The 69,822-nt window shown below is 39.6% G+C and overlaps 2 protein-coding genes and 1 pseudogene across 2 annotated transcripts in view; 1 reads left to right on the top strand and 2 right to left on the bottom strand.

The window, feature by feature from the left end:
- Positions 1 to 10,088: 10,088 nt before the first annotated feature.
- CDR2 (cerebellar degeneration related protein 2) lies at positions 10,089 to 33,645 on the bottom strand. Its single transcript, XM_004442968.3, has 5 exons — positions 33,369 to 33,645; positions 25,276 to 25,388; positions 13,656 to 13,804; positions 13,234 to 13,398; positions 10,089 to 12,020 (listed from the first exon to the last, which is right to left on the bottom strand). Exons 1-5 carry the CDS (start codon positions 33,445 to 33,447, stop codon positions 11,156 to 11,158), a joined length of 1,371 nt encoding a protein of 456 aa, XP_004443025.1. The 5' UTR covers positions 33,448 to 33,645; the 3' UTR covers positions 10,089 to 11,155.
- Positions 33,646 to 33,653: 8 nt separating this feature from the next.
- On the top strand, positions 33,654 to 48,269 carry LOC147913591 (solute carrier family 68 member 1-like; annotated as a pseudogene).
- Positions 48,270 to 69,595: 21,326 nt separating this feature from the next.
- The window catches only part of LOC147913590 (protein disulfide-isomerase-like protein of the testis), a 24,318-nt gene continuing 24,091 nt past the window's right edge, over positions 69,596 to 69,822 (bottom strand). Inside the window, exon 11 of the mRNA XM_087449224.1 lies at positions 69,596 to 69,822. This exon is cut by the window's right edge and continues 1 nt beyond it. Within this exon, the coding sequence (XP_087305350.1) occupies positions 69,596 to 69,822 (227 nt within the window).

Below are 69,822 nucleotides of genomic sequence, written 5' to 3'. Positions count from 1 at the left end.
CGTTTTGTTGATGGTTTCCTTTGTTGTGCAGAAGCTTTTTAGTTTGATGTAGTCCCATTTGTTTATTTTTTCTATTGTTTCTCTTGCTCAGTCAGATATGGTGCTTGAAAATATGTTGCTAAGACCAACGTCAACGAGTGTACTTCCTACGTTTTCTTCTAGAAGTTTCATGGTTTCACGTCTTACATTCAAGTCTTTAATCCATTTTGAGTTAATTTTTGTGTATGGTGTAAGATAATGGTCTACTTTCATTATTTAGCAGGTGGTTGTCCAGTTTTCCCAACACCCATTTGTTGGAGAGACTTTCCCTTCTCCATTGTGTGTTCTTGGTTCCTTTGTCAAATATGAGCTGTCCATAGATTTGTGGGTTTATTTCTGGGCTCTCAATTCTATTCCACTGATCTGTGTGTCTGTTTTTGTGCCAGTACCATGCTGTTTGGTTACTATGGCTTTGTAGTATATTTTGAAATCAGAGAGTGTGATACCTCCAGCTTTGTTCTTTTTTCTCATGATTCTTTTGGTTATTTGGGGTCTTTTGTTGTTCCATATAAATTTTAGGATTCTTTGTTCTATTTCTGCGAAAAGTGTTCTTGGAACTTTGATAGGGATTGCACTGAATCTATAGATTGCTCTAGGAAGCATGGACATCTTAACTATGTTAATTCTTCCAATCCAAGAGCATGGAATATCTTTCCATTTCTTTGTGTCTTCTTCAATTTCTTTCAGCAATGTTTTATAGTTTTCAGTGTACGGATCTTTCACCTCTTTGGTTAAGTTTATTCCTATGTATTTTATTCTTTTTGCTGCAATTGTAAATGGGATTGTATTCTTAATTTCTCTTTCTGCTGCTTCGTTGTTAGTGTATACAAATGCAACTGATTTTTGTATGTGGGTTTTGTATCTTGCAACTTTACCGTATTCATTTATAATTTCTAAAAGTGCTTTGGTGGATTCATTAGAGTTTTCTATACATAAAATCATGTCATTGGCAAATAGTGAGTTTCACTTCTTCCTTTCCAATTTGGATCCCTTTTTTTTTCTTTTTATTGCCTGATTTCTCTGGCTAGGGCTTCCAATACTATGTTAAATAGGAGTGGTGAAAATGGGCATCCTTGTCTGGCTCCTGTTCTTAAAGGGACAGCTTTCAGTTTTTCACCATTGAGGATGATATTAGCTGTGGGTTTGTAATATATGGCCTTTATTATGTTGAGATACTTTCCTTCTATACCCATTTTATTCAGAGTTTTTATCATAAATGAATGCTGTATCTTGTCAAATGCTTTCTCTGCTTCTATTGAGATGATCATGTGATTTTTATTCTTCATTTTATTAATGTGGTGTATCACGTTGATTGGTGGGTGTTGAACCATCCCTGCATCCCTGGAATAAATCCCACCTGATCATGGTCTATGATCTTTTTAATATAACATCATATGCGATTTGCTAGTATTTTGTTAAGGATTTTTCATCGATGTTCATCAGTGATATTGACCTGAAATTTTCTTTTTTGTGTTGTCCTCATCTGGTTTTGATTGAGGGTAATGTTGGCTTCGTAGAATGAGTTAGGAAGCTTCCCCTACTCTTCAATTTTTTGGAAGAGTTTGAGAAGGATGGGTATTAAGTCTTCTTTGAATGTTTGGTAGAATTCACCAGGAAAGCTGCCTGGTCCTGGACTTTCATTTTTTGGGAGGTTTTTGATTACTGTTTCCATCTCCTTACTGGTGATTGGTCTATTCAAATTCTCTATTTCTTCTTGGTTCAATTTTGGAAGGTTGTATGATTCTAATAATTTATCTGTTTGTTCTAGATTATCTAATTTGTTGGCATATAGCTCTTTGTAGTATTCTCGTATAATCTTTTGTATTTCTGAGGTGTCTGTTGTAATTTCTCCTCTTTCATTTCTGATATTACTTATTTGAGCCTTCTTTATTTCTTGGTGAGTCTGGCTAAAAGTTTGTCAATTCTGTTTATCTTTTCAAAGAACCAGATCTTGGTTTCCTTATTTTTTTTTTATTGTTTTTTCAGTCTCTATTTCATTTATTTCTGCTCTGATTTTTATTATTTCCTTACTTCTACTGATTTTGGGCTTTATTTGTTCTTTTTCCAGTTCCTTTAGGTGCATTGTTAAATTGTTTATTTGAGATTTTTTTCTTGTTTGTTAGATAAGCCTGCATTGCTATAAACTTCCCTCATAGAACCGCTTTTGCTGTTTCCCATAAATTTTGGCAGTACGTATTTTCATTTTCATTTGTCTCCAGGTACTTTTTGATTTCTCCTTTGATTTCTTCATTGACCCAATCATTGTTCCATAGCGTTTTGTTTAATCTCCACATATTTGTGCCTTTTCTGATTTTCTTCCTATAGTTGATTTCTAGTTTCATACTGTTGTGGTCAGAAAGGATGCTTGGTATTATTTCAAACTTCTTAAATTTATGGAGACTTGTTTTGTGGCCTAATACGTGATCAATCCTGGAGAATGGTTCATGTGCATTTGAAAAGAATGTGTATTATTCAGTTTTTGGGTGGAATGTTTGGTATATATCTACTAAGTCCATCTGTTCTAGTGTGTCGTTTAAGGCCAATGTTTCTTATTGATCTTCTGTTTGGATGATCTATCCGTTGGTGTAAGTGGAGTGTTAAAGTCCCCTACTATTACTGTGTTACTGTCTAGTTCTCTTTTTATGTCTGTTAATAATTGCTTTATATATTTAGGTGCACCTACATTGGGCGCGTAGATATTTACAAGTGTTATATCCTCTTGTTGGATTGTTCCCTTGATCATTATGTAATGCCCTTCTTTGTCTCTTTTTACAGTTGTTGTTTTAAAGTCTATTTTGTCTGAAGTAAGTCTTGCTACCCCAGCTTTATTTTCATTGCCATTTTCATGGAGTATCTTTTTCTATCCCTTCTCTTTCAGTTTGTGAGTGTCTTTAGGTCTGAAGTGTGTCTCTTGTATGCAGCATATATATGGGTCTTGTTTTTTTATCCAATCAGCCACCCTGTGCTTTTAAATTGGAGCATTTAGTCCATTGACATTTAAAGTAGCTATTGGTAAGTATGTACTTACTGCCATCTGTAAACTTTTTTTCTGGGTGTTTTAGTAGTTCTTCTCTGTTCCTTTCTTCTTCTCTTGCTCTCTTCCCTTGTGGTTTGATGGCTTTCTTTAGTATTATGTTTGGGTTCCTTTCGCTTAGTTTTTTGTGTATTTATTACAGGTTTCTGGTTTGTGATTACCATGGGGTTCATATATGGTAACCTACCTATGTAGCAATCTATATAAAGTTGATGGTCTCTTTAGTTTGACCTCTATCTGAAAGCTCTACTGTTTTACTCCCCTCTGCCTACATTTTATGTTTTTTATATCATATATAACCTCTTTTTTGTGTCTTTGTATCCGTTACCCTCTTATCATGGAAATTGATAATGTTTTCTATTTGTGGTCTTCTCTTTCCCCCTTAAATAAGTCCCTTTAGCATTTCTTGTAGGACTGGTTTCTTGGTGATAAACTCCTTTAATTTTTGCTTGTCCTGGACACTCTTTACCTCTCCTTCCATTCTGAATGATAACCTTGCCAGATAGAGTAATCTTGGCTGTAGGTTCTTTTCCTTTTAGCACTTTAAATATATCGTGCCACTCTCTTCTAGCCTGTAAGGTTTCTGCTGAGAAGTCAGCTGATAGCCTTATGGGGTTTCCTTTGCATGTAACTTGTTGTCTTTCTCTTGTAGCTTTTAGGATTCCCTCTTTAATTCTGGACATTTTAATTATGATGTGTCTTGATATGGGCCTCTTTAGGTTTACCTTGTTTGGTGCTCTCTGTGCTTCCTGTACCTGGATGTCTGTTTCCTTCCTTAGGTTAGGGAAATTTTCAGCTATTATTTCTTCAAATAGATTCTCTGCCCCTTTGTCTCTCTCTTCTACTTCTGGGACACCTATAACACGGATCTTAGTGCACTTGATGTTGTCCGAGAGGTCCCTTCGACTGTCCTCACTCTTTTTAATTCTTTTTTCTTTTACCTGTTCAGCTTGGGTGATTTCCTCTAGTCTTTCATCCAGTTCACTGATCCATTCTTCTGTGTCATCTACTCTGCTTTTAAGTCCCTCAAGTGAATTTTTCCTTTCCAGTATTGTGTTCTTCATTTCTGATTGGTTCTTTTTTATATCTTCCATTTCTTTGTTGACGTTGTCACTGAGTTCATCCATTATTCTCCCAAGATCAGTGAGCATCCTTATGACTCTTTGTTTGAACTCTTTCAGGTAGATTGCTCATTTCTGTTTCATTTAGTTCTTTTTTTGGGTTTTTTCCTCTTCCCTTACTTGGAATGTATTCCTTTGCCTCCTCATTTTCCCTCTTTTCCTGTGTTTGTGTCTATGTATTAGGTAGGTCAGCTGTGTCTCCTGATCTTGGAGAGATGACCTTATATAATTGATGTCTTATGAGGCCCAGTAGTGTGCTTTCCTCTTGTCACCAGATCCAAATGTTCCAAGAGTGATCCCTGTGTGGGCTACATGTGTCTTTCTATTGTGGCAGGGTTGCTCTTGCCGTAGGTGCCCAGGGAGGCTGAGCTGTACCCCTGGCCAGCTGTTGTAACGCTCAGCTCCGTGTAGTTGTTGTGGGCCCTTCAGTCTCTTTATCAGGTGTGGGGAGCTCCAGCACAGTTGACTCCAAGGTCTAATAGTGAGGCCTAATAGTTCTCTCTCCTCCTCCTGTTGCAGTTTTTCTATTAAGTGACTAGGCCCCCAGCGTGGCTGGTTGTTAGGCTCAGGGGCTTACAATTGCTATAAGTCTCTGGCCCATAAGGCTCTTGTCAGCTCTCTGAGGATTGCAGCTGGGTGGGGCTGGCCTCAGGCACAGAACCGCCCAGTTGTTTCAGGCTTTGGAAGGTGGGGCTGATCTCCTATGTGGCTCTTTGAGAAGCACAAGACTTCTGCAGCTGACAAGCCCCACTGCCTACAGGGCCACAAACACAGTCAACATAGTCCTGCCCCGTGCGTGTGCCCCAACCCCCTGGGGTGGATCCAGTCACTCCAAGGCAGGACTCCCCACCCACTGCACCAATGCCCCACATTCTCAACCCACTCCTCACACATGCCCTGCCCCACAGAGGTGTTCTCACTTGCCAGGCTGCAGAGAATCCAGGCAGCTTTTTTAGCAGTCCCATGAGTTGCCCAAGGGCTTGTTGTTGGCTGGGGCCAGTCCCTAGGGTGGGCTGCTTTCCTTGGCTGAGTTGGATTAAATCCGTGCTCTAGTGGGTTGGGCAGACCCTTGGCTAGCAGGCCACAGGGAGAACTCCAATGGCACCTGCCAGTGTCTGTGTCAGCACGCCCACACCATGTCACAACAATAGCCGCCGCCAATGTCCCAGTCCCTGGAGAGGTCTCACCTCTCCCTGAGATGCACCCAGAGCCTATCAGGTGAGTCTCTTTTCACCAAAGGACTGTGCACCTTTCTTTCTGGTGATTTTAGGTTGCTTTCTGAAACGGGTGAGTTTGTGCATGGGCCCTTTAAGAGCTGGCTTTAGTTTTTTTGTGTCCCAGCTTTTCTGGGGATATTCCCCGTTGTTGTTAGTGGCCAGCAAAACCAGATATTGTCACTCATCTCGGTTGTGCTGGGTCCAAAAAATACCTATAGTGGGAATGCTCCCCAGCTCAGGTCTCTCACTCCTCCAGTCCTTTCCTTGATTTTTGATGTTATAATTGTTTGCTAACCTATTATGATAGAGAGCTGCAATTTTTCTCATTTTGTCCACCTATTTTTCTCCTTGCTCAAAGCTTTGTATCACCTCTTTTTTTTCAGGGATCAGGGCCTTCTTGAGCATTTCTTGTAGTGGGGGTCTTGTGGCAATGAACTCCCTTAGCTTTTGTTTATCTGGGATAGTTATTACTTCTCCATCATATCTGAAGGATATTTTCACTGGATAGAGTATTCTTGGCTGAAAGTTTTTGTCTTTCAGAATTTTGAATATATCATTCCACTCTCTCCTAGCTTGTAGTGTTTCTGCTCAGAATTCTGCTGAAAGCCTGATTGGGATTCCTTTGTGTGTTTTTTTTTTTTTTTTGTCTCACTGCCCTTAATATCTTTTCTTTGTCATTGACGTTTGCATTTTACCACTATATGCCTTGCAGAGGGCCTTTTTATGTTGATATATTTAGGAGATCTATTGACTTCATTTACCTCTATTTCCAGCTCCTTCCCCAGGTTTGGGAAGTTCTCAGCAATTATTTCTTTGAGCAAGCTCTCTGCTCTTTTTTCCCTTTCTTCTTGCTCTGGAATACATAAAATCCTTATGTTGCATTTCCTAATTGAGTTGGGCATTTCTCAGAGAATTTCTTCATTTCTTTTTAGTCTTAGTTCTCTCTCCTCCTCCACCTGGAGCATTTTTGGATTCCTATCCTCAATATTGCTAATTCTTTTCTCCATATCATCAGCTCTGTTCGTTAAAGATTCCAGATTTTTCTTTATCTTCTCCATTGTGTTTTTCATCTTCAACATTTCTGATTGATTTTTCTTTATAGTTTCAATCTCTTTTGTGAAGAATTTCCTGATTTCATTGTATTGTCTGTGTTTACTTGTAACTCATTGAGCTTTTTTATGATAGCAATTTTGATTTCTCTATCGTTTGGGTTATAAATTTCTGTGCCTTGAGGATTGATTTCTGGGTGCTTGTCATTTTCCTTCTGGTCTGGATATTTAATATATTTTTGCATACTGCTTGAGGGCATGGGCTTATTTTTCCTCATTCTGAAAATATATGGTCACAGCTTCCACCTGCCGCCCCTAGGTGGGGGTCAAGAGCCGTGTAGTCTGAGCCTGCTGCAATCTGCGGGTGCTCTGGCTGACCAGCTGTGCTGCAGCACCGGGTAGGGGGAGGGGCTCGCTCTTTCTCCTGCCTGATCCCAGCGGCTTCTCGCAATTTGCTTGCTATTTGCTCTCCTGGGGTGCTAGCTTGATGGAGGCACCCCCGCAACAGTTCAGTCTCCTCCATATGGGAATTTCCCACAGGCTGTGTGAGAGCTTGGAGAGCAACGGTTTTCCCGTGAAGGGCCACCCCTCCTCTGCCTTCTGAGAGCTGTGTGGTCTCAGAGGGGAGGGGCTCTTTCTTTCTCCTGCCCCATCCTGGGGGCTTCTCACGCTTCCCTCACTGTCTGCTCTCCTGGGGTGCTACCTTGATGACAGAACCCCCACAACAGTTTAGTCCCCTCTGTATGGGAAGTTCCCACAGGCTGTGAGAGAACTTGGAGAGAGACAGTTTTCCCATGGAGGGCTGCCCCTCCCCCCTTTCTCTCTGAGAGCCACATGGACCCAGTCCCAGGGTCACTGTTGTTTGGGAAGGAGAGAAGTTCTCCTTACCTCCTTCCACTTCCTCTGGGGGTTCCAGCACCTCCACCTTCAGACGTATGGCTGCATGGGTCTCAGATATCTTTTGTGTTGTGTGAATGTCCTCTGTTGGTATTTGAATGTCCTTTTTGTTGTATCTAAGGGGGGGGGAGAGTCTATGATGAAAGCTCACTCCACCATGATGTTCTACTGTCAAATGATTTTTGACAAGACTATTAAATGGGGAAAGGACAGTCTTTTCAACAAATGGTGCTGGGAAAACTGAATATCCACAAGCTAAAGAATGAAGTTGGACCCTTACCTAACACCATATTAAAAAATTAACTCAAAATGGATCAAGGACCTCAATGTTAAAATCTAAAACAATAAAACTGACAGGACAAAAGCTTCACAACATTGGATTTAGCAATGATTTCTTGGATATGACACCAAAGGTAACTAAAGAAAACATAGAGAAACTGGACTTCATGAAAATTAAAAAATTTTATCCATCAAGACACTATCAACAGAGTAAAAGGGCAACCCACAGAATGGGAGAAAATATTTGAAAATCATATTATCTGATAAGGGGTTAACATCCAGAATATATAGAGAATTCCTAAAATTCAACAAGAAAACAATCCGATTCAAAAATGGGCAAAGGACTTGAACAGACATTTATCCAAAGAAGATACACAAATGGCCAACAAGCACATGGGAAGATACTCAACATCACTAATTGTTAGGGAAATGCAAATCAAAACTACAATGAGATACCACCTCACACCCATTAAGAATGATACTATCAAAAAAACAGAAAACAATGTGTTGGTGAGGATGTGGAGAAACTGGAATCCTTGTGCACCGTTGGTGGAAATGTAAAATGGTACAACCACTGTGGAAAACAGTATGGACGTTCCTCAAAAAATTAAAAATAGAATTACCATATGACCCAGCAATTCCACTTCCAGGTTTATAGCCAAAGCATTGAAAGCAGGGTCTTGAAGAATATTTGTACACACATGTTCATAGCAGCATTAGTCATAATAGCTAAAACATGGAAGCAACCCAAGTGTCCGACGGATGAACAAATAAAATGCATATACATATAATGGAATATTATTCAGCCTTAAAAAGGAAATTCTGCAATATGCTACAACATGGATGAACCTTGAGGTCATTATGCTACAACATGGATGAACCTTGAGGTCATTATGCTAAGTGAAATAAGCCAATTACCAAAAAATATACTATATGATTCCACTTATATGAGGTACTTAGTCAAAAATCATAAAGACAGAAAGTATAATGGTAGTTGCCAGACACTGGGGGGCAGGGGAGAATGGGGAGTTATTGTTTAATGAGTATAAAGTTTCAGTTTTAAAGATGAAGATAGTTATGGGGATGGATGGTAGTGATGGTTGGACAACACTGTGAATGTATTTAATACCACCGAACTGTACACTTAAAAATGGTTAAGATGGTAATCATTGTTATGTGTATTTTTACCACAATAAAAAAAAACAAAGCTCAGATGGATCAAAGAATTGTCAAGTGTGAAAAGAAACAAAGTGTTAAAAAATTAATGTAACTACATAAAAATTATAAAATTTTGCTTGGCAAAATGCCAATAAAGTAAAAATTAAGATAAGTAAATTTCCTAAATACTAGAGCTCTTAAAGACAAATAGGCAAAGGACAATACAAATGGCTTTTTTAACAGATTAAAAAATATTCAACCTTATTAATAAAAGAAATGTAAATTTAAGCTATAAGGAAACACCATTTTTCTATTTGTTTGGCAAGGGTCAAAAAGTTCACCAGCACAGGCGTGAGAAAACAGGCATCCTTATATATTGTTGGTGGGAGTTGGTGAAAGTATGTATCAGTAAACTGGAAAATGATACTAGCAAAATGCCCATATCTTTTTTACTTCGATTCTAATAATTTATCTTCTAGACTCATAAACATCCAAAGATATATTTAAGGCTGTTCATTACAGAGTTTTTTTTTTTTTTGGTAGTAGCAAAAGACTAGAAACAATCTACCCATCAGGGACTATTTAAATGAATATCTCTCTCTCCAATGACTGGAATACTATACAGCTATCATAATGAATGTAGATGTCAAAGAAATGGTTTCAAAGATAGATGGTTCAATAAAAATGGAAGATGCAGTGCAAAGGGTGCTTATAGTATGCTCTTATTTGTTTAAAAACATGGGGTGATATAAGCATATTCATGTACTAATATATGCACAGAATATCTTGGAAGACTATTCAAATAAACTGGTAACTAGTTGATTTTGGGGAGGAGAAGGTTGGGAGGTCAGGGAAGACAAGATGACCAAATTTAAAAACTCTTTGCACTGTTGGAAAAAAATTGTTTTACCTATTTTTTTAAATAAATAATCCCAAAGCAAAACTAATTTAGATTCAGCGCTCATTTTAATGTTTGAATATTGTAAAGTTTCTTGCCTATGATTGATCAAATATTTTAATTCAAATGCTATTAATTCAGAACCAAGTCTGACATTTCTAAAATAGTGAAAATGATATACAGTATATAAATTTGAAAATGTTTTTTAATTGTAATTTTAACAAATGTTTATCAATATGAGCAGAATTTGTGTTATTACACAATCCTAAGGACCTGTTTAAAAGAAATGGAAAAAAAAAATCACCATCAAATCTTCCTGGAGATACTGGAAAAAAAAACAGTGGACAGTTGGTTTTAACAATGAAATGGCTTAAGCTTAAAACCACAAGCAACAGATCCATTTGTTCATTTTCATAGATAGTTTTATTTGGTTTTTAGAAAAATATATACAATTACTAGAACCTCAGTTCTCTTAAATAGTTTTAAATTAAAAGTATGCAAGTGAGAGGGTGAGTATATTTCCACAGTCAGAACATCAATACTGTTTAATAAAGTAGCAGATTGGAGTTTCTGCAGCAAGTCAAACCATTTATAGGAACGACAGGAACTGAGCAAAAGCAGCTTGTGGCTGGCAGGTCAGCCAGCTCCGACAACACAATAGGAGTAAGGGGTTTGATCTTGCCCCTTTAGTTTGGATTTAAGAAAAGAATGAAAGATTTAGATATTTGCCTGTCCTAACCACTGTAATTTTGAGTAAAAACATTTGAATCTGGGGGTGGACACCCTAACAAGTTAACTTGGTTATACTCGAGTTTGCCCCTTCCGTTTGGTATTCGTTGGATTTAGATGTATTAGGATTACCCGTCAGTTGCAATTCAACTGGTAGCTGATGTAACAACACTCAAAGGCTTGGAGTATTTGTTAAGGTCATTTATTTTGGATTAGACCCCTGCTTTCTCCTGAACATTCTTCTTAATGAATTCATAGTATCCAACAGTGTTTGCAAAAGATATTTCAGTTTGGCAGCCGTCTCACTTCAACATAGTTTTGAGAAGCAAGAAGGCAGTAAAAATTGCCTTAGCTTTGTTTCAACTCTGCCCTTTCCCCCCTATATACTATATACCATATATATACTATATGCTATAGTGACTCTGGGCGTACTTCTCCAGGAGCACACATCTTCCCTCCACTGGTTCTGGGGTTTTTCAAGGTATTGCACCCTAATCAGTGCGCCAGCCAGAGGCCAGTTTGTCATGGGATTTCCTGAGAAGCTTAAACAGAGCTGGATTATAGAACTGACATCAGTAGCCACCTTTTTTCCTCAATGTACACGTGCTAAATAAGCAAAGCAATGAGGCAAACATCATGAGCAACATTAGTCTTTGGGGTCTACAAACACTTGTGTGAGTGAGAGAGAGAGGTGATAGGAAATAGGCAAATTAGTAGCAGAGCTGGAGGTTCAATTAGGAATGGGAGGAGAGAGATCGGTATTTCGTTCTCTGTTCATCTATTTCCTGCTTAGTTTTTGTGATGCAACTAAAGATCTCCTTAAAAAGCGCTTTGTATTCCGGAGGTGTTGTGGGGGTGGGGGAACCGAAGGGCTCCAGGGTAACTGAGGCCGGTTCCCAGCTGCCAACGCTGGGGTCAGGCTGGGCATTCACTTCAGCTAGGTCCTTGACCGGAGCCCTAGAGGTCTGCACAGCCTTATGGGACAGGGAGTCCTCTTCCTGCTGGCGCTTCTTCAGCAGCTCTTCATACTTCACCTTCAGGGCGCTGTACTGAGTGTCCACCTCATGCAGAAGGGAGATGCCCCTCTGCTTCACAGCCTTGGCCCTCCGGATGCAGGTCTCCTCGTGGCCCTTCACGATGTCACCCCCTGCCAAGCTGCTTAGCACCGTCTCACTGCTGCTGCGCTTGAGAGGCTTTCTCTGTGCTTCTGGCACAGTTAGGAACATCTCCTCCAGCAGGCTCTGGCTGGGCTCTTTGAAAGGGACAAACAGAGAGTCTGGCACCAGCTTCTCAACCCCATTCACAAAAGGATGCTCTGACTGCAACATCTGTCGCATCTCTGCCACTTCAGCCTCCAATTCCAGCGCCCGTGCTCGGTAGGCATCCGTGGCCCCCAGCTGCTGTTCCAGTTCACTGTTCTCCTTTAGCACAAGCCCATATTCTTCCTCCATGGTCACCCGCTTCTGCCGCTCCAGGCTCAGCTGGGCCTGCAACATTGTCACTGTTTTTTTCAAATGCTCGTTTTCTTCCTCATCAGGACTTTGCTGACTTTGCAAGGAAGTGATCTTCTCAGCAAACACATGATCATACACAAAATGCCTAGAGGAAAAATGTTGAAAGAATATATTACACAGGTCAATTGAGAATGAAAAGAGGGAGAGTGATGGTTTTTTTTCAACTCAGTATTTTTGAGGAGCTGTGCTAGTGACCAATTTTTTGTCTGTTCCATGTTAGAGTGGTGGCTAAAATGAAATTGTGTGAGGCTGCCAAATAAACACATGTAAGAAAACATGCCTAATTTTTTTTAAACATTGATAGTACTACAAAACACCCATTCCCAAAGACCAGTAGTATGACTGATACCTCTCAAGGCAATGAGAATGGCCCAGTGTTCTCAACCTTGGCTGCAGATTAGAACCACCTGGGTAGTCTTAAAAAATATTGACGCCTGGGTCCTGCCCCCATAGATTCTAACCTAGTTGGTCTGTCACTTGGACTTGGGTTTTTTTTTTAAAGCTCTCCATGTGATTCATAATATGCAGCCAAGACTGAGAACCACTGCTGCAGTGATTTTAAAGCAGGAACGTACATCAGAATCACCTGGGCAGCTTTCTACCCACACCTAGAGATTCTGATTCAGGCCTGAGGGAGTCATTGGTATTGCAGTTGGAAAAACTCCACAAGTAATCTGACGAACAGTCAAGGTTTAGAACCACCAAACACAGTCCCGGGCAACTTGTAACTGTATTTATTTGTGTGATTTGCTTATCTGCCTCTTCATGAGACTGAACGCTTCATGAGAGCAGGAACTGTGTCTGTTTTGCTTACTACTCCTCCTATTGGGCATAGCACCTGCCAAACAACAGGTGCTCAATAAATAGTTCTTAAATAAAAAGTCAATCTCATAGCACTAAATTGTAAAGGCACTTCTGTAGACAGAAAAACTTCTGTTTGCCTGGATTTTTGTTTTACTGAAATTTGAATTTTTTTCTTCACTGTAATGTGAAATATACCCCCAAAATCTATAGTCTATCAGAAGAACTGCATATTATTTTTATGTAAGATATAATGCATTAAAAGCACTGAAATAAATGCTCCCAAGACTTTCAAAAATGAGTTTTCATAGAATTATTAATACCTAAGAACTCTGTAATTTTTATGTTTAAATTAAGTGGTTTTGTTCAAACCACTGGCAGACTAATAGCCATGTGGCGCTTCTTAAAACGGTACTTCTAATCTACGGGAATCCAGAGGGTGTCAATGACGTGAGATGCTCTCCTGCTTGTAAATGCGTGGAAAGGCAGGTTCTTACTGGCGAAGGTCATACAGCTCTTTCAGACACAAGAAGCTGGGTGCCGATTTCTCCTGGTCACACTTTCCCTGGCTCCTTCTCCCTTGGCCAGATGACTTCAACTCCTCCACTTGGCTCTGGAGGTGATCAATGTTGGTTTGTAGGCATTCGATTGTTTCAGTCAGACTGTGAGGAACAGACAGAAGCCAAACGCTGCTTGTCATATTAAATTAAGGGCATAAGCAGTGAGGAGAGATTAGTCGCCAGACACTCAAACTGGGTTTTTGTAATTGGAAAGGACTTCTATTTAATCTCTAGTCTCCAAAAAGAATTAAATTAAACCTTACCCCATATTCACCCAACCCACTACAGTCATGTTCTTTTCTAGTTTATACTAAATGACTTCCCCCTAGTGCTTCCTTAATGGAATATAGAAAATTTACCTCAGAATCTTTTGCTGTGAGGCCTTGCTGTCAGCAACTAGCTTTTGATTTGTTTCTTCCAGTTCCCGTGCTGTGACATCTAATTGCTCATAAACCTTTGCATGCTGTTCATTCATCTGCCGTAGAAGCTCCACCTGCTTGGTCAGATACTGTAAGAGAAGATGATTGTGACCAGGCTGCACATTCAGCAGAAAAGACACCTGCAGAGTTCCAATACCAATTCTCTGACTGTCCAACTCCAACTGAGTTCCTACAATTCGATTCAATTCTGACACCAACTATCTGGAGTTAGTGACCCCACAGGTTATAACAGTTCAGTCCCACAAAATGGTCCCTACTTCAGATGCCAGTTTCAAGTCCCAGGGGCCACCTGTACTTCCGACCAATCAGCTATAAATTTGGGGGTTCCTATGACCTCCCTTCAGGTTCAATAATTCACTAGAACAACTCACAGAACTCAGAACAGCACTTTACTTACATTTACTGCTTTATTATAAAGGATACAACTCAGGAACAGCCAAATGGAAGAGAGGCACAGGGCCCGGTGTGAGGGTAGAGAGTAGTATGGAGTCTCTATGCCCTCTCTGGACACACCATTCTCCCAGCACATCAATGTATTTGTTCACCAACTTGGAAATTCCCTTAGCCTTGTTTCAGAGTTTTATTGAAGCTTCACTGCATAGCCATGATTGATTCAATCATTGGCCATTTGGTGACTGAACTCAATCTCCAGCCCCGTCCCCTCCCCAGAGGTTAGGGGATTGGGCTTATAGTTCTAACCCTCTAATCACACAGTTGGTTCCTTCTGGCAACCAGTCCCCTCCTATCACTCACGAGATTCCAAGGGTTTTAGGAGCTCTGTGCCAGGAACTGGGGACAAAAATCAAATATACAATTTTTATTATACCACAATACCAGAGGGATTTTTTTTAATGGAAAGAAGAACTTTGAATCCCAGTTGAACTACTTGTCTTAATAGGAATTGAGTACAGGCCGTCCTTTAAATGCTTAGTTCCCCTAATGCTTACCAATATCCTGTGTATTATGAGGCTGGTCTACTCTTATAAAGCACATAACACACATAAAATTAATACTCAATAGGAAAATGTAAAGTGAGATATGATAATCCCACAAGAGAAAAAGCATGGAATACATGATCAGTGTTTAAGCAAAAATATCATGTTTTACAGAAATAAGAAAGGCTAAGGTGGAGGACTTCAGATGATTTTCACTTGGAAAAAAAATCAATTTTTTTTTCTCTGAGTGAGCCATTCTGGACAAAAAATATAGAAAATAACACTGATTTAACCAGAAAGACATATTTTAGCTTAATATGATTCAATGACTCGTTATTTTTTAATTCTGTGAGAATGTTATCACCATAATCCTCCTTATTTGTGAGAAATTTGCCAGATTATTTATTTTGGTACTGCTAAGACTGCTTTCTAAAGGCCAAGGATAAAGGGGAATTATCACAATCTTAAAGCTTCAGTGTTAAGTTACCTTGCTTCCCTCCCCCACTTAACCCCACTAAAGATGCTGACACACAGAAGATATTCCAAATGAAATATTCATATTTCTCTGGGGCACAACTAGAAAGAGGAAAAAGGGTAGGTTTGAAGCATTACCGATGATCAAATGTAACAGACCAAAGACATGACTTTAGAAATACTTTTTGACCCTTTTTATACAACCTTACAAGTATTTGCAAAGCTAAGAGACTTCTTTCAAAGAATGGGCTAAATGATTTTCAATGGGCTCTTTAAATGGCATGTGACAGAACTGAAAAAAGTATACATGGCCTTTTATCAAATCTAGTTACATAACTTGGTAGCAATGTGTTGAGAAAACACTTAACTCTCATAACTTAGACTTTCTTATCTGAAACTCTTTGGGCCAAAAGTGTTTTGGAAAATTTTTTAAATTTTAGAAAGACAACATGGCACACACGCCATACACTTGATAAAACCCCAGCGAGGTCTGGGCAGCACTTTGTAATCAAGCATTGATATTTCTGAATCAAAAAGTATGAATAAAGATTATAAACAGGCTCACATCAGTGCAGGGCAGGGTTTGCTGCCAAGTGAATTTGCTGCAAACTTAAGAAAAAAATGTCGTTCTATAGAGCCTTTTGGGTTGGAAATTGACAATTGAGAATAAGGAGTTGTGGATCTGTTAGTACCTACCTTGTAGGATCAAAAGTATTAAATGAGATAAGTGAGCATACAGCATGGTCCCTGTATAAGCCTGTGTTTATTTTTCACTCCTTCAACCCCCACAGCTTCTCCTAGGAGCATGCCCTTAATCCTGCTCTCTAGCTAGCAATGTCATTGTAGGTTGCTGTCACTGATGAAAATGTGTTCAATCTCTTAGGAACATTGGAGTGGAAAAAAGGTTCAGAATACAGAAATATATACAATAGCTGCAGAAATTTTGCAAGCTACTTTATATCAAGTCTAAGATCTCACGTATTCTTTGGGACTGATTCACAACAATCTTAAAAAAGGCTAATGCATAGAGCAGACACTAATTATTAATTTACAACAGGAGCTGCCCAGTGACTAGAATATTCACCTCTGTAGGACATATCTGCCCCATAAACGGCAGGTGAGAGGCCAATTCCCATGGAAGTCTTTTGGTGGGCACAGGATCTCCTAGAAATCTTTTGGTGGGCATAGGATCAGAGAAAAGAGACGGCCTGATGGGAGGCAGCGGTATAGTAGCTAGGAGCATAGGCTTTGGGGTCAGAATTCGGTTTGAAGTCCTGCTTTGCCATTTCTAACTGGGTGACCTTCGGCAAGTAACTTAATTTTTCTAAGGTGAGATTACCTCATCACCTATCTCTCAAGGCTGTTGTGAGATTAATCTATGTGAAGGGTTCAGCATGGCATGTGGCATATGGTAAAACTGCCCAATAAGAGATAATTATTGTCATCTTTATCTACGGTTATAGTTTTTAAACTTGACACATGCTAAGATTCATCTGGGGGATTTATTAAAGTATATGAACCTGGGCCCCTTTCCCCTAAAATTCTGAGTCAGTAAGACTGGGGTAGAGCTAGGATTCTGCATTTTTAGAAAAAATTCCAGGTGATATTAGTACAAGTGGTCCACAGATCACACTTATTAGAGAAATGCTGATCTTGGACATGGAATATCCCGGAAGTCTCCCCTCCCTCAGCCCAGCGTCTCTTTCTCTTGGGTCTAGGAGACATAAGCATTCACCTGGATCAACAATGATTCTTAAGCTTAATGTTTAAGATTTCCCTTCTTACGACTTAGTTGAGTTACAGTTGTTCATTAAGGTTAGGTTATATTTTAACTGTATCACAGTAGCATTCTTTACCGTGTTATATTTTGACAAGTTCTTACAATCATAATTCCCTGAAATTACATATTAGTTACCTAAACCTTGAGTGCTCCTTCCTAAATTCTCAGTCCATTCAAATACTGACTCTCTATAGATGGCTAATCTTATCTACATTTTAAAAACTTTTTATTATGGATAATTTCAAACATACATAAATGCAGAAAAAAATGGTTTCATGAACCCCCATCTTTCCATCATCTAGTTTCAACAATTATCAACACAGCCAATCTTGTTTCATCTCTACTCTTCTACTCTCCTCATCTCCAATCATTTTAAAGAAAATCCAAGACATCTTAATTCAAGCATACATATTTATATTTCTAAGAGATAAGACTTTTCACTTTAACTACAATTCCAATCATAACTAAAAAAAAAAAAAAAACCCCAATAATTCCTTAATACAATCTATTATGTTTCAGTGTTAATGTTTTCCTGTCTCTTAAATGGTTTTTCCAGCTTCATGTGTTAACTATTGATTCTTCCTTATTTCACACTCAGGGGGTGAGTACCTTTACCTTAAAACTGTGGAGATGCCTCACTCTAAGGCAAGCTCCTCCTTCCTTTAGAGCCTATACCCTACTCTCCCCTCTCCCAGAGGATGCGTTTTTCCTTGCTAGTTTTATCTAATCCAGCAGTTCTTAACCCGGGGTCCATGGATAGAATAGAGAGTCTGTGACACTGGATGGGGGAAAGTTACATCTCCATTTTCACTAACTTCTAATTGAAATGTAGCATTTCCTTCAATTATGAATGGAGGCAACAAACCACCAGTAGTATGAGGAGTACCTAGGACTTCATCGCCAATAGAAATCACAGATATTTTCCTATCATATGTTGGTGGTTTGCAGAAATCTCGATTTACTTGTTACACTCAACACTGTCTGAAATTACAGTTTTTAGATTGCCATTAGATCTTGGTATTTAATGTATTAATAAAGAAACACACATTACTATATGACGAATTTATTTTTTTCAATATTTTGATAGGCATTTCAATATAACAGATTCCCTTTGTAATTCTATGTATTTTAAGAGGATCATCACAGACTTCACTAGCAAGCCAAAGGGATTGACAGCACAAAAATGGTTAAGAACTCTGATTATCTTTTAGGCCTCCGTTCAAACAGAACCTCTTCAGAAGCCTTTTTTTTTGTGTGAGGAAGATCAGCCCTGAGCTAACATCCATGCCAATCCTCCTCTTTTTTGCTGAGGAAGACCAGCCCTGAGCTAACATCTATTGCCAATCCTCCTCCTTTTTTCCCCTTTTCCTCCCCAAAGCCCCAGTAGATAGTTGTACGTTGTAGTTGCACATCCTGGTAGTTGCTGTATGTGGGACGCCGCCTCAGCATGGCCGGACAAGCGGTGCATCGGTGCGCGCCTGGGATCCGAACGCGGGCCGCCAGTAGTGGAGCCGCGCACTTAACCGCCAAGCCACGGGGCCGGCCCCCTCGAAACTCCTAACATAATAATAGACAACCCAGTTGCTTACTTGTTAATGCAGTAGTCTTTCTAACCCTCCTTGAAGAAGGCAAGCCCCTTATATATCTAGTCCATTTAGCACAATTCCTGACACACAGTAGGGACTAAAAAAACGTTGGCTAAATGGCAATTTCTAGACCTCTATTCACAATAGCTATCGTGCTCTGTACCACAACTCAGACTGCTGAAATGTCGAGACTTAACTGAAAGATTCTGAGAAGGGCTTTGGTTAAAACCCTCTTGGGAAAAGGCCCTATTAGCCACTAATTCTCTCCCCTCTGGCCCCATTTATACATTATTTCTCTGTACTTATTCCAGCTATTATGTGGGCCCCAAGCTGTTGCCCCTTTTTAAAGATATAATGTTCAATTAGAGTTGTGGCCAACACAGAGGAAACAAGTCAATATGCAAATAACTACAAAGAGGCTATTTAAAAACTACAGTAAGTCTCCCTCATTTGATATATAAAAACCTGTGATAAAAACACAATGAAACCAGTTAGGAAGAATTTGTGATATTTTGGTCTTAGAGGACTTGGCTTTAAGGACAATCTAAACGGCAGTGAGCTTGTTTTCACACGGTAGGAGTTTAATCTTATTAAATCAAAACTAATCAGAAAAGCCCTTCACTTCTCCAAGAATCTGTGAGAGGTCACCTAACAAAGGAGTCTGACTAGATTGGCTGGCAACTTAAAAAAAAAATTATTAGATCTTTCAGCAAGTTCTGATATAAGGCCGGAGAATCAGAACTCTGTGCAGTCAGACACCGCTTTAAGGCTTGGCCTCTAAAACTTCAAATTAGTATTTATCAAATTTTTTCTGAATCTAGAAGAAAATGAGTTAGCTTATTTTCTACCCTTCATTTAAAGGTACAGATATGTTTCTAATGCCCTGGTATTCTCAGTTCAGAATCTTTGATACAGAGCCTCAAATGAATCTGATGGGACTGCCAACACCCTAAAATTCAAGTGCCAAAAAGAACCCAAGTACAAAAGCATCTGCCTTATTACACAAAGGAAGACATTTAAGCAAAACAGCGTGGGGGGAGAGAATATGGGGGTAGCAAAAACAAAGAGAAAAATGTCAACTTATAGGCAAGGGTATTAAAGTTTAAGTTCCATGGCTTATCTCACACGTGTCTTGGAAGTGGCACAGAATGTCACCTCAACTACGAGTACAAGGTTGAGGTTATACACGAAAGCCATAAATAGGCCACCTTTACAATTGAGGCAAACCTTTGAAAAAGAAAGGCCAGCAGGATTATACTAACACCTATTTGCAATTGTAGAACCCTGACGTGGAATGCAGGAAAAGGCAGACACAACCCAAACTAAAAACGCATAAGGAACGGAATGGAAATTTGGTTTTTATGCAGTGTTGAGATATCTTTATATTAAGGATTATAGCACAATCCTCTGAATTTGGTATCAAAATGATCTTCCACAACACTGAAGAAATATTTCCTATTACCTTTGAAAAATCTCTTTCCCCTGATTAAAATATTATATTTCCCCTGCAGGAAAATTAGGGAGAAGAAAAACAAAAGCACAAATATGAAAATAAAACCCACTTATAATCTCACTATTAAAAGCTTGGCTTGTTTTTAAGATTTGTTTTCCAGTAATTGAAAAGGATTTATTTTTTTCAGAATTAAGATTCTTTCATTACTAAAATTCTTCCAACATGGATAAACTGTGCAGCAATTTACACTGTCCAAAATATATGCATTTAACATCATCTCATGCCCTCAGAACAACCCTGTATCAAGGTAGTGCCAGCATTCTCATCACCATCACACAGCGGAGCAAACAGGATCTGAGAGGTAATTCACATGCCTAAGCCTCTAGCTATTTGTTGTAGAATTGAAGGCTTAAATCTGAATCTTCTAACACTGAGGCCAGAGCTCCTTCCACTTCCTTTAAAAATCTCCAGAGGTGGAAGCCCACAGTTTAGGAATTATTGGAAGTGCTACTGTAAACTGCTTATCTGTCCTCTGTTAAGATACTGATTTCAACAAGTATTTATCGATTACCTTACTCTGTGTGAAAGACCATGAATAAACACAGCAACAGCTTCAATGCTGCAATGGCAAATCGGGTGGGAAGAAGAATAAAACAAATCAAGAAATACGTATAATATATAGTAGAATATTGATAAATGTAGTAAAGGAAGCACAAAAGGCTTTAAAATTTCCCAGGAAGACATGAGCTCTTGAAAGAAGGGACGCCTTGAAGGCCAGATTACTTTGAGTGGTAGGGACAACTGCTGTGGGGATAATACAGGTTTCCACGCAGAGAAGCAACAAAAACACTAGGCTGTGGGCTGCTTACATGACTGTAGGAAACTTTAAGAGAATCCAATTGTGTTTGATGGTGTCAGATCTCATTACTCTCCAAAGCTTCTCTCCTCCCCCTCATCCAAGAGAGAAATACTTGCTCTGAAATCTTAAAAAATTAGATGCTCAGATTAACAGTGAATAAAAGTCACAAGGCTGTCGGCATCTCTGAAGCCAATCATTACTTTCAATAGTTTATTTAATCTTTTTTTAAATTAAAAATGATGCCTAACAAAATACTGATCAATTTTTATGAGAATTGTTTGAAACCCACTAAATAGTCTTTGAAAGCACACTTGTAGTTCTACTTACAAAATACCTTTTGACAATTTCCAAGTTGTCTATTTCCATAATGAGTCACAGTTTTGGGGATTTTATCCTAGCATTTTCACCAGTTCTGCACTATTCTCCATCCACTCTGAGCAGTTTGTTTCAAGACTATTTTTCTGGACTGTCTCATTAAAATTTCTCTGGGTTGGTGGGATAAGACACTATTTGGTTTTCAACTATATATTTTTCTAAATTTAAAAAATGATCGTGTATTACTTTTCTAATTAGGAAAATTCCCAATAAACATTCTGAAAAGTTAGTTTAAAACTTGTACAAGTGATTCCATTCACATAAAGTTCAAAAACAGGCTAAACAAATCTAGGGTATTAGAATGCTGGTTAGTCTGGGTGATGACCAGAAGAGCAGATAATGTTCTCATTTCTTATCTGGGTGCTGGTTGCATGGGTATGTTTACTTGATGAAAATTCACTGAACTATATACTTAGGATTTATGCTTTTTTTCTGCATGTATATTATATTTCAATAAAAAGTTTACTTAAAAGAGAAAAAAATTGACATAAGGTTTGAATTAAGCAAAGAGCCCTTATAAAGTTTACGGGACTCCTGAAGGTTGCAAGGATAAGAGGCACATAACGCAGGGGTCATCTTTTAGTAAGGAATTAAGCTCTTTGGCCGCCTGGTTACTTTTACAAGAGCATCAGGCCTTCTTTGTTTTAGACTATTGGAAAGAGACCTAGGAAGTCTATGTTGTGATTAGTAAGTGTGCCCAGAAACAGATTTGAACCAAGCAGGCAGTAAGGCTGTTCTGTGGGAGTCTTCTGGCTGGTAAGTGGGCTTAGCCAGCACGTCCATGCCATCACCCCATTTCGTCCCATCCCTATTGACTTTCATGAAGCAATTTGTAAAAAGAAAGAAAGACGAAAGGCAACTGTAATGGCAGAGAAGAAATCTAAGACAGTATTATTCTCAGCCAAATAACAGCTTTAGATAAAGAATAAAATGTTGAATGCTGCAATACTTCGCTCTGTGAACACAGGACCACGTGCACTATTGTAGAAACAAGAGATGCAGGAAAATGTTTTAGGAAGTACTCCAGTCCAAATTTATTTGAAATACTTATATGTGTATTTAATTTTATATTTATTTAGTCATTAAGGTCTGAACTGGATACTTCATTTCCATTATGTTTTGCAACATCTTAGGGAAGACATTAGATGGTGGATTGTTATTTGTAGATTTGGAGAGAATCTCAAAGATCTTTGGATCTTTTCAGAATCTCAATGATCTGTCTTAGCTTAATTATCCTCAATATCACAGAAAAGAAAACAAAGGTACAAAGACAAGTAACTTATATCATAAAGCAATTGTGTTTATAATCTCCTACATTAACAAATGGGCATCATTCTCTTATTTATACAAATATTTGGACTTTTTTCATCTATACTTGAGAGATATGCTAAAATAAATATCAGTTATAGTGTTCAGTTATAGTGATTTATAGCTGCTTTCATAGAAAACATCAATACAATGTGTTAAGACTATGTTTCCACCCAAATAGAAATAAATATAGATGACAGTCTTCACGTATATGCCCCAGGACCACTCTATGAAATCTTCTAGTGAGTTGAGAAACAAAATATGTGAAACAAAGCAGGAATGAGTTCCTTGACCACAAATGACATTTGGCTAGTTTAATAGTTTAAAAATGTCTGGTTTTTCTGCATTTTTAGGTTTCTGACAAACCCTACAAGTAATTACAGTAGTCCCCCCTTATATCCTCAGGGGATATGTTCCAAGACCCCCAGTGAATGCCTGAAACCGTGGATAGGACTGAACCTTATGTATACAACGTTGTTTTCCTATACAGTCATGCATCACTTAACAACAGGGATACGTTCTGAAAAATCTGTGGTCTGGCAATTCCATCATTGTGTGAACATCATAGAGAACCCAGATGGGTATAGCCTACTACACACCCAGGCTATATAGTACTAATCTTATGGGACCACCATCGTAGATGTGGTCCGTTGTTGACTGAAATGTCGTTATGCGGCACATGACTGTACATACATGATAAAGTTTAACTTATAAATTAGGCAAAGTAAGAGATTAACAACAATAACTAACAATAAAACAGAACAATTCTAACAATATACTGTAATAAAAGTTACCGTACGTAGATCTTAGCAACCTCAGCATATGATTTTTTTTTTCTTTCCTTATTAAGTTGAGAACTTTCACCTTTTCACTTAAAGGAAGCACTTTATGGTTCTGAATTGCCAGCATCGCTACTCTTGTGCTTTGGGGCCGCTACTAAGTAAAATAAGGGTTACTTGAACACAAGCACTGCGACAGTCATCTGATAATCGAGATGGCTATTAAGTGACTAACGAATTCCTTATTTCTGGTATTTTCCATTTAATATTTTCAGCCTGCAGTTGACCGTGGGTAAATGAAACTGCGGGAAGCGAAAGTGTGGATAAGCGGACTACTGTAAACTCAATTTCTGGTATGGCATGCTCTAAGCTCTTTTGCTGTAGAATGTGCTAAAAATGGTAGCTGGTGACCTCAATATCATTACCAGATATACCGTCCCAGAATTATAAAAGTATATTACAGTCACATCATTGGTTGTATTCATAAAACCTGACAAAGGGGAAGATCTATTGTATACACCTCAATTATGGCTACAATGTAAAATTAAGAAGATTGAAATTATGAATTGCCTTAGTTTTGATGATAGATTTGTGTTCAAAAATTGAACTTTGTATAATTTTGATTGCTCTGAAGTCAAGGACTGTGTAATTCTACTTTGAATTTCTAGCACCTGGTTCAGTACATAATCAGAGCTTAGTAAGTTCTGATCATGATGAATTGCTTCACTTTTCTAAGATCTTTTACATCTTTCTGCACATAGACACAAGAGTACTGGTTACACCATACCAATTTGAGGGGAAGGAGTTGTAATTTAAGCGTAAAGCTTTTTTAGGGGTGGCGGGAGTTTGGGGCATGGAGAAAACTATTCTAATGGGACAATTGCCTGGTTAATATCTGTAATTACCATCTTTACAGTCACATGGCCTACACATAACTGGGCTACTTGAATGGGACCATTTACAAGATAGCACCTTCCATTTTAAAGCCCTATTATAGCATCTTTCATTTTTATTTGTTAGACTAGGGGAAAAGTAGTATTTTAATTTTAAAAATCTACTCAAAATGTAAACAAATCAAGATCATAGCAGGGAGAAAGAAACATCTATGAGTAATTCTTTGAATGATACAAGGAATTTGTACTACGATTTTAAAAATTTTCATCTAAATCCTAATTTAGGATGGTGTTTGACAAGGGAGAGATGCAACCAGGGAGGGGGTAGACAAGGACATTCAACAGTGTAGGTAGTTTTCTTACTTAAGCTGGGTGGTGAGTAGGAAAGTGTTCACTGCATTATTCTTTTATACCTCTTTGCATATCTTAAATATTATATAATTCATTTTTTAAAAGAAAAAAGTGAAAAACTAAGCATAATATTCATAGCTTTATTTTGCTTCACATACTGGCAAATACTGGACCATTTATATACTTCTAGTACACTTTCCCAAGGGCGAAGAGAGAAATCTTTTTCATCACTCAGACTTACATGTTCAGAAAGTGTAAAGAAGGTAGAACTCAACCTCCCCCCTCCGCCGATGGTTTTTATTCTCAAACAAGTCTGTGTTAGAAATCAAACGCTGCTTTTTTTTTTTTTTTGTGAGGAAGATCAGCCCTGAGCTAACATCCATGCTAATCCTCCTCTTTTTTTTTGCTGAGGAAGACTGGCTCTGAGCTAACATCTATTGCCAATCCTCCTCCTTTTTTTTTTTCCCCCAAGCCCCAGTAGATAGTTGTATGTCATAGTTGTACATTCTTCTAGCTGCTGTATGTGGGACGCAGCCTCAGCGTGGCCGGAAAAGCGGTGCGTTGGTGCGTGCCCGGGATCCGAACCCGGGCCGCCAGTGGCGGAGTGCGCGCACTTAACCGCTAAGCCACGGGGCTGGCCCTAAACGTTGCTTTTAACTGCAAGTGCTATTTTATCAGAATATGATTGGTACGACAGCAGCAACATGCCCCACCTCAAAGTGTAACTCACAAAATGAGTACATTACCTCAATTTCCTGTAACTGCTCCTGATTGGTTGTGTACATCTGCTGAAGAGAATCCTCCAACTCTGTGTTCCGATCCAGTAACGTCTTCCCAAGCTCAGCAGCAAGTTGGAGATCTAGCAAAACAAGTGAATCTTACAATAATGCAAATGATCTCACTTCAACATTTTATATAATTCAGTCCTTAAAATAAGAATGAACCGAGACCCAACCCAACATATAAATTTTAAATCAGATCCCAACGGAAGGTGGAATGGCATTGAAGGAAACCCGAGTTCTACTTAAAATTCCGTTGAACTGAGGTCCTCTACAGGTAACGTATTCTCTTATGTGCCCTTACATGTCAGACGTGAAGAACACTGATCTACTTTATGGAGGTGTATTCACTAGTCCAGGAATGATTATTCAGCATTGTAACTTCTAAGATCATAATTATTTGCTAATGGACTGGATTTATTTGTATCCTGATTATCTACTTTTTTGGATGGACCCTTGAGTCAAAATACAAGCAGATGTTTCAATAGTCTCTAAAGTTCCATGAAATCTGGCTGCTGTGAATGCAACCATCAAAGCAAAGTTTGTTGTTATAGGTCCTGGCACCTCGTGAGGGGGCTAAAAATTATTAAGTCAAGAAAAGGAAAAATACATCAGTAATAAGAACGTTGCCCCAGGTCTCCTCATTTTTTCTATTTCTCTTCATGTCCTTCTTCAAGATGAGCAAACCAGACAAGCAAAGCAGCAATACAGTTTCTGAGGCAATTATGTGTCCTAGCTCATACTTTCACTTAGCATAGAGCCATATTTGTATTTTAAACCTCATTTTTCAACTCTCTCTCTTCTTAGGCACATAAGATAGGATTTGTTTAGATTATATGCAATTCCAGAAATAAAAACTTAATGATACAAAAAAGGGTACTAGTTCTAACATAGGTAATTGAAATACTTATCTGCACAGTAAATTTCATGGAGAGGTTCTTTAATATAGTGGGAAATGCACTGAACTAGTAGGAATGTCTGAGATCCAGTTCCGACTACCATTTACCAGGTTAATACTTTCAATATGGTGACTTTAAAGGCCCCTACACTTAGTATTCTTGTCTAGAGAGATGACTGTCCTGTCACTATAAGATGATTGTGCAAATCAAATGAAAAACACATAAGAATTTTACAAACTAAGCTGCAGCACAGAGGCAAAGTATTATCAGTATTCATTGATTCACAAATGAATGTTTTTATTGCTAAGCACTATGCTAAGCTTTGGCTATAGAAAGATGAATAAAATGGATGAAGTTCTTGCTTTCCTGACACTCCCAGATTAATGGCGGAAGCCAGACAGCAAACAAATAAACTTGCAACTGTGAAACACTATTCCCTCATACATGCATGCATACATTCAATAATACCAGACACCATTCTAGCACTAGGGATGTAAGAATGAATTCAGCTAAAACATTCCCTGCCCTCATGGAGCTTATATTCTCTTGGGAGAAAGAGCATGAAAATATATAATAGATAGTGATAGGTACCAAAGAGAAAAAATAAAGGAAGGAAGGGAGATAGGAAGAGTGTGGATATGGGAGGTGGAAATTTAAGAACATGTGACAAGGGTGACATGAGAATCAAGATGTGAAGAAACTGAAGAAGTGACCAATGTAGATCTATCTAGGGGACCAGCATTCCAGGCAGAAGCAAAACAAGTGCAAAGACTGTGAGGAAGCATGACTGGAGCTAATACGGAGGCCAATAAGGCTGGAGCAAAGTAAGAGTGTGTGTGGAACGGGGCCACTGGGAGTGGGGTGGAGTAGGAGACCAGTAGGGCTCCAAGGTTGGCCAGCTTGTGTAGGGCCTAACTAAGGAGATGAAGATTTTGGCTTTTACTCTGAGTGAAATGGAACCCAATGAAGCCTTCTGACAGGATCACTCTGGCTGCTGTGTTAACACATTGAAAGGGACAAAAGTGGAAGCAGGGTGACAGGAGGATACTGCAATCATCTGGGTGAGAAGATGGTGGCCTGGACTAGAGCAGCCGAGATGGAGAGAAGGGGTAGGATTCTGGATATGTTTTGAAAGTAGAGCTAAAAGGATTTGTTAACCAATTGGATATCGAGTGTAAAAGTGTAAAAGAAATGAAAAGAACCCCTGGATTTGGTGATAATGAACAAAGGATCTATTTTAGAAAGAGAGGTCACAAGGACAGTCTCTCTGAGGAGACATTTTAGCCAAACCTAGAAGGATGAGAATCTCGCCATGTAAAAGCCAGGCACAGACTCTGAGACAGGAAATAACTTGGCATATTCTACATCCCAACAAAAAGCCAGTGCGATAGAAGCATGATGGGGAGAGTGGTATGAGATAAAGTTGGAAAAGTAGGCAGGGACCACAGATCATATAAAATTTCATAGGTCATGGTAAGGCAAGTTTGAATTTTATTCTAAGTACTATAGAAAGTCATTTCACTTAATGTTATAAAAAATATTTATTATGAAAACAGATTTCTTTACTACATATGATTTTTAAACTTAAATTAGAGGTTGACAAATACGGTTTAATGTTCATTCACTACTACCGATATTAAAACTTAACCTAGGATAAGCTGGTAACAGAAAAGCAACAACTTTTGTTACCTCCTACTGTCCATTTGAGTGCATAATTAGTATTCTACTTGGTTAGTTTTCCCTCATTAGGAAAAAACAAAGCAGCAAAATCTACCATACACCACTCTAGCTCATTTTAAAACATTTTACACCCATTTTAAATAAACTATAATGTATAGTGTTAAAATACATTCTCTCATGATGTAAACATTAACAATGTCTATTAACATACTTAAGACTTCAGGTAACAAGTCTATGAAATAACATCCTATATTCACAAGACACAAAACCTTCACAAACAGCTCAAAGCATTTAAGAGATAGTAATCTTTATATCTTTTCAATGTATTTAGCCCAGTTTTTCAGATGACACAACTTGAAGCAGAAAGATGCTAAATGACCTGACCAAATCTACACAGTGAGTCACAGGCAAAACAAAAACTACTGTCAACATGTTCTAACTTTCACTCTCACACGATTCTCTACTTTATCATCCACATCTACACAGCTTTAAGGCTATTGACAGGGATTGTCCATACATTTCTTTCTTTAAGATAGAGAGTACTAATTTCCCAAGGTGAGGTACTTAATTTTGTCACTTCTTTTCATAGATGGCAATGAGAAACTAGAGTTGAGCTTTTTAAGGTTTTTACTGCCTGCTCTGCCAGTGAAAACATATACAATCCCAGGCAAGTTAATATCTTGTTTTCACTTAGTGAAAAACAACTATGTACAGCTGAAGATGTTCCAGAAATAATTATTTTGTATGCACATGGTGTGTAATGTGTATACACAGCCCCACACTGAAGCCAAGCCACCACACTGTGTTAAAGATAAAGACAAAGCATATACACATTACCTAGACATCACTTAAGTCTCTCCTGGCCTGTTGTAAAGTGGTGAGTAATTCCTCACTGGGAAGGACCAGACTCACCAAAGATGTTCTTGACTAGCAATCAAAACCTGAGCTGAAACCTCTTCCAGAATCAAGACTAACTTCAGACAATCTTCAACTATTTTCATTCAGTTAACGAAACTACCTGTGTTACTTAATACGCAGCCAGGAGCAGCTTCCCTGCTGCTGCAGAAAGAGATGCCAAGTATACACTCCTCCAGTAAAAAACAAACAGAAAAGAATTTGAGACTTGTCCTTATCTCCTGAAGTCTCAGGCTCCTAAATATTTCATAGGATGTTTAGGATAGAATTCTGGCAAGACACGTCCCAACTACAAGAAAGTGCCTGTGAAGTCACACTGTATAATAGGATATTACTTCATCTGTTAGTTTAAAGACAAGGGTCTTTTTTTGGTCTTTAAAAAAAGTTCGTTTCCTGTTGTGTAGCATCTGGCTTCCATAACCAAAAGGAGCCAAAAGCTGGCAGGAAGCCCAAAAAAGTTTTCTAAATAATTAGTGGGGGGGAATGGGCGAGTATTCAATGTCCTTTATTATTATATTTTTAATTAAGGCACAAAAGAAAAGGAAATAATATAGTTTTGAAGCCTTATGTACCTGTTCTATTTTCCAAGAAGGGTTTTCATTAAGAGGTTGTCTTCTGTAAATCCTATTGAACTGGCCTAGGCTGCCACTAAAAATACCACAGATTTACTGTAGGCTTAAAACTGCAACTTATCAATACTTTCATATGTTTAATATTCTATCACTATCAGTCTTTGCAAGTTACAATAATCTATTTTCACAGCATAAACTGTTAGCTTTAAACAGATACTCCACTTAGCCCTACGTTGAAAATTAGCTCTAGCACCGTTTCTTTCTCTCTTTCTGAAGAAAAGAATCTTTCTTCCAGAATTCTGAAAACTTTAAATCCCACTGCTATATTTTTCTTATTTTACTTCAGTTTTTTCAAAAAAGTATGAGGACAACATATTCCCATGTTAGCTGTAGTCTGTAGCAGTAATTCAATAATACTAAGGCTGAAAGCTTTTCCTATTACACAAGTGAAATGCGTCATTTGGTGATGCTTCTGTGTAACTCCTGTTGCCAATGTTACTATAATTGGGAAAGCAAAAAACCTGAACATAAACATCAAGAAAAATGGTGTCAGTTTTAATGACCCTCCAAGCAGTGATTCAGCAAATTAGTTGCACACAAGGAAAGCGTACTCATCTTGAAAAGAAGCAGAAATCTTAGGATTCCTCTAAACTAAGATTTCATTTGCTGATCCACATTATAGAAACCTGAATCCTTATTCTAAGCTTGCACAGCTCACCAAACGACAATTATAATAGCAGCTGGTCTAAAAGAAAACCCAGTCTCTGAAGTCTTTCCACCTTGTTCTCAGGGACATACTTTCAAAGCAAGCGCCACCATTACCTGCACAGAAGGCTCCTGCTGTCCCACAAAGGATCTTACCCACAGAGATCATTGTCAGTATTCTTACCTCGCCAACTCAGTCCTCTGACAAAAGACAGTCTCCTCATCGAAGTGTTTTGTGAAAGCAAAGGGTTCTCTCCTTCTGCCTGCACACAGCTTTACACATTTCTTACAAGGTATGAATGGCAGACCAGAGCCTCCAAGGTTAGATTTTTTTTGTGTGTGTGTGTGAGGAAGATTAGCCCTGAGCTAACACCTGTTGTCACTCTTTATCTTTTTGCCGAGGAAGACTGGCCCTGGGCTAACATCCGTGCCCATCTTCCTCTACTTTATATGTAGGAAGCCTGCCATAGCATGGCTTGATGAGCGATGTGTAGGTCCGCGCCTGGCATCCAAACCTGCAAACTCTGGGCAGCCAAAGTGGAGCACCTGAACTTAACCAGTATGCACTGGGCTGGCCTGAGGTTAGAATTTTTCAGCAATTTTAATTTAAAATGAATGCCCCAGCAAGCTTTGATACAAAGACTCAATCTACTTAAATAACGCTTCCATTGCAGAAGGAAAAAATTTTGTAGTGCTATGACTTTGAGAACAAGATCTTAAAAAGTTGTTCTAGCACCTCTCTCCAAATAGGGCTCGCTCAGTAAATTAACAGTGAGGATGTTAAAAAATGAACAGATGCCTGCACTTGATAAAATCCAGCTAGATTTGCTTATCAATCTGTTTTAACAGGGCAGACCTGCTCCTAAACTTTATTCAGCAGGAAATACCTACTGAGGGCCTACCATGTGCTAGGCACTGTAGTGGGCACATACCAGGAGGCAGCATCTCCAGGCTTCTCTAGCCAACAGCTTCCTAGACCGTCAACTCCATGAGTAGGACCCTGCCTATCCTATCTCGTGGATAGGCACTGTGGCCCCAGTGCCTACAAGAATACCTGGCATAGAGTAGATAATAAATTTTTGAGAAATTAACAAAATTTTAAATCCATTAGAAGTTTAGGAGTTCTTTAACATATAGTTTAACAAAATTCGGACAAAGATATCCTTTTATTCACACTGCAGCCTTCATTCTTCTACAGGCTATATTCACAAGTTATGATTGTTGGAATTTCACATCTCTTCTTACCCCATACACTTGGTTATGACATACAGGTTATGTCAAAGTCCATTGTGATAATGGACGTAAAAGTCTTTTGAAAAGCAGAGAACAAATTCCAAAAGCAAATTAACATTAAGGAGGTTTGGACGTGTGCTCTTTACGGTTTCAATAAGCTTGAACACCTGATGACTTCATTTTCATCAGAGGTTAAAGAGTTCCACACGTAACCCCACCACGTTGCATTTGCTTCTAAGTAGACTGAAATTACAAATGGTTGTTTCTAACAACCTCCCACAGGGGGAAAGTGCAGTGTGGACAAAGGTATCTGATGGAAGAGAGCAACGAAAACAGTAAGCCTGTGTGAGTGCCTCAGTTCAACAGATATTAAAATTGAGCTTCTACTATGTGTTAAGTATTTTGCTAGATTCAAAACAATGAGCCTGTATGGATCTATGCCTCTCAAATGCAGGAAAGAAAAATATTTAGCTTTGATTATACAAACTGCTTAATTTATTATAGGGAAATGTTGCAACTGCACAGTGGTTGCTCCATTAACCCTGGAGAAAGTATCAAACTAGGCCATCAATCCTTATGGGGAATTCTGAAAACAGGTTTATTAAATGTAAGACAAATCTGTCTCGCAGAGAACATGATGGCAAATACTGCACTGCGGCCACGAAATAACTTCGACTATATAAGCATAAGGGTGAACAACTTTGGTTTCAGTGACTGTCCATAGCATATGGATTTAGAAATCATCTTCTCCCAAAAGAGGTGTTTATTTTCCTTTTCTGAATATGAGTCATTCAAGCCTACATTCTCTTTCCGCACCCCTTCCCCCTAAGTTCAATGGTTAGCCTGAACAAACATCATGGTCATTTAATACTCAACTAAATGAAATGTTAAGTTTCAGAGCAAGTTTGGAGCTGAAAAAATTGATTTACACAGAATTGCAGAAACAGAAGATGCCTGGAGAAATTCCTGAGGATTATTCAGTGTTCAGTATAGTGGTTAAGAAAGTTGGCGCTGGAGTCTGAAGTGGCATCCTAGTTCCCTGATAACAGTATCTACTTCCACCTCCCTAGTTGTTGGGAGCATTAAGTGAGCACCTGTTGTAAAGGCCTGTCAGTGTTTGGCACATAAAAAGCGTTCCCCAACTGCAAGTTCCTGCTATTAATATGAAGAAAAAAAAAAAAAAAAAAAAAGGCTGCTCTAACGTTTTTCTCTGGAGACACAGCATCATCAAGAAATCCAAGGCAGGCCAAGATCCAAATGCTTGTGTTTAAATAAAAAAGCTGGAGTGCAAACTGAAGGAGGTGGTAGAGGTAGAAGTGTCCTCAAGTCATTTTATTTGGCATCTAAACTAAGCCTAAGCAATTTTTTTTTTTTAAGAGTCTAACATCCAACTGAAGAAGCTGTAAACCGGATGGTAAAAAAGACACAGGATTTGGGCACTCCTCATTCTGAGTGTGTGGGTTCAAAAATACTTGCTCCCACACTTAACTTGAGGGAAGTCACTTAGCCGTTTTAGCCTCCGCTTTCCTCATCTGGAAAATGGGGATACTAAAAGTTACTCTCTCACCAACAGAGCTGTTGTGCGGACTGCGTGTGTGCAAAGGGCTGGGCACGTGCCACACGGGACCGCTTCCCCCGCCACCTGCAGCCGCTCCCACCCGGCGCGGGGTGGGACGACTCCCAGCGGCAGAGAGGCCGCGGGCCGAGCCTGGTCAGGGTCCCGCAGCTCTGCCTCCGAGGAAGGCAGTAAGGGTTAGATCAGCGAAGCCGGGGAAGGCGCTCCAGACAGTGCCTGGCGCAGTCAGCGATCCGCGCGCAGCAGCGATGATGGGGATCACCGAGCACAAGCCCGGCCCCGGCCCCGCGCAGAGGCTTCTCCCCCGCGGGATGGGCGGGCGCCGCCGGTCCCAACGCCAGGTGAGCGCCAGACTCTCCCGGCACCTGGAACCTGTCGGCCTCGAGCAAACGCAACTTTTTACCAGTTTCGCGCCCAGGAGGAGCCTCCCCAGCCAGGCCGCCCGCCCGCCCGTCGTCTGCGGGGCGACTGCGCCCTCACCTTGCTGGAGGTCCTGGTGGTCGTACCACGGCTCGTCCTCCTTCATCTCAAACTCCTCCACCAGGTTTTCCGCCAGCATCTCGGCCGGCTCTTCCGGGGGCAGCGGCCCCCGCCGCCGCCGTCCCGCCTCAGCCGCTGTCCCGGGCGCTCCGCCTGTCCCTCCCTCCTCAGCCAGAGCGCCCTCGGGTGGGACGCGCCGCCGCCCGGGCTCCCCCGCGCCGCCCGACCAGAGCCGCACGCCGCGGACCGGCTTCCCGACTCGCCTCGCGCCACCCACCCGCCCCAATGGCGCGAGCGCCGCGGCTGGCGCCCCGAGCCGGCTCCTCACGCCGCAGCCGGGCCCAACGTGGCACTTCGGCAGGACCCTCCCCGGCCGGGGCTGCGATTCAAACCCCCGGCGGCGCCTTGACCAATCGAGAGCGGGCTGCTGGTCGAGGGGCAGCGACGTCGCCCAATCGCGTGTCAATGCAGGCCCGCGGGTTCGCCCGGCCTCGGGGACAAGCAGCCAATGGCGGATCTGGAAGAAACAAAGAAGGCGGGGAAAAGGCGAAGGGGTGCGGCCGAAGCCCCCGCCCTCTCCTGCGTTGGGACGCTTCTGGGAGTGCGTTGGTGTCGCTGGGTTGTGGAGGTGGCGCCTTCTGCGACGCTTGTAGTGGGTGTGGGTGTGGGGCCGGCCAGCCAGTAGACAGGTTGCGTGGGCCTGAGGGGCTGGAGTCCGGCCTCGGAGCAGTGGGACGTTGTCGTGAGGTGTCCTTCGTGCAGCCAGGAGGCGCGAAGGGTGCCGGGAGCCCGATGTCCGCTGCCCCGCCTGCCCCTTCGGGTCTTCTGACTCCCAGATTTGATCTCGTTGATGCGGGGAGATGAACAGTCGGTGGGAGTTCAGGGCTGTTAGCAGTTTGCTCCTTGACATCTGAGCCCTCACCTCCAATTCTCTGGGAAATTGTACTTGTTCGCTGTAAAACGGCTGGCCCCAGACGTACTTGAGAATCTGGGGGCGGGAAGGGATGCAGTTGAACCTATCTCCTTAGAAGAAAAATTGCGAGCATTTTTGCGTGCGATATCTAAAAGACTCGTAGACTACAAGTTAAGCATGTAGGTCGTGACGTTGCACCTGGAGAGAAGAGAATGAACGCAGCGCTAGCCCTTGATGGCCGGCAGAGCAGTGAACGCTTCTCCCCACAGACATGACGGTAACCACTGTTCGTGGGTTGCAGCTTTTACCATCATCATGCAGACAAAGCCGGGAAACTCTTAAATAGTGACAAACCACAACGTCAGTGTTCTCAACCTTGATGTAAAGGTAAAGGTACAGCTAATAGAAGACAGCAGTGCTCTCTTTTATAGTAGAATGCCAGCCAAGAAATGTAGAAGGAATAAAGGTGTTAGAAAGTAATAATCATAATGAAAGAGGAATGGTAAACTCAAGAATCCCTTTCTTCTGAATCCAGGTATACTAAAAGACAAAATGTTACTGATCTACATTTTATTGCTAGGTTAAAAAAGAAGAAAGCTAGGTCCCCTATAAAGCCTCTACTGCCCTAGTTGTCAATATTCAGGTAGAGATATTAGTCCAGAGCCAAAAGAAAAAACTTAAAACCAACTGTCTTAATTTAAAAATAAGTCACTACAGATAGAGCTGTTTGGAAGGAGAAATGATGGGATTTAGGATTTGTTGATGTCGATTTGTGGAAGATGAAGGGTTAGAATCATGCATCTGACCTTTAAGAGACTTCATCTTCCATAGTTGCTGATCCGCAAGATTGAAAGTGCTGGCTTTTTTCTCCATGGCAAATAGCTCATTTAATTATATATATAAAAGTATGTACTCTTTTCTGATGCCATAGTTATAAGGATGTTAAATAGCTCATTTTGATTCCAAATCAGATGGGAAAGTGTATTGAAACGTTAACATTCTCAAAAAAAAAAAAAAAAAAGAGAGAAAGATCTGGAGAATTAAAGTTATTGATAGTTTAAAATGTCAAAAAAGAAAACAAAACAGGCTTTAAGCCTATTGTTACTGGGTTCTTTTTAAGGACACTATTTGGGGAAGGTTTTTTTTCCCTGGAAAAATCTTGAACAAAAATTGCGTTGAAAAAGACATGTTAGCTTTCAGTGCTAGAAGCCTTGCTTTGGAGAGGTCTTGATCATTCTTTGAGAGTCTTAGTCATAGCTTAGAAGCAATCATAAACAGCTTCTTCAGCAACATTGGTGTTATTTGGTTTAGTAGTAGGTTAATGAATAACAACCCAAGTTGATTCTAAAAGGAGGGTTTCCTGTTTTTCATTTAATAATTCACTGGTGTTTAGTGAACCTGCCCAGCCTAACCACGACACCATTTTGCTAGTTTCAAACTCTTCTGTATAAAACATTTTGTGATAAAGAAGAACCAGTTTCAGAAGTCCTTTGCCCCTGCTTGTAAAGATATAATGTTCTCGATCTTTTGTGTTTTGTTGCCATAGTAAAATCAGGTAAGGAGAGTTTTATTTATTTATTTATTTATTTATTTATTTATTTATTTATTTTTTGTGAGGAAGATCAGCCCTGAGCTAACATCTGTGCTAATCCTCCTCTTTTTTTTGCTGAGGAAGACCAGCTCTGAGCTAACATCTATTGCCAATCCTCCTCCTTTTTTTCCCCTAAAGCCCCAGTAGATAGTTGTATATCATAGTTGCACATCCTCCTAGTGGCTGTATGTGGGATGTGGCCTCAGCATGGCAGGAGAAGTGGTGTGTCGGTGCGTGCCCGGGATCCGAACCCTGGGCCACCAGTAGTGGAGTGCGCGAGCTTAATCGCTAAACCACTGGGCCGGCCCCAGGAGAGTTTTTAGATAGTGGTGGTGGCTTTAAAAAAATTGTAATTGTTGATTTTCAGTTTGATACTTATTGAAATAAGTATTACTATGATGAAAATAATCTAAAGCAAAATATTGATAGTTCCTTTCGCAGATGGAAATAAGGAAGATTTTACTTCCTCCTCTTAGTATACGTACACAAAGAGAAGTTCAGGCTATAGAGTTTTTCATAATGTTATTAAAACCTTATATTCACATGTTTCAGTGGGTGCTTAACTCAAATTCTTTTTAGAAATTTGAGCTCAACTCAGTGAGAGCCAGCCCTAATGGCTTGGTGGTTAAAGCTGGGTGGGCTCAGCTTTGGCAGCCTGTGTTGGGTTCCCAGGTGCGGAACCACACCACTCATCTGTCAGTAGCCATGCTGTGGCAGTGGCTCACACAGAAGAACTAGAAGGACTTACAACTAGAATATACAACTATGTACTGGGGCTTTGGGGAGGAAAAAAAAGAAAAAGAGGAAGATTGACAACAGATGTTAGCTCATGGTGAACCTTTCCCAGGGGTTAAAAACAATTGAGCTCAGCTCAGCGAGTTTATGACTCTGTAAAATTCTAAGTTTATAAATACCTGCCTTCTGACTTAATGATAGATCAGTTCAGAAGGTATGGCATCCTTCTTGTTTTAGCATGCCTGAAATAAAACTAAGAAAAGAAGAGTGAGTAGATTTTGGTGGGCTAAATTTGTATCTTGGCTTTTGGTTCTACTGACTCCCTTGTTTTGGGCCCTCTTAGAATCCCAGTGACCTCTAGCCTCTATCTTGCTTCTTATGGCAAAAGGAACTCCCTAGAATGAGTGCTTCACCAGTCATTCCCAGCTTGTTCAAATCTGAGAATTACCTTTAAAGCCAAAAATGTTGGCTGGCCTCTACGTAATAGTACTTGTATTCCTCAAGTGTTTGAGTGCTGCATAATGACAAAAAAAAAAAAAAAAAATTCAGATTTATATTTTATCATTAAGCAGAATCTACAAACATTTTGAGAATACTAGTACACGGATGGGCAAAATATTCTTTATTCCGTCGACAGACAATGCTTGGTCTGCCTATGTGTTTAATAACCGCTTTTGATAATTCCAGGGTCCTACTTTCCATAGAATTAGAATCATGTATCTACTGGATGCAAAGTGAAACTCAGGGACTTAGGTAATTTGATCATTTGAGCCAAATGCTCCCTCCCCCACTTCTAACTTGCCCTCTCCTTCCCTAAGAAATTGGGTAATACAGACTGAGGTGCCTGCTTAATTCCCAAGGATTATTTAAGCAAGTAACATCTCTCCAGTTATCTGAATATTTATCTGTTTTCTGATTCAGTAAAATTGTGGAGACCTGGACAAATATTCCAGTAAGGCAGGGATAAAACAGGAAAATCATGGTGTTATGTTAAAACCATAGTGAAGATTAAAAGGAAGATGATCTATACCCACCTCTTGCTTGGTTAACCTTTCCCTGTTTTCAGTTGGGGAAATCAAGTCACTGAAAGAGTAAGACAATAGGCCAGATTTAAGAGGGACATCTACATCAGAGCAAGGACCAGAATGTGTTATTTCCAGATCTATCTTAGGTATGTTTTTGGGGCCAAAGTTACATAGTCTGTCAGGAGAGGATCAAGACTAAATCTTCCAGTGCAAACCTGTACTACTGAGTGGACAACTTTATGCTAAGATGAAGGGCTCACTTCATTCCTTCTCTGTGACTTTAGCTAAAGGATATCACCTTGTTGTTCCTTTTCTGTTGCACTCTTCCAAGTAGGGAGGATAACAATGCCATAAACACATCTCCCTGGCCCCTAGTTAGGCATGTCCAAACTCTTGGATAAATCGCACTTTTGTAAGTTAAAAGAGATATTAAAAATGTATTCAAGTAGGGTCATACTCAATGCAAATTAGGGTTCCCAGCAACATTTCAAAAAATATTGAGTGTATGAGTAACAAAGTAAAGTGTTAATCTGGTTACATATTCACAGCTAGTGGTTTTAGACTCTTATTTAACTAAAATTAACTAGTCTCCAGTGGAATTTGGCCACCCATCAGCTATTGTATGCAAACAGTGAATATTAATCATTTTCCTTTTTATTTTTTTAACAAAAAGAAGAATTCCTTTGCATGGAAAATGACACTTATAAGTATCAAACCCATTGCTTGGGCATATTCTATGGTAACATTAGAGACTGAAATGCTAAATTCTGTCTTCAGTTTCTACTATGTGAAAGTTTTTTTACATGTACAAGATTTCAGACGTGGCCTTTTCAAGCCCTTATTGTCCTTTCATCTAGAACAGAGTACCCCGTCCTCATAGTTGTGCATCGTTATTATTTTCCAAAGAGATGATTCTTCATGCAGCTGAAAGAGTTATCAAGGAAAGGTTATCGGGGGCCGACCCTGTGGCTTAGCAGTTAAGTGCGTGTGCTCCACTACTGGTGGCCTGGGTTCAGATCCCGGGCGCACACCGACTCACCGCTTGTCGGGCCATGATGAGGCGGCATCCCACATACAGCAACTAGCAGGATGTGCCACTATGACATGCAACTATCTACTGGGGCTTTGGGGAGAAAAAGGGGGGAAAAAAAGGAGGAGGATTGGCAATAGATGTTAGCTCAGGGCCGGTCTTCCTCAGCAAAAAGTGGAGGATTGGCATGGATGTTAGCTCAGGGCTGATCTTCCTCACAAAAAAAAAGAAAAAAAACGTTATCCATGTCCAAGATCCTTTGTTTGAGGGCAAAGAGAGATTTTTAAAGAATTGCAACTTAAAATATAAAAGCTTTAGAGTTTAAAGAGTAAGCTTTGGTTATCTGGAAAATTTGATTATTTGGAAAATTCACTTATGTGGAACAATTAGAATTATTTTTAAGATATTCTGTGTTTTGAAAAGTCACATGAGTATTCACAACTTGTACCATAATTCACTACCAATTAGATGGTCAGGATGGATCAAGTTCATGGTCTTAAAAACTGTTATGGGGGCTGGCCTGCTGGCACAGCGGTTAAGTGTGCACACTCCGATTCAGCGGCCCCGGGGTCACAGGTTTGGATCCAGGGCGCTCATGGACACACCACTTGTCAAGCCATGCTGTGGAGGCATCCCATATAAAGTAGAGGAAGATGGGCGTGGAGGTTAGCCCAGGGCTGATCTTCTTCAGCAAAAAAAACGGATTGGCAATGGATCTTAGCTCAGGGCTGATCTTCACCAAAAAACAAAAACAAAAAAACTGTCATATTTTATAATGTTACTCATTTATTACCAACAACAACATACTTGATCTAATAAGTAGTTTTACCATTTTGAGATAGCAAACATTGACATTTTAGTCTTTCCTAAGGAAATTATGTGCAGCTATGCCATGGTAGATGCACAGGCTGTTGCTCTTTGCAGAGGCCTGGCCTGTGTGCCTGGTGGGGAGGCGGTCTAGCATGATGGCTGAAAGCACAGACTCGGGGTGCTTTCCGTCTGCCTTGGCTCAGACCGTGGCTCCTCATTTATTAGCTATGTAAGTTGCTTAACTTTTCTGGCCCTCAGCTTCCTCATTTGTAAAGTAGGGATAAGAGTAGTACCTGCTTCATGGGATTGTTTGAAGGTTTTAATGAAATAATTTATGTGAACACTTGTACAATGCCTAAACACAAAGGGAATGCACGTTGGCTTTTTGGGGAGTATTGGCTGTTGTTATTAGTAATATTTCAGCATGTAACGCCCCCTGCTGGTTCTGAAACCAATGAGCTTTTTTTTACTGATCAGCTTTGGCTATTTCACATTAAGTAAAAATTCAGAGGTCATTTTCATCAGTATAAACAACACTAATATAATCCTGTGTGTTTTTTTTCTTCTAGATTATTTTAATGATCTGCAATGCTCTTAATGACCTGTCGGTATTTTCACAACTCTAAGGCCGCCTGCTGTTCCAGTTGTCATAGTTCTGTTTTGTATGGTGCCTGTTTATACGCAGTAGCCTTCCTGCTTCCTTGGTTCTCTGGGAAATACTACCATGAAGGTGACTGGCTTAGTGGACTTCACCTGGTGGTATCATTATGTGCTTTTAATAGCATGCTTACCTTTGCCAGCAAGCCCCGTGTGCACTGTTTGCAGACATTTTCACTAGACACAAGAGTCGGCTTCAGCTTATAAAATTAGTCAAGTGGCATCACCGGTAAAATCTACCACAATCCTTTTCTGTGGCCTCATCTCTGATAACATGGAAAGTTTGCTCAATTTTCAGGCTGTTGCTGTTGTCATTGTCATTCTTGCTGCTGCTAGCCTTTGTGCTGTCACGTACCACATGGGTTGCTTTGAACCTGAAAGAAGCCCCAGGGAAAACCTTTTCTCAGAAAGTCAACAGGATCTCCCCTGGACCTCTGTTGTCTCATTGATGAGACAAGTCCTGACCCAGGAAAACTTTCGCCTTTTTCTGATAATGAATTTCATCCAAGTCTTCCATTTAACCTTCTTCAAAAACTTCATGATGATCTTTGCAGATAATCTTGTTCCTGAGGATGTTCTTCCTTCTTCCATAAGGAGCATCCTGGACAGGGCAGGCTTTATTTGCCCACATATGTGTGATTGATACCGGCCCTGATATCAGTTCCCCTGCATTAAACCCAGAATATATGGAGTTAAAACCAAAAGCACTCATGCTCTTTCCCTGTTTCTCTAAGTTACATTTACATACAGATATTGGTTGTTTTACAAATCGTTAAAAGCCCAGATGGCCTCAAGCTGGGCTCACACTGATGTTTTGGCTAATTACCAGTTTTTGAGGTTTGTTACACGGAAACTGATATCAAGAAGCTAAAGCTTCTCAGGCCTCAACTCCTTGGCTTCCTGGTGCCAGAATCCACCATCCACCACAGAAACAGAGACAATTGAAGGACACCCACCTGTAATTCCCTTATCTGCCATCCTCCTCCCTACAAGCAGCCTCACAAGGCCAAAGGCAAGCTGGTGGGAAAGTGCTGACCAATAAGGCCACAGACTCCCCCTCCCTACAAGCAGCTGCATTCCTCACAACCTTTAAAACCCCTTACCTCCCAACTTTGGGTGAGATGGGACAAATTTGAGAGCTCTCATCTCCCGGCTGACATCACCCAAAATAAAACCCCTTTCCTTGCCATAAACCTGGCGTTCCAGTTTTATTTGGCCTCTCTTATATGACAAATAAAGAACCTGGGTAATTATCCAATAACATGATGATTCTTCATGTATCTTCCTTCAGGGATTAAAGATTTAGCTCTTACCTGGCCAAGGAATTAAAAACCTGATTGTATCAGTAATTTGAAAAAATGACACACATTTATTAAGAAATCCAAAGATTCATAGCCTCAGACATTATATGAGATTCAGTAGAAACATAATGGATACAAGAGATGAAAGGAAAAAAGGAAGGAGAAACCAATGAGAGCCGAACAATGTGATATTTTAAACATTTTAGCTTTTTTTTTTTAAAGATTTTATTTATTTATTTTTTCCCCCCAAAGCCCCAGTAGATAGTTGTATGTCATAGCTGCACATCATTCTAGTTGCTGTATGTGGGACACAGCCTCAGCATGGCCGGAGAAGCGGTGCGTCGGTGCGCGCCCGGGATCCGAACCCGGGCCGCCAGTAGCAGAGAGCGCACACTTAACTGCTAAGCCACGGGGCCGGCCCTAAACATTTTAGCTTTTGAATTTTGTTCCCCTGAGCTTTCTCATTTAAGCCTCAGCAGAGCTATGGAAGAAAATAAATGACTTCCTGGGAGCATGTAGTTTTGCTTTATCTGGGCATTTAAGATTCCTGTGACTGTTATGAGCAAGAAGAATTAACTTGATCAAGAATTGGTGAAGCCAGGTATCAAAACACTTGGCTAAAAGACTGAGTCCTGGAATTCCAGAGCATTAAAATTCCATGGTCATGACCATTATTGTAGAGAGCATGTCCTCCTTCGAAAAATATATCGGCCTGTTGTTTATTGCACCATTTGGAGAGTTGATGAATCAAATTGTTCCCCTTAACTTAAATATATTCTCCAAAAATATGACTTAACCTGCCTATGATATGGCTTTTCCCTATTTTCATAATTAAACAATAAGTAAAATCTGTTATGTATACTCTTCAGAACATAAGTCATTCTAGATAGATGAATTTTTACTGTTTACCATCTTTCAAAAATATTTAAACCATGTGGGATAGAAATAGTTCTAAAATGTTTTGTGTTGCCACACTTTCTTAAGCAAAGACAGGATAGAATTTACCTTTCCATTAGCTCAAGGCCTTTGTTATAGTTTTGTTACTGTATACCATAATAATGATAACTCACATTTATTGAGTATTTACCATGTGCCATGGACTATGTCAAGGGTGTTGTACACATTATCTCACGTAATCCTCACAACCACCTATGAGGGAAAGACTCTCATCCTTACAGATGAGAAAAGGGAGGCTCAGAGGCATCTTCCCTTAGAGCTGTGTACTTTAAGATTCTGTCTCTAAAATGTACTCTGTTTATGTGGTTTATTTAGTAGAGGATACCAAATAGAATATCATTTTTGGCTTATCAGTATAGTTCCAAGTACTGTGTGTGCATTAATAAAATAATACTCTCCCTTCGGGGCAATTTGAGGTTTGTCAAGCTTTTTGCTGCTATGTTCAATGACCCAGAATGGGAAGTTGGGTTCCTGTCTCTGCCTGTTATTATCAGATTCTAGGCTATGTATATCTTCTTACTTTTAATCTATAATATCTCCTCTTCCCCAGGTAAAAAAAAAATTTGTTAAACTCATATGTAAAAAATTAAAATAAAAAAAGTAGTTTTTTTTAAACAGCTTGAGATATACAGTCATGTGTAGCTTAATGATGGGGATATGTTCTGAGAAATGCATCGTTAGGCAATTTTATCATCGTAGGAACATCATAGAGTGTACTTACAGAAACCTACATGGTACAGCCTACTATACACCTAGGCTATATGGTACTAATCTTATGGGACCACTATTGTGTATGCGGTCCATTGTTGACTGAAACGTCATTATATGGTGCCTGATTGTAATTGACATATCATACAATTCACCCATTTAAAGTGTATAATTCAGTGGTTTTTAGTATATTTACAGATATGTGCAACCATCATCACAGTCAATTTTAGGACATGTTCATCACCTCAAAAAAATCCCATACCCTTTGGCTATCACCCCAGTATTTACCTATCCTCCCTCCCCCAGCCCTAAGCAACCATTGCTACTTTCTCTTTTTATAAAATTCCCTATTCTGGACTTTCGTATGAATGGAATCATATAATGTGTCTTTTGTGACTGGCTTCTTTCACTTAATATAACGTTTTTAAGGTTCATCCATGTTGTAGCATGTATCAGTACTTTATTCATTTTTACAACAAAATAATATTCCATTGTATGGATATACCACATTTTGTTTATCCATTCATCAGTTGGGGAACATTTGGGTTGTTTCCACTTTTTGGCTGTTAACGAGTAGTGCTGCTGTGAACATTAAATACAAGTTTTTGCACGGACATATATTTTCATTTCTTTTGGGCAAATACCTAGGATGGAATAGCTGTGTTGTATGGTAACTCTATATTTCACATTTTGAGACACTGATAGACTATTTTCCAAAGTGGCTGCACCATTGTAACCACCAGTAGTGTGCCAGGGTTCCAGTTTCTCCAGATCTTTACCAACACTTGCTATTATCTGTCTTTTTGCTTATAGCCATCCTAGTGTGTGTGAATAGCATCTCATTATGGTTTTGATTTGCATTTTCCTGACGGCTAGTGATGTTGAGCATCTTTTCATATGCTATTAGCCGTTTGTGTATATTCTTTGGAAAGATATCTATTCAGCTCTTTTGCCTAGTTTTTAATTGGGTTGTCTTTTTATTGTTGAGTTGTAATAATTCTTCATATATTTTTGATACAGTCTGTTTTCAGCTACATTATTTGCAAATTTTTTCTCCTATTCTGTAGGTTATCTTTTCACTTTTTTGATGAAATTGGGAAGAGTGAGCCCTACTACTTTGTTCTTCTTTTTCAAAATTGTTTTGGCAATTCTAGGTCCCTTGCATTCCCATGGGAATTTTAGAATCAGCTTGTCAGTGTCTACAAAGAAGACAGCTGGGACACTGATAGGGACTGAATTGAATCTGTAGAATCAGGTCTGTAGAACATCTTCGCTATGTTAAATCTTCTGATATATGAACATGGAATGTTTTCCGTCTATTTAGATCTTTAAAAATTTCTTTCAATAATCTTTTGTAGCTTTTGGAGGATACATTTTGCCCTTCTTTTGTTAAATTTATTCCGAAGTATTTAGATGGTAGATTTTTAGTGAAGACCTGGGGAGCAGTTATGAGGTAAGTAAATGAGGTTTACTAAGTGCATCGATTCAGCGATCTTATTGTGGCGGGTCCCCTAGATGTTTTTTTGCTTCCTCTTAGTTTGTAGCCGTGTTCTGGGTAGAAGTCCCCAGATGGTTGAATTCTGATGGAGTGAAGAAGGACTATTACGCTTCTGAACAAATGATAACAACTTCTTTATGTCTTTATTTGTTATTACAAAAATAATACATATTTGCTGTAAAAATTCATACACTAACAAATCACTTAAATAAAAACTACTACTCCTTTCTTATTGTCCCTGGATTTCACTTACTGAGGTTTTCAAAGCAAAACTATACATATAATTTAAAAAATAAAATGAGATCACCCATGAATTTTCTGTCTCCTGCTTTTTAAACTTAACAGGTTATGGACATTTCCCTGTCATATATAAGTCTACTTTTTTTTTTGGTGAGGAGGATTAGCCCTGAGCTTATATCCATTGTCAATCTTCCTCTTTTTGCTGAGAAAGACTGGTCCTGGGCTAACCTCTGTGCCCATCTTCCTCTACTTTATATGGGACACTGCCACAGCATGGCTTGACAAGTGTTGCATCAGTCCGCGCGTAGGATCTGAACCTGCGAACCCCAGGCCACTGAAGCGGAGCGTGCAAACTTAACTGATACACCACTGTGCCAGACCCTAAATCTACTTTTTTAAAATAGCTGTGTTAGGTTGAATTATATCAGTGTTCTGTAATTAAACTTTATTGATGGCTCTTAGGCTATTTCTGGTAGTTTTCTACTACAAACTATCCTTAACAGGTTTTAATACGGCTCCTGTTCTTGTGTTTCATGTTTTATTAAATACTTGGAACAAACATAAGAGTAGAAAGAAAGGTAGTTTTTTGGTTACAGTTTTATTGAGGTATGATTGACCCTCAATAAACTGCACATATTTAATTTTATTTAATTTTTCCCCCAAAGCCCCAGTAGATAGTTGTATGTCATAGCTGCACATCCTTCTAGTTGCTGTATGTGGGACGTGGAGAAGCGGTGCGTCGGTGCGCGCCTGGGATCCGAACTGGGCCGCTGGCAACGGAGCACGCACACTTAACCGCTAAGCCACGGGGCTGGCCCTTGACTGTTTTTTAATTGAGTTGTTTGTCTTCATATTATTGAATTGTAAGAGTTCTTTATAGATTCAAGATACAAGTCCTTTGTTGGATATATGTTCAGCAAATATTTTCTCCCAGTCTCTCTTGGCTATTAAATTTCAAGAGAAGCATGGCCAAAAGATTTCAACAATCCTTTTTCTCAAACCCTCACGCTAACATATGAATTTCTGTTGGTCTCATTAAAAAATCATTATAAAGTGGAAATCTGAAGTTGCTTTACATTTATTTTTAATTTCTAGAGAAGTGACACGTATAAATTGTTGGGGTAGAAATATAATAGCTCATTGGAATCTGTTCTTTATTTGGCTAAGTCACTTTAACACTTTAACTGTTGGGTGTAGGAATGAAAGATAAGCACGGCATTTTCACTTTTCCAGGCTGTCTTCTCTGTGGCTTTCTTTTTGAGGAGTTGAATAAATGAAAGGAGAAAAGAATGAACAAGTGCCCTTTCTCTTTAATAACTGTTTAGATAGGTCTGTGATTCTTCCACATCCCCCACCCCTCAGAGAAGCAGAATAGTAGATAGATTAAGAGTATGGAGTCTGCTGGGGAGGAGTCTGGCTCCCCTCTTACTAGCTGTGTGACCCTGGGTAAGTTCCTCAACCTCTCTGTGTCTCAGTTTCCTCATCTGAAAAATGAGAATAAAAGTAGTACCTAAGTAATGAAATTATTATGAGGATTAAATGAATTAAAATATACAAAGTACTTGAAATGACTCCTGGCACAAAATAAACACTCTAGAAATGTTAGCTTTTATTATTAAGTCTCAATGCAGCAAATATTTATTAGACTTTCACTGCAAGTGTGGCACTGCCTTTATCTGTTTTGATTTAGGCTGCTCTGACATAGACTCACCAACACTTGTGCTGGGACACACTAGTCACAAACACCAACTCAATGAACATATGAATGGAGAGCCAAAATCCTCAGTTTGTAGAAGGCTTTATCTTAGTAAAAGAAAAAGCAGTCTCTTTCTTTCATGATTTTTGTAATACTACTCAATATCGGCTCATATCTTTTTACATATTGGACACAATAATAATAACTAACAATTAATGAGTACCTTATATGTTGGGTATGTGCTAGATGAGAGAGAGAGACAGAGATGAAACAGAGACAGAGAGAGAGGGAGAGTGTTGGAGGAAAAGCCTCTTAGGTAGATTACTTGTTTGTGAACACAGCTGATAAAATTGGCAAAGCTGGAATTCAAACCTGGAGACAACTGATTTCAAAACCTTGCGCTTTGCACTCTACCACGTAGTTTTTACATTATTAATTTCTTGTATTTTGCACATTCATGTATTAGAGATTGAGAACAAGAAGCTTGATTTCAATATGTGGACATGTGTAATTTTATAATATTATTATTATGTGTAGGAATATAATGGGACTTGCTGGGGTGTTTTACATCCTTTCCCTTACAGAGCTCTAAGAAATGCCTTGGATCACATCAATCACTGAGCTATCATTTTTAGTATCCAGAAAATGAGCTCTTGTTCCTTGAAAGTAGAGAAATAAGCCAAAAAATCAGTCAGGGGAAAAACACCCTTATGTTTATTGAAGAACATTTGTATTCTAGTTATATCTTTCAAAATTCTCTCCTAATTGTAATGTACATACATTTGGTTAATGAAAACTGTAGGGCTAAGCAATGTACTTTTTTATTGAAAACAAAGAGTATCTCCTATTCTTTGTTAATATACCTATGTATATTTAGCACAAACTTTTCAGTCTGGAACAATGAACTTCTTCATTGGTAGCAAGAAATGCAGAAAAATAAGTCTGAGCTCTCAACATGAATCTGTTAGAATTATGAAAATATGTAAGGTAAGACAGGAAGCACAACCAGAAGAAAGGTAGATAGAATCATAAACTATTGTTTATCTCTTGTGCCTGATTTTAGGATAAAGTACATTTGAGACATATTACAGTAAGAATAGTGAAATGTTTATTCAATAAATATTTCTTTCACCTACTATGTACTAGGTGAATTCTGGGCTTTAACCTCAAATTTTAAAACCTAGATTTATTTTAGATTTGAGTTGGACATTTCATATTACCATAGAGCAATGCTAATTATTTCTAAATCATGGGTTCTTTCACATGGTTGGTTTTAGTAAAATCTCTTCATGTTAGTGTGAAAATAAAAATGTTAGAAACCATTTCCTAGTTTGTTCATTTCATAGGAAATAATACCTGTTTCTTTGTTATTTATAGAATATTACTATCCTTAGTCAACTTTTATGGATATATATGGATAATAGCATTTCTAACCATGATAGACTGTTCTGTGTGTTTCAACTGATATCATAATTCAGAATCAAATTTATTTTTTGCTGAGAATGTTTATTCTGTCGTCAGCAAAGGTAAGCATAATTCATGGGGTTCCATCTTAACACAGTGTCAATCTATTTCAATTTCAGTGCCTTATACTCAAGCCAGTCCTGGCTGAGGAAGTTTGGTTACTATAAAATTACCTTAATTTCTTTCTACCTAGAAGGAACAGCCTCCATTGTCATCTTCCTTCTTGGACAGCAATACTCTTACTTTTTGGTTCTTTGTCTCACTATTGTTATTTAAGTAAATGCTTGTGCCAATCCCAAACTTATACTAGGTCTTACCATTTGCTCTTTCAAGCCATGAAACATCTTCGATCTGAGCTGTTTTTTTTTAAATTTTTTGTTTATTGCAGTAACATTGGTTTATAACATTGTATAAATTTCAGGTGTACACCATTATACTTCTATTTCTGCATAGATTATATCATGTTCACCACCCAAATACTAATTACAACCCATCACCACACACATGTGCCAAATTATCCCTTTCGCCCTCCTCCCTCCCCCCTTCCCCTCTGGTAACCACCAATCCAATCTCTGTCTCTATGTGTTTGTTTATTGTTGTTATTATCTACTACTTAATGAATGAAATCATACGGTATTTGACCTTCGCCCTCTGACTTATTTCACTTTGCATAATACCCTCAATGTCCATCCATGTTGTCACAAATGGTTGGATTTCATTGTTTCTTATGGCTGAGTAGTATTCCATTGTGTATATATACCACATCTTCTTTATCCATTCGTCCCTTGATGGGCACTTACGTTGCTTCCAAGTCTTGGCTATTGTGAATAACGCTGCAATGAACACAGGGGTGCATGTATCTTTACGCATTGGTGTTTTCAAGTTCTTTGGATAAATACCCAGCAGTGGAATAGCTGGATCGTATGGTAGTTCTATCCTTGATTTTTTGAGGAATCTCCATACTGTTTTCCATAGTGGCTGCACCAGTTTGCACTCCCACCAGCAGTGTATGAGAGTTCCCTTCTCTCCACATCCTCTCCAACACATGTTGTTTCCTATCTTGTTAATTATAGCCATTCTGATGGGCGTGAGGTGATATCTCATTGTAGTTTTGATTTGCATTTCCCTGATAGTTAATGATTTTGAACATCTTTTCATGTGTCTGTTGGCCATCTGTATATCTTCTTTGGAGAAATGTCTGTTCAGGTCTTTTGCCCATTTTTTAATTGGGTTGTTAATTTTTTTGTTGTTGAAATGCATGAGTTCTTTATATATTTTGGAGATTAAGCTGTTATCAGATGTATGGTTTGCAAATATCTTCTCCCAATTCTTAGGTTGTCTTTTCGTTTTGTTGATGGTTTCCTTTGCTGTGTAGAAGCTTTTTAGTTTGATGTAGTCCCATGTGTTTATTTTTTCTGTTGTTTCTCTTGCCCAGTCAGACATGGTGCTTGAAAATATGTTGCTAAGACCGATGTTGAAGAGCGTACTGCCTATGTTTTCTTCTAGAAGTTTCATAGTTTCAGGTCTTACATTCAAGTCTTTAATCCTATTGGAGTTAATTTTTGTGTATGGTGTAAGGTAAGGGTCTACTTTCATTTTTTTGCATATGGCTATCCAGTTTTCCCAACACGATTTGTTGAAGAGACTTTCTTTTTTCTGTTGTATGTTCTTGGCTCCTTTGTCAAAGATTAGCTGTCCTTAGATGCGTGGGTTTATTTCTGAGCTTTTGATTCTATTCCATTGATCTGTGTGTCTGTTTTTGTGCCAGTACCATGCTGTTTTGGTTACTATAGCTTTGTAGCATATTTTGAAATCAGGGAGTGTGATACCTCCAGCTTTGTTCTTTTTTCTCAGGATTCCTTTAGCTATTCGGGGTCTTTTGTTGTTCCATATAAATTTTAGGATTCTTTGTTCTATTTCTGTGAAAAATGTTTTTGGAACTTTGATAGGGATTGCATTGAATCTATAGATTGCTTTAGGAAGTATGGACATCTTAACTATGTTAATTCTTCCAATCCAAGAGCATGGAATATCTTTCCATTTCTTTGTGTCTTCTTCAATGTCTTTCAGCAATGTTTTATAGTTTTTGGTGTACAGATCTTTCACCTCTTTGGTTAAGTTTATTCCTATGTATTTTATTCTTTTTGTTGCAATTGTAAATGGGATTGTATTCTTAATTTCTCTTTCTGCTACTTTGTTGTTAGTGTATAGAAATGCAACTGATTTTTGTATGTTGATTTTGTATCCTGCAACTTTACTGTATTCGTTTATTACTTCTAAAGGTTTTCTGGTGGATTCTTTAGGGTTTTCTATATATAAAATCATGTCATCTGTAAATAGTGACAGTTTCACTTCTTCCTTTCCAGTTTGGATCCCTTTTATTTCTTTTTCTTGCCTGATTGCTCTGGCTAGGACTTCCAGTACTATGTTAAATAGGAGTGGTGACAGTGGGCATCCTTGTCTGGTTCCTATTCTTAGAGGGATAGCTTTCAGTTTTTCACCATTGAGGATGATATTAGCTGTGGGTTTCTCATATATGGCCTTTATTATGTTGAGGTACTTTCCTTCTATCCCCATTTTATTCAGAGTTTTTATCATAAATGGATGCTGTATCTTGTCAAATGCTTTCTCTGCATCTATTGAGATAATCACGTGATTTTTATTCTTCATTTTATTTATGTGGTGTATTACGTTGATTTTTTCTTTTTAAATTTTATTTATTTATTTTTTTCCCCCAAAGCCCCAGTAGGTAGTTGTATGTCATAGCTGCACATCCTTCTAGTTGCTGTATGTGGGACGCGGCCTCAGCATGGCCAGACAAGCGGTGTGTCGGGGCATGCCTGGGATCCGAACCCGGGCCGCCAGCAGCGGAGCGCACGCACTTAACCGCTAAGCCACAGGGCCGGCCCTATTACGTTGATTGATTTGCCAATGTTGAACCATCCCTGCGTACCTGGAATAAATCCCACTTGATCATGGTGTATAATCTTTTTAACGTATTGTTTTATGCGATTTGCTAGTATTTTGTTGAGGATTTTTGCATTGATGTTCATCAGTGATATTGGCCTGTAATTTTCTTTTTTTGTGTTGTCCTTGTTTGGTTTTGGTATAGGGTAATGTCGGCTTTGAGAATGAGTTAGGGAGCTTCCCCCCCTCCTCAATTTTTTGGAAGAGTTTGAGAAGGATAGGTATTAAGTCTTCTTTGAATGTTTGGTAGAATTCACCAGGGAAGCCGTCTGGTCCTGGACTTTTATTTTTGGGGAGGTTTTTGATTGCTGTTTCGATTTCCTTACTGGTGATTGTTCTATTCAAATTCTCTACTTCTTCTTGATCCAGTTTTGGAAGGTTGTATGGTTCTAAGAATTTATCCATTTCTTCCAGATTGTCGAATTGGTTGGCATATAGCTTTTCATAGTATTCTCTTATAATCTTTTGTATCTTTGAGGTGTCTGTTGTAATTTCTCCTCTTTCATTTCTGGTTTTACTTATTTGTGTCTTCTCTCTTTTTTTCTTGGTGAGTCTAGCTAAAGGTTTGTCAATTTTGTTTATCTTTTCAAAGAACCAGCTCTTGGTTTTATTAATTTTTTCTATTTTTTTAGTCTCTATTTCATTTATTTCTGCTCTGATTTTTATTATTTCCCTTCTTCTACTGATTTTGGGCTTTGTTTGTTCTTCTTTTTCCAGTTCCTTTAGGTGCATTGTTAGATTGTTTATTTGAGATTTTTCTTGTTTGTTGAGATAGGCCTGTATTGCTATAAATTTCCCTCTTAGCACTGCTTTTGAGCTGTTTTTAATATTCATTTCTAGACAGAGTCGTACCTTTCTGCCGAATTGTCTCAATGTTAACAGCTTCTTTTTTGAAGAGATTTCATAAACTAGATTTTGTAGTAAAGTTCCTCTTTCTAGCCTATTCAGGTACATCATTTCATAAATGCTGCTGCTGAATAAGTATGTTGCCTCCAAAACATGTTCTTTGCCATCTTGGGAAATGGCTCTACCGTCTATCTAGTTGCCCAGGTCAGAGACTGAGAAGTTGTCTTTGCCTGCTCTTTCTTCTTTGTCTCCTACATCCAAGATGCTACCAATTATTAGTAGTTTTATCTCCCTAATATATCCGGAATCCATCCCTTCTCTATTCCCATTGCCATTCCTTTAGCTCAGGTCCTCATCATCTCTTATGTGGACTGCTATATAGCCTCCTACATGGTCCCCTTACCTCTAGTCCTCAGTCTCTCCAACCCCTTCTTCCACATTGTTTCTAGAATAATGTGTCATTCCTTTGCTTAATAATCTTAAGTGGCTTCTCACTGTTTTCAGGGTATAATCCAAATGATGACATATGAGGTCCTTTGTTATGTAGGCCCTGGTTACCTCTTCATCCTCATTTCTTATCATTCCTCCACTTACACTGTACTGCACATCATACAGAAATACTTTGCAGTTCCTAATTCAAACACCTCTGTGTCTAACATGCAGGATTCTGTACCTAGAAAGCTCTTCATCATTTTTTTTGCCTGGATCTCTTCTTCTGTTTCTTTAGGCTGAAGCTCAGGGATACGCTTCTCTGGAAAGCCTTCCTTGATTTCCACATCTGGATTAGGTGTCCCTTCTACATGACTGCAATGCACGATGCTTATCTCTGCTGTAGCATTTATCCCCTTGCCTGTGACAATCTGTGGCCCCCACTGGACTGAGCTTATCATGAATAGTGTCTAGTTTCTTATCACTGTGGCCCCATTATCTTCTACAGTTCCTGCAAATAGTTGGTCCTTAGAAAATGTGTTTTGGGTGAATGAGTTAATAAATCCTACTTCAGGTCCTTGTTGGAACAGTTTGAGAAAATTTTCATGAAGATTTATTTGTACTTTGGATGAATTAGTTGGGGAGAGTATAGTAATTAACTCAAAGGATTGACTCTCTGTGAAACTTTAAGACATTAGAACTCCACATAGACAACTATTGTATAAGTCTATAATGGTGGCCCTGGCTATATCATATTTAAAATGATATTTTTATAGTGATTTTTAGAATTAAAATTCTTTGTTTGCTTTTTTCTTTTACTTAAACCATCCCCCTGTTTTCATTCTTCTACCATAATTAAAATGTTGTGTGTCCTTTTACAGTTCTTAACTTATCCTGTTCTTACTATCAAAAGAAAAATGTCTGATGAATTTCACTGGCATGTTTTGTTCTTTAGACTCTATTCATAATTTAAGCGTATTAAATGAGCAGGTAGTCATTGGGAATGAAGAAAAAGCATAAAAACCATTTTTTAAAAGTCCCAAGTGAAAGTAGTTATTTCATTTTAAAAAGAGAATTATATATTCATAGATATATAATATTTTGAGGGGATAGAAATGTGTGCCTAATGTATCTTTACTTTTATAGTATATTTTTTCATTTTTTCTTCTTGCAAACCAAATGTCAACTTTCATTTGATGTTTGGATTTTTAAACAAAATCTGTGCCCGCTATTTATAAAATTTTCATATATGTATTTTAAAATTGTTTCTAGGGTGACTGTGCAAGCTTCTTTTTGCTTGTTTAACCTGCTGCCAGCTGATATGGTTGATGCAGATTTACTGAAGTTCAATTAGCAGTAAGTACATTATTCAAACATTAACTACAAAAATATCACATGGAGATAGGACCTCTCAGAGTCTCCATATCTCAGTTATATTGCCACTACAAATCACATATAGGAGAGATGATCATAAGGGGCATCACTGGGATCAGAGAGCTGGATGTAACTGGACATTCATAATTGTTTGCCCTGGGCAACTTTTCCCTGCTTCTGAAAAGACATCATAACTTTTTATCCCTCAAGTTCACACAGCCAATGCTATAACAGAGTTAAATCTCAGAAATCAAAGTGAAATCTCAGATAGCTTTATGTTCTACTTATTGCAGCATGCAGTATTACACTGGATGATAAGGCAAAATGACCTTTGCTCTGTGACATTGCAAGAATTAAAATTAAAATTCAAGGACCATCTTATTCTTTTTTACTTCAAAAAGGGTAAGGTGATGATGAGAAGTTTTGGTCCTTGGTATGGCTATAAGCGTTGTAGATCAGCTATAAAATCTACTCGATTGGCAAATATTTTCTGATATGTACCCAATTTTATGGATTAGAGATGAATGTATTATTTTAAGACAAGCACGTTCTTTATTAGCTATGTAGAAACATTCAGACTTCATGGCCTCATTTTGTTTTTTAATGCAACTTAAATCGAGGAAAGCTTTGCCAATCCAGCTTCTTGCTTTCCTCGTTAGATAGTTCCTTTCCTGTTTAACAAGGTTTTGTTACTAAGTCATATTTGGAGTGATGAATAAGATGGTGAGCTCCTTACAGTTCAGGACTATATACCTCATGCCTAGAAAAGTGACTGGCTCAAATCACTTTTTTAAAACGAGTAAGTTAACAAGAAGAATGCTCAGTAAACATCTTACAACTCTCAAATTCTCTTTTGAATAAGACTGAGTACAAATAAATAAAATGTCTCAAATGGTTGGAAAGGGAAGGGCATCAACATTTATCAAATGCCAGCGTGTGCAAGCACCGTGTGGCTTTTGCTCATTCAGGTCTTACCCAGCCTTGTGTGGTAGACATTATTGACTCAACAAGTATTTATTGATTGCCTCCTGTGTGTCAGGCCTAGTGGTAAATGCTGGGGACACAATACAGCAGATCTTGTAACAGATTCCCTCTGAAACGTGCCCTCTCACGCACATGCCATGTTATATGCTTCTGACTAAATGGCTACTCTGGAAGACACCTGTGCTTTTCTGCTAGCATAGTTTGTATCCTTACAATGAGTCAGTACTTTTCGTTTCAAATGTATTGATATCATATGCAGTCGTTATTAATAATTACAACATTTAATTGCGCTTATATTTTATAAACTTAGGAAATATACGTGTGAAATGAAAGTTATTTCTATGAAAATTGAGTTGAATGCTTTAGAAAGATATGATGAAGATAAGTTGTAAAAAATTACTATCAAATCTGGTGTGATAAGAACTGTACATGTTTTTGGGCGAAGTCATAAAAATCTAAAGATATTCTGTACTCAGATTGCCATGTAAACAGCTTTAGATTCTCTCTGTAACTCATAGTAGAAATTGAGGATCCTGTAATATGGGTACAGTACATGCAAGAAAGATGGCACAGCACTTTCATCAGTGGACCTGTACCCGAAGAAGAACCCAAAGAAAAGATTGATGATGAGTATAGTTAAGTTAAAACAGAATGGTTAATGTCTCTTCTAAGAATGATTTTTTTGCTTTAGTCAACTGTCATCCTGATCATGTCAGATAAGAAAGTAATACAGTGAGGAAATATATGTAGCCCTTGCCCTGTGGCACTGACAGTCTACGGGGAAAGAGAGACAGCAATTATATTATTATGTTATCATACAATCATAATTATCTCCATTTTTAGGAAACTAAGACTCTTGAGGTGTTACCTTTCCCGAGGTAACGTAACCAGCAGATTGAAGAACTGAGAATGAGACCCAAGCTCTTACCATCAAATCAAACTTCCTCCAATTCTCTGGCCTCATCTTTCTTTCTTTCCTTTCTTCCTTCATTTCCTCCCCTTTTTCTTCCCTTTTCTTCTCCTCTCTCTCCTCCTTAGTTGCAAGGTTTCCATCGTTAGTTAAAATACGGCAAGATTTCAGTCAATGCACTTGATTTATTTTATATGACACAACTTAATTATGAAAAAATGATATGGCAGGATTCTTACTAAGAACACATTAAAGTAATCCTTAATGAAATTTGGACAGAAAGGCTTAGGTGTGAATCCCAGTTCTATTACTTACTAGCTGTGTGACTGTGGACAAGTTCCTCTGTTCTCCTGTCTCTAAAATAGGAGTGATAATATCTTCCTCATGGGATTGTTGTGGGGCTTAAATGACCTAATACAGTACAGGGCACAGATAGCTCTCACTTATTGAGCACTTAGGAGACTAGCTGTGTGTCCTCTTTGATCTTAGTTTCTTCATTTAAAGAGTTAGGTTCTTCTAGTTCTATGACACCTTATGACTAAGGGGTTAAAATTCTGTAATTACTATACAGTTTCTATTGTTGTCTAGTTAGGGCCAAGGAGGACTTAACTGATACAAAGGTCTTTGATACACACATTCATATAGATGCACACGCATATTCACACATGTAATTTGTGTGTGACGTAGACCCACGCTTTCTGTTTCAGGTCACCTCTTTCTTCAGTGGTTTTTGACATCAATGCTTTGTTTATCAAACCTGCTCAGTCTTTAGCTCATGGTGGTACTCTCTAGGCTAAACCAGTATGGATATGGAAACCCAAACAAAAGGTAGAGTAAAAAAAACCTTTACAATAATGTAAAAGAAATATGAACGCAAACTCAGCCTTTTACACTGATTGCTAGGCAATTATCTTGGACTTTGAATATTATGAGTCATTAACTTATAGATCTTGAGTAAGCTATAATAAAAAGTATGAGTGTCAAAGGAACTTTAATAGGAGTATCTTTAAGAGTATTCTTTAAATTATGTATACTACACATGTCTGTATATTTCACATTAAGCTACATATTAATTGCTTTATTTAAGTCATTCATTCATTAATTATTTCATTCCACAAATGTTTCTGAGGGTCTGCTATTATCTGCCAGATTCAAAGGTGAATACAAGATGAGTAGGGGGCCTCCATGAGACCCCACAGACTACAAAACACTGTGATAAGGGCCCCACCGGAAGTGTAATGGGGCATTGTGGTAATACACAGAAGAGACTCCTACCTTGGTCTGCCTTGGGTTAGGGTGCACCTCACAGAAGAGGGGGTTCTTGAGCTGAGTTTTAAAGGCCAAGGTGGATTTCCTCTCCTGAACACAGAGGAGTGTCATTCCAGGCAGAGAAAACAGCATGGCAAATGTCTGGAAGCAGGAGAGAACTCTCAATACGCTTTTCATTTATTCACTTGACAGATGTTCTTTTTTTTTTTTTTTTTGTGAGGAAAATCAGCTCTGAGCTAACATCCATGCCAATCCTCCTCTTTTTTGCTGAGGAAGATTGGCCCTGGGCTAACATCCATGCCCATCTTCCTCCACTTTATGTGGGACGCCGCCACAGCATGGCGTGACAAGCAGTGCATTGGTGGCGCCCGGAATCCGAACCCAGGCCACCAGCAGCAGAGCGCGCGCACTTAACCGCTATGCCACGGGACAGGCCCCAACAGATGTTCTTGAGAGTCTGCCACATCCTGGGCTCCGTGATAGGGTGGTGAAGAGCAGTGACTGAAACCACGGAAATCTCTGCCCTCACAGAGCTTACATTCTAGTGGGAAGGAAGCAGACAAGAAACTCAATAAGTAAAACACATAGTATGTTAGTTGGTGATAAGTCCTCTGGTGAAAAATAAAACAAGAAGGAGAACAGGAAGTGTTAGGGAAAGCTGCATTTTTAAATAGGGTGATAGGGAAGGCTGCCCGCCAGATGGGTGACATTTGAGTAAAGACCTGAAGGAAGATGGGAGGGAACCATGGCAGCTCTTGTGGGGAAGAGTGTGCCTGGAAGAAAGCACAAGTGCGGCAGACTGAGTGTGGCCTGCCTGGCGTTCTAGGGCTGACAGGAAGACAGTGAGTGTGGCTGGAGCAGAGTAGGCATGAGGGAGGCCAGATCTCCTAGGTCCTTGCAGCCCTCCTTTTTACTTTGGTTTTACTGTGAGGGAAATGGTGAGGCGTAGAGAATTTCTTTGTTTGTTTACTTGACTTTATCTTTTAGAGCAGTTTTAGGGTCACAACAAAATTGAGCAGAAAGTATAGAGTTTCTATGTATTCTCTGCCCTCCCACATGCACAGTTTCCGCTACTAGTAACGTCCCCCATCAGAGTGGTACATTTGTTACAGTCGTTGAACCTACATTGACACATCATTATCACCAAAGTCCATAGTTTATGTTAGGGTTCACTCTTGGTGGTGTACATTCTATGGGTTTTGACAAATGTATAATGACATGTATCTACCATTATAGTATCATAGAGAATAGTTTTACTGCCCTAAAAATCCTCTGTGCCCTGCCTATTTATCCCTCTCTCCCATCTAAACCCCAGCAACCATTGATCTTTTTACTCTCTCCATTGTTTTGCCTTTTCTAGAATGTCATATAGTTGCATTCATACAGTATGTGGCCTTTTCACATTGGCTTCTTTCACTTAATAATATGCATTTAGATTTCCTCCACACATTTTCATGGCTTGATAGCTTATTTCTTTATAGTGCTGAATAATATCCCATTGTTTGGATGTACCAGAGTTTACTTATCCATTCATCTATTGACAGACATCCTGGTTGCTTCCAAGTTTTGGAAATTATGAATAAATCTGCTATAAGCATCTATGTGTAGGTTTTTGTGTGGATAAAAGTTTTCATCTCTTTGGGTAAATACTAAAGAGCACAATTGCTGGATCATATGGTAATGGTATGTTTAGATTTGTAAGACCCACCAAACTCTCTTCCGGAGTGGCTGTACCATTTTGCATTCCCACCACCAGTGAATGAGAGTTTCCGTTGCTCCACATACCCCACAGCATTTGGTGTCATCAGTGTTCTGGAATCTGGCCATTCTCATAGGTGTGTAGTGGTATCTCACTGTTGTTCTATTTTTGCATTTCCTTGGTGACATATGATGTAGAACATCTTTTCATATGCTTATTTGCTGTCTGTGTATCTTCTCTGGTGTGGTGTCTGTTAAGGTCTTTGGCCCATTTTTTAAATCAGGTTATTTTCTTACTGTTGAGTTTGAAGAGTTCTTTGTATATTATGGATAATAGTCATTTACAGGTATGTCTTTTGCAAATATTTCTGTGGCTTCTCTACTTATTCCCTTGATGAGGATGATTTGTTTGTTTGTTTTTGCTCCTTAGTATTTGATTTGAAAGGTGGGAGTCCAAAACTTAATAGTATGGTTTGAAAAAAAAAAAAACTTGGTTGAGAATTTGTCCTGAAAAAATCTAAAGTATGTAAAATTACATTTACTTTGTATTTAATAACATTTAAGTTATAATTACAGCTATGTGCTCATTCCTGGAATAAAGAAATAATGAGTCAAGTGTTGATGGAGAGGAGTTTGGGTATGAATTTTATGACAAAATTGCATGTCAACTATAATGACATCTTTTAATTCCCTCATAATTGTACAGCACCATCATAAAGATGGTCAAGTTTTTTTTCTTTTTGATGAAAAATATGGGAGGATTTCAAAAACTTTCCCAGGTGACTGACTCTGTTAATTATCCTTCTTTTTTGAAGGGCCTGTAACATCACTTCTGTTTATTTTCTCTCCTTCAAATATAACTAGCCTAACTCTCTGAAGTGCTCCTTTGCCATTTCATGAGTGATTTTTTTTTCTTTTTTTTTTTAATAATTTTATTTTATTTGTTTTTTCTCCCCAAAGCCCCAGTAGATAGTTGTATGTCATAGCTGCACATCCTTCTAGTTGCTGTATGTGGGACGCGGCCTCAGCATGGCCGGAGAAGCAGTGCGTCGGTGCGCGCCCGGGATCCGAACCTGGGCCACCAGCAGCGGAGCGCACGCACTTAACCGCTAAGCCACGGGGCCGGCCCTCATGAGTGATTTGAGTATATCTCCAGCATCAACTTTCTTGGCATCTTGAAATCTTATATTCATCGACAATCAACAACAGATGCCAGCAACAAGACTGTTGAAAGGAGGGTCAGGAATATACACCCTGAGTGAAGCAGGGAGGGATATTTGAGAACATCACCCAGGGACAAACCTCTCTAGGGAAAGGGTTAGTGTGTTTCAGTTCTACAAGGGATAGTTGGATCATGGGTGGAAGTATGACTCTGTCATTGTCTTTATGTGGAGGTAAAGTACGGGTATAGGAAATGTGTGTGGGTGCCATGCTGACACCTGACAAAGCCGTCACAGTGATCAGTGATGTAAGCGGTGAGGCCCTTAGTGAATATCATTGTGTTAATGGCCAAAGCTACTTCCCTCAGCATCATCCTACCCACAGAGGGCCTGGGGTAGTGAGATCCCAATGGTCTCTTCCACACAATTCAGTCTGAACCAACTGAATCTTTTAGGGCCAGGAATGAAGTCTTCTAGTCCCCACACCACCAGGGCTGTGAGAGTTGTGGCCACCATCACTTCCAAGATGGACCAAGCCTCTCAGCTTTCTGCTCACCTCTGAGGAGGCCTGTACTAGGGAGCAAGCATGGATCTGGTCAGGCCTCTTTGCTTCTTAACATGCGGGATCAACCCCTGACCCTTCTAAGTCATTGCCTTTCTGTTACCTACTACGGGGCTTTAAGAATGGTTAGTGGTTACTTTGCGGGGCATACCGAGTGGGAGGGGACATGGGGAGCCAGCTAGGCAGCTGGAGATGTCCTGAGCATCTTGATCTGGGAGGTGGTTCCACAGAGGAATACACATGTAAAAATTTTATTGAGCTTTTTAAAAAGACGTGTGCAATTTAAAACGTGTATTTTTTAAGCTCAGTTAAAAATATTATTTTAAATAATTTTTCCAAGGATGAAAAGAGGCCAAAGTAGGTGGTGCTTAAAAGCAAGTGCTTCTAGTGGTGATGGTTGCAGAACCTTATGAATATACTGAAAACCACCCATTATACACCTAAAATGGTAAATTTTATGGTATTTGAATAATACCTCAATTGAAAAAATCCAACCCAAAGTGACTCTGTGATCTTTGCAAATTGTTTAGCTCCTCTAAGCCTCAGGTTATTCATCCTAAACTCAGTTTGTTGTCTTGTTATGGCAGAGAAGGGGGAATCAATATTAGGTGACAATTACTGTCTTGGTTCTAAATGGCCTGAAAGGTCTGGACCAAGCCCACCTCTCCCATGACTCTTGGCATCATCACCCCCGACCGTCTGTAGTCTGTGCGTGAACCTTCTGAGAGTTCCTCTAGTGCGACCTGCTCCCTCCACCCAGGATGTCCCCTCACCTGGTAAACTCCTGTTCATCCTGCAGGTCTCAGGGCAAGCAGGGCTTTCTTAGGGAAGGCTTCCCTCATAAAAGAAGTTCATTTCCTTCTAAAATATATCTTCACAGAATCCCAGTCCTTCACTTCGGAGCACTTATTTCAGTTTGTGGCTATATTTTTATTACACTATTATTTGATTAAATCTCTTTACTCTCCTATATATAAGCCCCAGGAAGGCAGAGGCTGTGTGTTTTGGCTTACCATGATGTCTTTTGCATAGAAGAGTGGGAGCTTTCCATCAATATTCGTAGAATGAATGAATGAATGAATCAGAAACCTGGACACAGACAGAGATGCAGAGGCCCCTTTGCAAGTTCTTTCAGCTGTTCCTTAGCAGACTTGGAATCTATGACTCGTCACTTCTAGTTCAAAGTGTCACCAGATCCATATTTTTAAAAATTTCAATCTCAGAAATGTTGACCTTGTTCATTCCTCCACGTGCCACCTGGCTGCACATTAGGGTGGCATCTTAATGCACAGAAACCCCATGAGCTGAGGCAGTAATACGATAGGACGTGTAGGAGGCAATCTTCCACATCAGATAGGAAAATCATCCTATGAACACCTCATTGACCGTGTCAAAATTACAGTCCCTGTGCCAGAAAATATATGACATGACCTTTAGAATGAAACAGGCATTGATTCGCCCCCGAGGCCCCAACACTAGCTGTGTGACATTGGACAAAGTATGTCACCATTTTGAGTCTCCTTTTCCTTAAGAGAAAAACTGGGAAAAAACAACTATCTACTGTCTAAGCTTGTTGTGAAGTTTAAGTGTAATAATGTGTGGAAATGACTTTTCACCATGCTTGACACACAGTAACAACTTAATTCATGTTAACCCTTATTATTATCATGAGAATGTAAGTTACCTGGGAGCAGGGATGATGTTTGTTCTCTGCTGTATCCACAAGACCTTGAATCATATCTGGCACATAGAAGGCACTTAACATTTGTTAAACAAATATTCGGCAGTCTTGGAAGGAGGGCAGAAAGAGGGATGGGAAAGATTTTTAAAATAACATGATTTTTTTTTTTTAAAGAAGGTCACATTCGAATGGATAAAGAAGATGTGATATATATACACAATGGAATACTACTCAGCCATAGGAAACGATGAAATCCAGCCATTTGTGACAACATGGATGGACATTGCGGGTATTATGCAAAGCGAAATAAGTCAGAGGGAGAAGGTCAAATACCGTATGATCTCACTCATTAAGTAGTAGATAACAACAACAACAACAACAACAAACGAACACATAGAGACAGAGATTGGATTGGTGGTTACCAGAGGGGAAGCGGGGAGGGAGGAAGACAAAGGGGATAATTAGGCGCATGTGTGTGGTGATGGATGGTAATCAGTATTTGGGTGGTGAACATGAGAACATGATGTAGTCCATGCAGAAATAGAAGTATAATGATGTACACCTGAAATTTATACAATGTTACAAACCGATGTTACCACAATAAACAAGAACAACAGCAAAAGTCACATTATCCTACAGCACCATGTTCCCTTTTATATTTAGGAAATTGAGGGTCTTTTTCTAAAACATGCTACTACAATGGGGAGTAGGATGTAGAATTTGCATGAATGTTTCAGATAAAATTTGAGGCTTCCGATAGATTTCATGCTGGAGGAAGCTGCTTGAGCCAAGCCTTAGAGCTCAGAGAAGACAGAACATTTGCTCTCCTCCCTCATCAGAGGCAGTGAGATGAGCAGCTCTGGGGAGCATATGAGTCTTGTATTTCTTAGCATGGAATGCTTGGGTCTTCACGTTTTGGACCCATGACAAAGCCAGGTCAAAAGTATCTGGCTTCTCATGACAGTTACCCTCTGTGTCAAGGGAAGATGTGACCCTCCAAAACATCCAGGTCCCCCCAGGCCTGGCATCTGCTCAGAAACCGTAAGGGAACCATTGATCCTCTAGGTATCTCATTGGGCCAGCAAAGGTGGAGAATGCACTGGTAGAGCTCCCAGCTTGCCTAGCAGCCCAGGCCCAGTTTGAGGGGAGGTGAGAATGAGGACATAGAGGTAATCGTGTCTGTGTGTGGGCACTGGGAAGGCAGGTGCCGGGGAAACTTCCAGGCCATGTCTACTCAGCCTTGGACCTAGGGTGGAGGGGGTGCGCAGTAGATGTGTGGGTGCACTTACACCATTTGGTCACCAGGGGGCACTGTGGCCTCATCTGTGACTGAAAATGGTGCTGCTGCTGCTGCTGCTATCTAATATTTAATGAGCTCTTATTATGTGCCTGCTCATTTATTCCCCCAATAACCTAATGAGTTCAGGACTCTCATTATTCCCTTTTATAGATAAGGAAACAGAGGCCTAAAGAAGTTAAATAAGTTGCCCAGATGACACAGTGGTGGAGCCAGAATGGGAATCTAAGCAATCTTGCTCAAGAGCACGCATTCATTGATTCAGCAGGTGTTTACTGAGCATCTTCTGTATATGGGGACTGTGTAATTAGCAATATAAAAATAATAAATCACCCATTTATTTGGTGATTTACTTACTAAATGCCCACTAGCTTCCAGCCAAAAAAAACTGTATATACAATGATAATAAATATGTATATATGAAAACTATATATAGGAAAAATGATGATAAGAATAGTAATAAATTTAAACTGGCCAGATGTTTCATCTGCATTATCTTATGGAATCTTTAGAGAAACCCTATGAAGAATGAAACTTTCCTGCCCCCATTTCACAGAGAAGGAGACTGAGGTTAAGAGAGCTTAAGTAATTTTCCAAGGCATGGAGTGAAGACTGGTAGTACTGGGATTTGAGCCTGGTCCTATCTTTTTCCAAGGCTGCCAAGCTCTTAACCTCTATAGGCTAAAAAGTCAACTTGTCTTTTCATTCATTCATGAACATTTACTTTTCAAACTGTATAAGTGGTTGGCGCTCAACCTGAGCCTCCCATCTGGTTCTGCACTGCAGGTGGTGAAGGCGTTTATTGTCCTTACCCTGTAGTTCCTGTCCCAGGACTGAGACCAGCTCACCAAGGAGCTGCAGCAGCACGTGAAGTCAGGGACAAGCCCAAAAAGTATCTGAGGAAGGTGAGCGAGGCCTGATGGATGGAGCCACTGCCCCTGAACAGTTCACAGTGCTCAGCTGCCCCAAATCTCATAGGATAACAGGGTGAAGCTTAGGTAGCCAACAGCACTAGCCTTTTCCTCTGCAGAAAACCCACAGCATTTAGCACAGGCTGCTAACAGGAGGGGCCTTTGGTTGTATCATTATTGCCTTTGATGGCTGCGTACCTTTTAAGGCGCCAGTTCTGGGAGGACAGATGCCCCTGGGAGATGATGATGCTGATGTGCTCAGGGGCTCAGCCTGTGGCTGCTTCTTGTCCTTGTGACAGTCTTTGGACACAGGCATGGACACTCCCATTTTAATGAAGGAAACCCGCTCAGGGTCACACAGCTGGGAAGCAGCACAGCTGGGTCTCAAGCCCAAGGCTCCTGGCCTGGCCTCCAGGGGTCATGAGGGGCTCCCCTGCATGAGGCTGACACTGGCTTTGGGGAACAAGCGCTTCCTTGGCTACATGAATGACCTGTTCCAGACCCCCATCTCTGTCACTTCTCCTTCTTTCCCTCCTCCCTGCTGGAGCTGTGATCAGGGTGACCCTGGCACCCTTTCTGGAAGTCCCCAGTCCCTGACAGGCTGGGCCTCTGTCCCATTCACTTCTAGGCTAGTCTGACTTCCACCCCTCCTGTACTGGTCTCTCCTTGTATAACCAGGACAGACACCCTCTGGGGCTCTTCAGGCAGGCAACAGCATCTCAACAGAATTTAGTATGCACTGTTGTTTTGTTGTCCTTTTTTTTTTTTTAACGGTTTCTTTATATTTATGGTAAAAGACATTGATTTTCTGTTATAACAGTAATAGAATATTTCCTGTTTGGTATAAATTTATATAATAATAAAAAGTGGTAGAATTTAAAGCAATGATTTTAAGCCGCCTTGGGCCTGAGTGAGTTGGGGAAACACGGTGTGCAGTCATGCAGAACAGCACCTTAGGATGCTCAAGATGGGGCCTAGGAGAGATGATCACCAGTGGGGTTTGTCCCAGTCACCTGGGTCCCTGGGCCCCTACCCACTTGCTTGGCTCTCCCTGCCCATCACTCCTGGTGCTGCCAAGCGCTCTAGGCTTTGTCCCCAGGTCCCCCAAGAGAGAAGATGATGAACTTTCTCTCTTAAAATGCTAACTCTCCTGGAGATCCTGGGAGATCAATCATGAGAGTTAGCTTGGATTTTCCCCCACTGAGGTTCATAATGTAAAGCCCGTGCTAACAGGTAGCAGGGTGACATAGAAAAGTGACATATCCACCACTGTTTCAGGTGTGAAGATGTCTGTTTAATCCAGGGTGATTTTGAGATCATACAATCTTGTCACACAGAGTGTAATATCCAGGGCAGAAGAAGACATATTTTGTTACCATTTTATCATGATCATATCATGATGTGAGAGTTTTTGACTTTCAGTTTGTTCAGTGTTTTTCGTGTTATGTGGACAGGAGTGACAACTTCCAAGCTCCTTACAAGCTGGATCAGAATCCAGGAGTCCATATCTTTTATTTGTTTCCTTTAGATCACTATCTTGAACAGAAATTAATGTGCGAAATGGAAGTTAACTTTGTAAAATGCTCTAATCGTTTTAGTAAAGAACTTAGTGAGCAAGACAATATATTTTCAATGCAAAAACTTATATTATAAATTTTAAATATCCATTTATAAACCCTTCCCTTCAAAAAGAAAACACAGATATTAAGTCATTGGTGAGCCCATCTCTCTTCCCACTTGCCCCTGCCTGTGGGGTTGGGTGACAAGGGACAGGGAAGTTCAGTGTCTCCTGAGCATTGTGTGAAGTTAAAGGAATATCTGTGATTTTCTGTTTGCCCTCCATGGATGCATTTTCCTGTAACCACATTATTATGACTGGCTTTTGATACTGCAATGATATTCCAATATTTTGGCAAGTTTTTTGGGCTGACCTCAGCATCTGATCATCATTTAAAACTCTTGAATGGGGAAATGTGTTTTAGGAGTCAAGAAAGTGTGTCTTTCCATGGTATTAAAATGGGGTCCTGCCCGAATTTTATTGAGCTATAATTGCACAGGGGATGACTCAGGTGTGGGAAGCACTTTTTCTTGAAATGTTAGGTGTCATTTCTGCTGTTTATTGTGCTTGTTCTCTAGCCATCTCCCACTCTCTTTCTCATTTGATGACCCTCTGTTTTTAGTGGTCTGGGGAAATCATAGGACCTGATGTGTTGTAATTGTTTATCAATTCAGCAAATAGTGAATGCTGTAATATTTCAGAAAAGCTTTCTATTGATTGAAAGAGGCATCCTAGTACAAAGATTTTGCCTTTCCTTTTATTTTTTAAATTTTTTTGGAGGCTTTTAAAATAATCCCAGATTCTGGACTTCAGTGTGAATATTGGGATTGACAAAAAATCAGGTAAATAATGCATTAGTGTATTTATAAAAATGCCTGCCACATTCATTATGAAAATGAAATGACTGGTGTTCATTTAACAGAAGGTACACAGATCTTTTTGTCAAAAATAAGTTATTTACCTTTGTGCTCTTTATCAGAGATGATTTGTGAAGTTTCATGACAAACAGGAAATTATAATTTTTCTTATTTTTAATCCTGTGAATCATTATGCTGAACAAAATGATGATTATAGTTTCATTGGATTAGTATTTTGACATTTTATCAGGAACTATAGATTTTTACTAATAATATGTTCAACATCATATTTAATTTTGTTTCTTCCTCTCCTAGATAAAGCCTCGAGTATATCAAGGTAAGATTTTAGGCTTTAGTTTTCTTTGTAATATTTTCTCATTTCTGGTGTTTGATGTGGCTTTTAATCCAATTGGGAGTAATACAGTGACTTCTGATGTCTAATTGACTTTTTAATGCTTGACATTTTTACTCCTCCCGGTTGGAGTCTAAATGACAATGTAGAGGGAGTTGACATCTATTGAGATAAGAGACGAGCAGGAGGAACAGATCTCGGGAGTAGGGACAATAGGATGAGTTTAATTTTGCACGGAAAGGTTTAGGAAGCAAGTGATGGGATGAGTCTGAAGTTTGCAGTGAGTACGTTGACACGACCTGGCTCTTGGTGAAATGTAGAGACGATGAAACACTATTGGAGCCTATCAAGAAGCTTGTGGCTTAGAGAAGAACCCAGGTAAAGTGTGTCACAACCATGGGTTATGAGTATGAAGTAGAGGGAGCCACTCATGCCCGTGGAGAATGAGTGGAAATGAACCTGATGCAAAATAAGTCAGGAGATATGAGTGGAGGATTCAAGGATTGGAAACAGAGAGCCTCAACGTCTAATAAATGTAACCTGGAAGGTATGTTGATTGTTGGGAAGAAAACTTCATATAGTAAAAATGAGTTTGCACTGGGAAGGTGAAACATGGCTTCTTGCCTTCAGGATTCTCTCCTTTCTCCTCTCCCCACCACAACCAAGTTCTTGGGAACATGTGCACACACACAAAGAAAATTGTTTTATGCTTTACAGAAAGGAGAAAGAAACTAGAAGACAACTGTGAGGCACTGAGACCTGTTAAAGTGGCAAAGGAAGCCGAATTAAAAATATTAGAAAAGAACATAGGCATTATTGTTGAAATCTGTGGACAAAGAAAGATGGTCACAGAAGAGTAAGCTATTCATGTGTTGATTGTTACAAATACCATTGTATTAGTGAATGTGTGGACCAGTGTAGATAACTATAATTTTTTTTAGAATATTTATCACTGTATTTTTGCCGTATTGTCAGTATAGAATTGTGTTTCTCCTTTCTGCCTTGATTTTTGTAATCTGCATCTTCCTTTCCATTCTAACCGGTTGTCAGAGATTCTTGTTTGTAATTAATTTAAGATTGGAGGGCGTACTGGTACCAGCTTTAATCACTTCCTTATCTGGAACCCTCTGGGTTCATTTACATTGTACTCTAGGTTTCAATCCCATCGTATTGTCCTGACCTGCCATATGTCTATCATTTCCTATTAAATTCTAAACATTGGATAGAAAATATTTAGAGAAAAATTGAGGCCTAGTATGATGTCATCTTGCTGCAGAAAAGATGAGAGATTACACCCGGCAGGTGATCAGGGACGCCAGCAGTACTGAATCCTATTAATCCAGTTAGCGACTGAGACCATTCACTGCAGGCTTAATCCCTCCTAAGGCCAGTGTGTTTTCTGTCTGCCTTTGTTCTTAGTGTGTAAGTCTCCTGGGACCCAGTTAAGGCCCGCGCAATTTTCTGGGGTGACCTTTGCTGACTGACCATGAACTCCAGTTGTTTGACTTCTGTGCCCAGGGATGTGTGCAAATGTGGCTCAGCCTCTTTGCATCTCAGAAGTCTCCTCTGGAATTAATTGATGAACTTTGGAGAAAGTGGCCCCAAATGCCAGGCTGACCTTAATCCTGGGCTTTCTTCTTCTCTGTCTTGGCCTCATGTCTCTTTACTGACTTGTTAGCAATTTGGTGCAGTCTATCATGAATTTCATATTTTGGCCAATGTTTCCTATGGTTCTCAGGGGGAGATGAGGGACTTCAGACCCACTCAGCCATGTTCAAAGGCAAAACTTTTCTTATGTTCCCTCAAGAGTTAGGTTTGTGTTATCCCTGCCCAAGCCTAGGGTAGGTTGCTCTGTCCTCACTGCCATCTTGTTTGCATTAAACTATGAGATATTTTAGGGTGGGGATGGTGCCCTGCTTCCCTCTGTATCCTCAACACCTTACAATGCACCCACTACCTTCTAGCCAGTCTAGAAAGCATTTGCTGAAAGATTGTGAGTGGAGTCACGTGGGAGGAAGTGGGTGGAGTCATCTGGAGATAAGTGGGTGGGGTCAGTGGAAGGAAGTGGGTGGAGTCACATGGACTGGTGGAGTTACTTTTATGGTGGTAAAAGGAAAGGGACTTGAGGATTATCCTAGCACATTGTTGGTTGAGAGCAACATCTCACTTATTGAGATGAGGAAGACTAGGGACAGGTTTGGGGGTTGATCTCTTTCTTACTGTGCCAAAATACAGTGTAAACAAATCAATCCACCTCATTTTTTAGTCAAACTCTGGGGACCCCAACCTGTTCGAGGTGGTGTGCATAGTTGTTAAGTGCAGTCTCCAGAGTGAGATTGCCTGGGATTATGTCTCAAGGGCTTTCTAGCTGTGTGATCCTGACTGGTTGCTTAACCTCTCTTTGCCTCACTTTCCTCATCTGTAAAGTGGGGATAAGGAAACCTAGCTCCCAGTGATGTTGTGAGAACTAGATGAATGCCCAGCCTGTCATAAACACTCATCAAATGTTGCTATTATGGCTTCCCTCGCAGCCGTGTTTGAATTCCAGGCCAAACAGCTCTTCTAAGGCAGCGCCAACCAGGAAAAAGTGGGAATGAGTAAAACAGGGTCAAAGACATTCGGTGACTTTTATTATTCAGCCCCCACCCACCCACCACAATGATATATAATTTTATTGGAGTAGATCCACTCAGTAAATGATGCCAGGACCTGGAAAATGGGCACCTTCCCTCCTGGCTTTGGAGAAGCTACAGTTCATCCTTAACTCTTGGTTTCCTCTCTTGTCTTAGAGGTCCTTTTGGCTTAGCCACCTTCTCCTCTGCTGTTTCCTTCTGCCCAGCTGGCTCTTCCAGCTTGGTCCCATTGTCCAGCTCAGGCAACTTCTGCTCAGGTGACTCTTTCTCCATAAAAGGTACCTCTTCTTCCTCAGCTAATACTTCCTCTTCTATCACTTCAGTTTGTTCAACAGACAATA

This window comes from Ceratotherium simum, chromosome 26 (assembly GCF_057802395.1).
Source record: "Ceratotherium simum simum isolate JZ-2026a chromosome 26, ASM5780239v1, whole genome shotgun sequence".
Classification (NCBI taxonomy): Eukaryota; Metazoa; Chordata; class Mammalia; order Perissodactyla; family Rhinocerotidae; genus Ceratotherium; species Ceratotherium simum.
This window is presented reverse-complemented; position numbering and strand designations above follow the sequence as displayed.

Excerpts from the sequence above, each read along its gene's own strand:
- CDR2 (XM_004442968.3), bottom strand. The coding sequence starts at position 33,447 with ATGCTGGCGGAAAACCTGGTGGAGGAGTTTGAGATGAAGGAGGACGAG. Across the intron at positions 25,389-33,368 it reads CCACCAGGACCTCCAGCAAG|ATCTCCAACTTGCTGCTGAG; the intron begins GTGAGGGCGCAG and ends TTGTTTTGCTAG. Across the intron at positions 13,805-25,275 it reads AGCAGTTACAGGAAATTGAG|TATCTGACCAAGCAGGTGGA; the intron begins GTAATGTACTCA and ends CTTCTCTTACAG.